Source organism: Gossypium hirsutum, chromosome D08, assembly GCF_007990345.1.
Source record: "Gossypium hirsutum isolate 1008001.06 chromosome D08, Gossypium_hirsutum_v2.1, whole genome shotgun sequence".
In the NCBI taxonomy this organism is placed as follows: domain Eukaryota; kingdom Viridiplantae; phylum Streptophyta; class Magnoliopsida; order Malvales; family Malvaceae; genus Gossypium; species Gossypium hirsutum.
In genome coordinates this window covers 54,144,933-54,217,021 of record NC_053444.1, presented here as the reverse complement: position 1 = coordinate 54,217,021, position 72,089 = coordinate 54,144,933, and the positions used below count along the sequence as shown (strand labels likewise).

The window sequence follows — 72,089 nt, the reverse complement described above, 5'->3', positions numbered from 1 at the left end:
TACTCTATAGATGACTTGTGTTTCTTAAGGTTTCTCTGTAGAAGAAAGTTCTGACATTCGGTCGTAAGGGTAAGTTAAACCCTAGGTTTATTAGGTCGTATTGGATTCTGAAGCGTGTGGGATCGGTTGCTAATCAGTTAGAGTTACCTCTAGAGTTGGACCGTATCCACGATGTGTTTCACGTTTCGATGTTAAGGCGGTACCGCTCTGATCCATCTTACGTTATTCTCGTTAAGGAGATCAATATTAGATCGGATTTGACTTTTTATGAGGAGCCGGTTCAGATTTTGGATTGTGATGTTACGATTCTGAGGAGGAAGCCCATTCTGTTAATAAATGTTCTGTGGCAGAATCATGGCAGTGAGGAAGCCATGTGGGAAACTGAGGACTCGATGCCTCAGTAATATCCTCATCTGTTTTGATCAGGTAAATTTTGAGGTCGAAATTTCTTTTAGGGGGTAGAGTTGTAACTCCCTAATAAATTTATTTATGTATCTGTGAATTCTGACATAACTGAGTATCTGCTTCAGTGGCTAAATGTTTTGGGTGTGTGTATGAGATCTTGGGTTCAAGTCCCACTTTTGGCAATTTTTTTTATTTTTCTAATCCTAGCCTTATCATTGTTGGGTTGGGTTATATTTTATCTTTAGTTAACTCCTATTAGAATGAGCCTGCTGGTTCGAGTGGTAAGGTAGTTGGTGTGTTGGAGGGCCTATGTTTAAATCCCTGCACGAGTGTAGATGTCATTTTTGCTCGGTTGTCTGATAGAGTTTCAGTAGAGCTAAAATTCTGAGGGAGTTATGAGTAGTGGGATCAGTGGGAGAAAAATAGGAGATTTTATGGATATCTTTTCTTTGATTTTTCTTTTCAAATTTATAATTTTTTTCTCTCTCTTGCTAATTCCCAAATTTTTTTGACGTTCTCTTCCTTTGTCTAGCAAAAAAATCTTTTGCTTTCTTGCGTTTGAAATTCCGTCGAAATCCTGCGATTCAATTCCGATTTTTTAGTTCTTTGGTGTTTTTGTGCGATTTGATAAGTGTAAGGGGTGAGTTTCGTGTAGATTAGGGTAGTCGTTTCTTAAGTTGTTCAAATCAATTTTATGCTTTATTTTTGTTAGTTGATTTTGAGTTTTGGCAACAGAGAATCATGAAGAACAGGGCTCTCCTCTTGGGGAATCGTAGTCAGAATCGCTTGGAGTTTTGGGGTAAGTGATGAACGTTTGTTTTGAAATATTGCCGGTTCGTGGGCTTGGTTAGTTGTGAATTAAGACTAATTTTGGAGGATTTGTTGTATCAATTTTAGGTGTTGTTTGGCTCGAAAGTGTTTTTGCAGCGAAATCGTACCAAGCATGTACCCGAAACGTAAAAAAACGAGCTCCAGCGAAAGCTGAAAAAATCACACTATCGACGCCACACAGGCATGTGCTTGACCGTGTGGTTGGTCGTGTGTGAGACACGACCGTGTGTTTGACGATGTCATGGTTGTGCACAAGACATGGCCATGTGATAGTGTGAGTGTGGCCATGTGGGCCACATGGGCGTGTAGACCCACATGGGTGTGTGAATTTTGGGCTAGGCCGGATGGGCCACACGAGTGAGGCCAATCTGGGCGTGTGGGCCCACACGATTATCCCACACGGGCATGTGGTCCCATAATTCTAAAATTCAACCTAGGGTCGTATGGGTCGTTTCGATCGACTGTGGGCCTACCATTGGGTCGGTAAGGGCTAATCAAACCCTAAAATTTAGTGATCTAATAATCTAATATTCTTCTCTGAGTAGGACTCTGTTTGCATCTCTGATTATTCTGCTAAGTATGCATATATGACATCTGTTTAAGAGCATGTTATGCATTATATTACTGTATGTGTTATTTTTGTATCTGTGACCGGAGTGGGTATTGTATATTTGTATCTGTACGGCAACATTTCGCCTTATTTTGCCAGCTTGACTGCAATTTATCTGTAACGTGTCGCATCACACTATATGGTGTGTAGAGATGAGTGGGTGCTTATAACCCTACATGGTGTGATAGGATGGTCGAAGATGGTGTGTAGAGGATGGGGGTAGGATTTTGCATATCTGGTTCTGTTATCTGTATCTGAAATAGACATGAGTCTGAATCTGTGTCTAACTGTATATAATATTTTTGTATGTATCGCATGCTTAATTCTGTTGGGTTACACACTGAGTTTATGAAAACTCACAACTGTTTGTCTGTTCTATTCAGGTAATCCACAGACTTAGGCAGATCGGTGCGACAGAGCCTCGCGGTGACCACGAGTTCGTACTGCTTAAGATTATGATATTTATCCATTTAGTTTATGGTTTAATTATTGGAGTTTTGTAATAATTGGACTCTCCGGATTGGTTGGTTTAATTTTGAGTTTTAGATTTTCGTTTAACATTTTATTTGGGACGAATATTTTTAAACGTGGTTTTTACTAAAACAAGGTTTTGCAAAAATAACGTTTTCCTAAACTTCCGCTATAATTTACCCTTTGGTAAGTAAATTGATTAAATAACACTTTTGATAATAGTTATTAACGAGCATAAGTTATAAAATGAAATGATTTATCGTAACGAATCAGTTTTCAAAACCCCTTTATCGTGACATCTCCAGATTTGGCCATAACGTCTAGGCTGGGTTTAGGGTGTTACATTTTGAATGCCGAGTCCAGTCCTAATTTCAAGGTTTACCTGAAAAGTTAAACACTATTGGGGGTGAGCTTATGAAAAGTTCAGTGTGAGTCGAACAATTATTTAAACGAACATAAATATCAAATACAGTGAAGCATATTAGCATTAAGAGAAGAACACAGAACCATCATAGGAATTTCATATCATTACATAGTCATTATCAAAATCAACGTCAAACGTTATATGAGCATGGGACATCATTCATTCGAGTAACAATTATTAATTTCGATACCATTAAATACAACAAAATACAAAACGTATCATAAATCAATAACATTCCAATATTTCGTGAGCGTGATGAAATGCAAAAAGGTTCCTACCCATACCATCCGCTACACACCACGAGTTCCTCAGAACTCGTCATTCAAACTCCAAAACATTATGGGCTTAAGCCCATTGTGGTTAAAACCACCGATAACAATATGTAGAAAATTCTGCCAATAAAATGCAAACAAGTTGCCAGTAAAAATGCGATAAATTGCCATTCTCCTCAGTACTCCAGGTGCAGTGTACTGACTATGAATAATGCGGACTTAATATGCCACCGGTACTCCACAGAACTCCTCCGTCAACCGCAAAATTCCAACCCAATGCATATGCAATATGTCACACTATCTCATACATAATCATACCTCAATACTATTCACATTCATTTGACTTGCTCAGCATATCCTCAATAATCACATATTTGTAGTAAATGGAAACAATTTTCCAATCTTTCAAATTACCATTGTGTTGGTATCAAATAATATCGTTCAATATCACATACTTTACGGATTTTCATTGTGCATAAATAGCAACCTTTTCAGTACGCAATATAACAAATATCTCGTGTGTTTAAATCATACATAAGCTTAATATATCAACACATTATATCATTCAGTCAAACATTCTCATAACTCAAATATGCATTTACAAACTCAATCAAACATTCATACTATCAAACTAGCAATTTTTCCAACATGTCAATCTTTTAACGCTCGAAACATACCTGGTTCGGCCACTCACAAAATTAATAATTTTTCTATTAAATAAATCCAATCAGCAAGCTAATTTATCAAATATAACATGATATTTAACATTTTCAAACAAATTTATAAGTTTAAGACCCACACCGTATTTTTCGCTTCCTCACAGCACACTAGCGAATCTTCCACTTAATAATTCCTTGAACGAACCAAATCCAAAATTCAGTATAAATTCAATAAATTTACCACCAAACTAGACCCCAAATTCCCACTTATGAGTTCAAACCAATCGTTGAAATTATAACTATTTTATGAATCCAAACTAGTTAGATTCCTTACACTGTATCGATGCAAACCGTACGTACAATCATTCTTCGCCTTTACGGATAATTTGGGACGTTTGGGTCAGCACATAATTAAATAATATACTGGAAAATTAGTAGCTAATTAATGATTAAATTTCTTCATTTCATCAATTCATAACCTTTACCCAACAACTATGTCAAAATAACAAACTAGTTATCCTTAATTGCACTTACGCTTCACAATTTGTGGGATCCGATTGGCTAATTGATCAAGAACGTCTCTCCCTAGTTAATATGTGGTTAAAGGCTCATTAGGAGAGCTCAAGAACACAATTTAATGCTGGAAAAATATGGGCAAGACCCAAGAAGCAAAATAACCCCCTTTCTTGCACATAGGTGCACGCATCACCACCCGCAGTGGCCAAAATTGGGGTTGAATTTTAAAATAGTTTGAGATCTCATTAAAACCTGGAAAAATAACTTTGAAATCATTTAAAATCCCAAAAATTCCATATTTGGAAATTTTGGTTTTTAATTGACAAGATCAATGAAGAAATTGAAGAGAAAAGAGATCTTACCCAAGCTAGTTGAGAGAAACAACAATAAAACTTTCTTGGCAATGTTCGGGATCGATCTTGGGATTCAAGATTTTAGATTTAGGGATAATTTAGATGAATATAAATGGCAGCAATTTAATAAAGAAGATGGTGCACAATCTTGATGCAAAAAGAAAAAGAAAGAGATTGTAAAATAGGAGGTGTAGGCGATGGCATTAATGGAGGAAAGGATAAAAAATAAAATCAAAGAGAGGGAAGGGAGGAGATGAACTGCTAGGGAAATGAGGAGAAGGATTAAAGGCTGATTATTTGTGAAAAATTAACATTTATACTTAGGGTTACAAGGCTTGGGTGGCCCACACATTAAAACAAGGGGTTTTGTCAAAAATTTAAATTATTTGCATGGGAAGGGAATTGAAGTTAGTACCTCAAGGATAAATTCACAAATGTTTAACCATCAAACCAATAACTCATTTATTTCTTAAAAATGCATAGATAATCTTAAAATTTAAGGCATGACCACTTTCTCTCGATTCACAAACTCGATTATACTAACCCCCAATTTTTTGGATGTTACACATAATGGATAGATAAAGATTTTAATAGGTTAAGAATCCTTATTTTGTGTTTTACTACAAAAGGAAGCTCAATCTTAGTGTTTAAAACTTTGTTAGAGATTGAATTATTTGTTACTTTATATGGCTTGAGTAAGGATATGAATGAGGTTCTGATGTTTTGTCAGAATATTTTGTTGGAATTATCCCTTCTCTAATACAATTTTGATTTACTACTGTGTCAAAAAAGGTTATTTTTTTCCAATTGAAATTTATTATTTATAATAAGATTTATTTTATTAAACTATCTTTGGATAGATACCTCAATGAGAACAATCATATATTCTTGTGTATTTTCTTCAGGCTCGGGTTCAGTTTCTGAAGAGCTATCTTCTGGGATTTCATTCTATAAAGTTTGCATTTGTTTTTCCATTTCTTGTTGTTTATTTTTAAGTTGGGAAAAATCCAATTTAATTTGTTTTATTTCCCGTTGTAATTCAGAATTCGTAACTTATCTAGGTTTTATTTTTTCATATTTATTATATATTATATCTTGTATATTGTACATTTGTGATTCACTAGGGATAATTTCTTATTCTTTTTCTGGTTTATCTTTTACTGATGTTTTTAATTTTAAAATATATTCTCTTTTGAGTTTTGGGTCTTGAATTTTATCAATAACTTCAATTATGAATTCTTGGTCTTTGGTTAACATATTAATTAAGGGTTCATTTTCATCAGAAGATTGGAATGTTGTATGTAATCCACCTACTTGTAATTCATTCGATTCAGTAGATGTATTATTGTCAAAGAAAGTTGTTTCTAAAAGAATTTCACTAATTTTTTGTTATATTTCTTCATCTAGATTTAAATTATTAATATTTCTTTCAATCTTGCAATATTTTGAGATGTGTTTTGATACCAGATAGTCCCGAAGATCTGAGGATCAGGTGGATGAAAACTTAAATTTGATTTGTTTTAAAAACTTAAATTTTTGAAAGCTAGAAATTTTTTAAAGCTAAAATTTTTGAAATTTTAAATTTTTGAAAGCTCAAATTTGATTTGTTTTAAATTTAAATTTTTGAAAAGTAAAAACTTAAATTTTTGAAAGCTAGAAAATTTCAAAGAAACGAACTTTTGATTTCTATATTAAGTGTTTGAAGTTGTGCCTTTTATTACAAAATTGAGAGTCTTTTGTAGAGAGTTTTTGCCTCTTTACAACATCTTTGTTTGGGGAATCTTATCCCTTACATCATTGTCAAAGTTACATAATTGCTAGTTTTCATAAAATATGTTCTCTAATTACCAACTTTTTTCTTTTCACAAAGAATCTTATTGTTGAAGTTTGTATTTTTTTTAGAGAATCTTTACTGTTTATCACAAAGAATCTTCATTATTCATGTATGATATTTTTCACTGTTCGTTCGTCTTTTCTTACAGGAAATCTCCCCTATTCATCTTTTGTATTTGCTTTGTAGGTTTGTAGGAAATCATTCATCTCTTGTCTTCGCAAAATTATCATCATTTTTTTTATTTTTTGTGGTTCTGGTGATAGTTACTGAAGTGGTATCATCTGAAAGATCCATTGTTTTGATTGAAGATGTTTAGGATTTCTTGTCTTCTGATCCAGAATTCATTGAGCTAAGTATTTCAACCATTAGTTTTTTTGTATTCCTTATTAGTCTTGGCTTGAGCCAACATTGCACTAGCAGTCGATATTGTATGAAGGAATTTTGTTGTAGTTTGATCTGAGACGACTGACTTACATAATCTCTTATTCTTTTTGAAAAAAAATTATTCAAATACTTGGAATCATATCTTTCATCATTAAATTTGTCCCACCATTTAGTTCTAAAATTTCAAACTAATAATGGAATTCCAACATATGAATCCTGTTCATAAGAGTAATTCTAGCAAACAATCCAATAAATGCACAATTTTGAGAAAAAATTGGATTGTTCTGTAGATATGTTTTTGGTCCAGTTCGGATTGAAATTTGTCAAAGAATTTGGGTCATAAGTTTTGAATTTTTTCTAGTAGGATATCGAAAGATGATGGTCCATGCTAGTTCCACCATTCTTGGAACCAATTTAGACATTCCGTCTATATTCCATTCATAAATTGTATTATCATTGTATTTATTTTTAAAAACGAGTTTTTCTTCTACATTAAAATCAGGTATAGTGGTTTTTGGATAATATAATCTTTTTGGTTTTTTCGAAGTCGTTTTGTTAATTTTTTGTTCATCTGACTAGTCTGAGTCTACTTGGGAAGCTTGGTGTAACGTATTTACTGGGTGTTGGGCTTTCATTGGAGGATCTAGTGCAACTAATTCAGACTTGTAACTTTCCAAAGCTTCAAGTTTATTTTGGATTTCTATCAATAAATCATTTTGTGTTTTGGAATTTCACAAGGTTTAAATATTGGTTCTTTAGAACTCTTTTCGGTTATCTCTTTTACCGATTCTTTCTTTATTGGGTGACTCTCTACCAAATTTTCAATATAATCTAATTATTTTCCTATTGTATCAAAATTAATATTTGTATAGTTGTTTTTTTTTTCTATTATCATTTTAATATCTTTTGATGAAATTTTTTTCCTGCATCAGATACTCTCATTCTTAAAGGGCTTGCTTTTATTCAAGTATTTTTATGAAGATATTGAAGGAGGATGTTGAGATTCAACTTCTCATTTATTGGTTTTCCATCTAGTATTATTTTTTTTATTATATTAATAGATTCTAAATAATATCCTACAAACCATTTAAAGAATTTTATATGAATTTTATATGAATTTTATGAGTATTTATGAATTCATAATATTCCTGAAGAATGCTCTCGTTTTTATTATTATAAATTTTAAAGTAATCTTCTCCTTTTTTTTGTTGGAATAAAAGTGTTTTTCATATTGCTTGAATCATACAGTAAATGTCATTTTGTATCTTTGTTTTTCTTTTATTTGGATTTTCCAAAATCCTGATTTCAGGCCAAATTTTGAGAAAATATTTACATTTCAAAGTTTTTGTAACAAATCTTTTTTTTTATTTGGGATTGGGTAAATAATCTATTTCAAAGTTTGATTGACAAGTTTGTAATTAATGACTAATCTTAGAGTTCCTCTTTTGAGTTTTGCATTTTTCATCACATAAAATGCTGAACAACTCCAAAGATAACTGCTTTTCATGATTAATTTTTTTATTAAGAAGATCTTATATTTCTTTTTTACAAAATTCTTCCATTTATTTTTTCATTTGTATTGACCTTACTTTTGTTGGTATTTGTCTTTCATCAAAATTATTTCATAATGTTACTTCATACTTTTTTCTATTCCAAAAAGACTTATTTTTTGAATTTCTCTTTTTTTTAATTGTTTAATCAACTTTTTAAAACATTTTTCTTCTTTTAAAAAAGAAATTTGTTTCCGTTTATAATTAATTAAATTATTGATTTGCCAATTACAAATGGATAAAGATTTTAATAGGTTGAGATTCCTCATTTTGGGTTTTTTTACAAAAGGAATTCTATCTTAGTATTTAAAACTTTAGTAGAGATTGAATAATTTGTTACTTTATATGGCTTGAGTAAGGATATGAATAGGGTTCCTAAAATAACATATTGGGTAATATCTTTTACCATTAAAAGACATGTTTGATATTTTATACCTTTGTTGCAAATTTCTGCATTGGGGATTTTGCAAGTAATTTTGAGTTTTTTATCATTTGCGGCTTTAAGAGATTCTGATGTTTTGTTATAAAATTTGGTTGGAATTATCCTTCTCTAATATAGTTTTGATATGCTCCTGTGTCAAAAAGGGCTATTGTTTCCAATTGAAATTCATTATTTATAATAAGATTTATTTTTATTAAATATCTTTGGATAGATATTTCAGCGAGAACCATCATATACTCTTGAGTATTTTCTTCAGGCTCGGGTTTAGTTTCTGAAGAGTTATCTTCTGGGAATTCATGTTTTAAAGTTTGCATTTGTTTTTTCATTTTTTATTGTTCATTTTTAAGCTGGAAAAGCTCCAAATTAATTTGTTTTATTTCCGTTGTAATTCAAAATTTGTAATTTGTCTAGGTTTTTTTTTGTATTTATTAAACATTATATCTTGTATATTGTACATTTGTGATTTGCTGAGGATAACTTCTTTTTCTTTTTCGGGTTTATCTTTTAATGATGATTTTAATTCTAGAAGATATTCTCTTCTAAGTTCTGGGTCTTTAATTTTATCAATAACTTCAATCATATATTCTTGGTCTTTGGTTAACATATTAATTGAGGATTCACTTTCATCAGAGTATTGGGATGTTGTATGTAAATCGTCTACTTATAAATCATCCAATTTAGTAGATGAATCATTTTCAGAGGAAGTTGTTTCTAAAAGAATTTCATTAATTTTTTTGTTCTATTTCTTCGTCTAGATTTAAATTATTAATCTTTCTTTTAATCTTGCAATATTTTGAGATGTGTCCTAATCCCAAATAGCCCCGAGGATCTGAGAATCGGGTGGATGAAAACTTAAACTTGATTTGTTTTAAAAACTTAAATTTTTGAAAGCTAGAAACTTTTTAAAGCAAAAATTTTTGAAAACTTAAATTTTGAAAAATAAATTTTTGAAAACTTAAATTTGATTTGTTTTAAATTTAAATTTTTTAAAAGTAAACACTTAAAATTTTAAAATCTAGAAAATTTCGGAGAAACGAACTTTTGATTTCTGTATTGAGTGTTTGTATTCGTGCCTTTTATTACAAAACTGAGAGTATTTTATAAAGGGCTCTTCCCTCTTTACAACATCTTTGTTTGGGGAATCTTATCCCTTACATCATTGCCAAAATTCCATAATTGCTAATTTTCAGAGAATATATTCTCTGGTTACCAACTTTTTTCTTTTTACAAAGAATCTTACTGTTGAATTTTGTATTTTTTAGAGAACCTTCAATGTTAATCGTAGAGAATCTTCATTGTTCATTGTAGAAAATTTTCACAGTTCATCGTAGAGAATCTTCATTATTCACTGTTCGTTCATCTTTTCTTGCAAGTAATCTCTACAGTTCATCTTTTTTCTTTGCAAAATTATCATCATTTTTTTTTATTTTTTCTGGTTCTAGTGATAGTTACTGAAGTGGTATTATCTGCAAAATCCACTGTTTTGATTGAAGACGTTGACGATTTCTCGTCTTCTGATCCAGAATCCATTAAGCTGACCATTTCAACAAAGAGTTTTTTGTATTCCTTCTTGGTCTTGGATTGAGCCAACATTGCACTAGTAGTCGATTTTGCTTGAAGGAATTTTGCTATAGTTTGATTTGGGGCCACGGACTTACATAATCTAGAATTCTTGTTTAAAAAATTATCCAAATACTTGGAATCATATGTTGCATCATTATATTTTTCCTACCATTTAGCTATGAAATTTCGAACTAATAATGGAATTCCAACACATGGATCCTGTTCATAAGAGTATTTCCAAGAAATAATCTAAGAAATGCACAATTTTGAGAAAAAAGTGGATTGTTCTGTAGATATGTTTTTGGTTTGGTTCAGGCTGAAATTTGTCAAAGAATTTGGGCCATAAGTTTTGAATTTTTTTTGGTAGGATATCGAAAGATGATGGTCCATACCAGTTCCACCATTCTTGGAACCAATTTGAGAATTTGAATTGGGTACCATATTTGAAATATATGAGCCAGGAATGTCTCATATGTTAATTGTTCATTAGGAAGGCATTATACCATTCCATTTGGTAATTCCAATATGTGAAATATGGGTAGTGATCTATTTTGATCGTAAATTTGGCTGGAAATTTCTTTGGAGAATTTGGGTTTTCACCCCAATCTCTTGGTCGAAGAGTTTTAATTATTTGGGTTGTTGAATAAGTGATAAAATTTGGATCTTATAGGTCTGTGTAATGTTTGAATAATATTGATCTAATTTGAACCAGTATGTTTTCATAATACTGCTAAGGTTTTTGGGAGTCTAATAGCTTAAAATGTCATCCTTTGAAAAGTTATTTTACAAGAATATGTGGAGGTTTATCTGAAAATTCCTCCTCCATAATAATATAATTTGCAAAACATTTTTTTGGAAATTTTTGTGAAGATTTTTGGATAGCAGTCTGTGAAAATGCTACTTCTTTTGGGAAAACATCTTGGAGATGTTTCTTTTAAAATATTTTTGAGAGATTTTTGTTCGTGTAAAATAATCTCTTTCTTTTTTTTGAAACCTTTTATGTTTCAGTAGCAATTTGTTTGCGACAAATTTCCTCTTTTAATTGAGAAAAGGCTAATGCCACTTCTAAGGATTAAGAAGGGGACTCAATCCATTTTTTGATTTGTGAACCGATTTCATTTGGATCTTCAATATGCATATTTGGCAGATTTTGATCCCCCATTTTCCTCTTCAAGGCAAATTTCATACCATGACTTAATTGGTTCTGAGGAAATTTGGGTTTTTGTGGACAATTCTTCTATTTTTCCTTTTCCTTTGTCTCTGAGTTTAGGTGGCATTTTTTAAGAAACTTTCTGGTGAGAAAATTAGATAAATAATTATTTTCTCCTTTGATGCATTCAATGTTAAAATCAAATATGCTTAAAATTGCTTGCCATCTTGCAAAAATCTGTTTTGAGGTAATATTTTGAACATCGTTTTGTAAAACTTCTTTTGTTGATTTGCAATCAATTCGTAAAAGAAATTTTTAGTTTCATAAATCACTTTGAAATTTTGTAATATATAAAAAAATTGATAATTTTTTATTTTTAATAGTACTAGAATTTTGTTGAGTTGGGATCCAGTGTCTGGAGGTAAATAGGACTATTTGCTCTTTTCCTCCATTGACTTGTTTTAGGATCTCACCATACCCTATTTCAAAAACATCTGTTTCTACTATCTTAGGGGCATTTGGATCAGCTAAATGTAAATAATGAAGTTTAGTAATTTGTTTTTTTTTAATCTTGGTAATAATACTGGTGTCGTCATTTGTCCAATATTGTGGATTCTTTTTGAGTCTATCATATAAGGGCTTACATAATTTTTTAAGACCTGAATAATAGTTTAACATAATTGAGGCTTCCTAAGAACCTTTGCAATTGGACTTTATCAAGGATTTGGTTTGGGAATTTGCGTTGTAAAGTTTTTGTAACAAATATTTTTTTATTTGGGATAGGGTATCTTGGCGTTCCTCTTTCGAGTTTTGCATTTTTCATCACATAAATTTCTGAACAACTCCATGGAGAACTACTTTTCCTGATTAATTTTTTATTAAGAAGATCTTATATTTCTTTTTTACAAAATTCTTCCATTTCTTTGTTCATTTGTATTGGACTTGCTTTTGTTGGTATTTGTTTTTCATCAAAATTATTTTCATATGGTAATGTTACTTCATACTTTTTTCTATTCCAAAAAGTATTAGGAATGTCAGAACAAATGATTGATTCTATTTCTTCTTTAATTTGATTGATCCTTTTTTGAACTTCTCTTTTTTTCTAATTATTCAGTCAATTTTTTAAAGCATATTTCTTCTTTTAAAAAGGAATTTTGCTTCCGTTTATGATTAATTAAATTATTGATTTGCCCATTATGGATGGATAAAGATTTTAATAGGTTGAAATTCCTTATTTTAGGTTATTTTAGAAAAGGAAATTCTATCTTAGTGTTTAAAATTTTGGTAGAGATTGAATTATTTGTTACTTTATATGACTTGAGTAAAGATATGAATGGGATTCCTAATATGACATCTTGGTTAATATCTTTTACCATTAAAAAACATGTTTTATGTTTTATACTTTTATAACACCCCGACCAGGCCTAGGAGTTTCAGTTAAGTCGAAGGCGTTACATTGATTACCAAAGTGATCCTATAAAGTTATTTTTTTGCTTTGAGTTGGATTATATGAAATTCGTTCTTCTGTTTTTAAGGAAAACATTCATTAATTAAACTGACTTTACTTAGAAATTCAATTTACGATATTATTAATGTGAATTTTTTAGAACATAGTTAAGGTTAAAAAAATACTTTTCCAAAACTTCCAAGTATTTTTGCAAAGCAACGGAAAATATTATTAAAAAAATAGTTTTCTAAACCAATTAGCATGCAATTATCATAGTATTAACTAACTAATCATGCTTAGAATTAATAAGCTAAACAATCTGAAACCTAAGATATAAAAGCAATAAATAATTAATAATTACAAACCCAAAACGATTAAGGGAAACTTTTAAAATAATAATAAAAGAAAAACAAACTGCTAGGCTGAGGTTCCTCTGATGCCATTCCAATTCCTAATTTCTTGTGTTACCTGAGAGGTAAGAAAAGGGGGAGTGAGCTTATGACAGCTCAATGTGAGTCTGATTTTTAAACCATTACATATAATTGTACAAACATTAAAGCATTCGATTTATAGCAGCATAGTAATTATGCATAATGTAAGCTCATTCAGTAAATCAATGTATGTACAGATTATACTCATGATGCAATGTAATTATAATTTTAAATTCTGATCTATCCTATCTGCCATCAAGCATCACTCGACACTCCAAAACATATGTTAATAACTAACCATCCCGGATTCTCGATGAAGATGGCTTGTTCACTTGTCATTCGTGACGATGACTTTTACTACAATAACTTACTATCTCGGTTGCCCGATTTGATAGCTTTTCAAACAATCATCTCGATTTATTTTGTAACATCCCAAAAATCGGGGGTTAGTAGAATCAGATTTGTAAATATTGAGAGAGTGGTCATGCCTTAATTTTTTAAATTATCTATGCAAATTTAGGAAATAAATGAGGTATTGGTTTGTTGGTTAAGTGTTAGTGTAACATTTCTTAAAACCCAAGTTCAAATCCCTTCTCTCACAATATTTTTATTATTTTGCAAATTTTGCCTTAAACCCTAGTATGTGACATGTCTTATTTTTTAAAATAAATATTTAAAATTATATCAAGATTGAGTTATTGGTTTGATGGTTAAACATTAGTAAATTTATCCTTAAGGTCCTAACTTCAATTCCCTTCCCATGCAAATAAATTATTTTTTTGACAAAACCCCCTTGTTTTAATGTGTGGGTCATCCAAGCCTAGTTAACCTAGGTATAAATATTAATTTTTTACTAATAATCAACCGTTAATCCTCCTCCTCATTTCCCTAGCTGATCCTCTCCTCCTCACCTTTTTTATTTTAATTTTTTTCCTTTCCTCCATTGTTGTCGTTGCCTACACCTAGTTTTACCATCTTTTTCATTTCTTTTTCTTTTTCTTTCTGCCACAAGATTTGTTAACATATTCTCCACCATATTTCTGTCATTTTTCCTCATTAAAATCAGCCCCAAATCTGAAATCTTGAACTCCAAGATCGATCCCGAACATTGCCAAGAAAGTGTCATTGTTGTTTCTCTCGACTAACTTGGGTAAGGTCTCTTCTCTCTTCAATTTCTTAATTAATCTTGTCCATTAAAAACTGAAATTTCTAGATCTAGAATTTGGGGGATTTTAAATTATTTCAAAGGTATTTTTCCATAATTTAATGATATCTCAAACTATTTTAAAATTCAGCCCCAATTTTGGCCACCATGGGTGGTGGTGTATGCGCCTATGTGCAAGAAAAGGGGTTGTTTTGTTTCTTGGTTCTTGCCTATATTTTTTCCAGAATTAATTTGAGTTCTTGAACCCTCCTAATCAAATTTTAAACCCATTTAAATTAGGGAAAAATGTTCTTGATCGGTTGGCCATTCGAAACCCACAAATCGTAAAGCGTAAGTGCAATTAAGGATAACTAGTTTGTTATTTCGACATAATTGTTGGGTAAAGGTTATGAATTGATTAAATGAATGAATTTAATCATTAATTAGCTACTGATAATTTTCCAGTATATTATTGAATTAGCTGCTGACCCAAACTCCCCAAATCATCCGTAAAGGCGAAGAACAATTGTACGTACGGTTTGCATCGATACAGTGTAAGGAATCTAACTAGTTTGGATTCATAAAATAGCTATAATTTCAACGATTGGTTTGAACTCATAAGTGGGTGTTTGGGGCTGGTTTAATGGTAACTTGATTGAATTTATACTGAATTTTGGTTTAGGTTCGTTTAAGGAATTATTAAGGAAAATTGGAAGATTCGCTAGTGTGTTGCGAGGAAGCGAAAAATAAGGTGTGGGTCCTAAACTCATAAAATTGTTTGAAAATGTTAAATATCATGTTATATATGATAAATTAGTTTTCTGATTGGATTGTCTTAATAGCCAAATTATTGATTTGTGAGTGGTCGAACCAGGTATGTTTTGAGCCTTAAAAGATTGACATGTTGGCAAAATTGCTAGTTTGATAGTATGGATGTTTGATTGAGTTTGTAATTGCATATTTGAGTTATGAGATATGAGAATGTTTGACTGAATGATATAATGTGTTGATGTATTAAGCTTATGAATGATTTAAACGCATGAGATATTTGTCATATTGTGTACTGAAAAGGGTACTATCTATGCACAATGAAAATCCGAAAAGTATGTGAAATTGAACAATATTGATTGATACCAACACAATGGTAATTTGAAAGATTGGAACACCGTTTCCATTTACTGAAAGTATGTGATTATTGAGGACATGCTGAGCATGTCAAATGAACATGAAAAGTATTGAGATATGATTATGTATGAGATTGTGTGACATATTGCATATGCATTGGGTTGGGATTGTGTGGTTGACGAATGGTTTTCCGTAGAGTACCGGCATCATATTAAGTCCGCATTATTCGTAGTCAATGCACTGCACCTAGAGTACCGAGGGGATTGACGATTTTATCGCATATTATATGTTATTGGCAATTGTCTCGCACTATTTGATATCCGACAGATTTTCTATGTTACTGATTATTCGGTGGTTTTACCTCATCGAGCTATGCTCATAATGTTTTGGAGTTTGGCAAACGGGTTCTGGGGAACTTGTGGTGTGTAGCAGATGGTATGGGTAGGAACCTTTTTGTATTGCATCATGTGCACAACATATTCGAATGTTATTGATTTATGCTACGCATTGTATTTTGTTGTATTGAATGGTATCAAAATTAATGATTGTTACTCGAATGAATGATGACCTATGCTCATACACCGTTTGACATCAATTTGATAATGGCTATGTAATGACATGAAATTCCTATGATGGTTCTGTTTTCTTCTGTTAATACTAATATGTTTCACTGTATTTGATGTTTTTGCCCGTTTAAATAATTATTCGACTCACACTAAGCTTTTCATAAGCTCACCCCCAATAGTGTTTAACTTTTCAAGTAAACCTCAAAATTAAGACTGGACTCGGCATTCGGTGAATCAACTTGGACCTTAGATTATTATTATTTTAATTAAGTATTATTAAGTCTATTGGTTTTGGCTTGTAATTTTTAATTATTTCTGGTCTGTGGCTTGGTTACTTTTCTTTTGGGGATTTTTCCATGCATGGATTACTCAAGCATAATAACTGGATAATGCATGATATCGGGCTTAAGTAAAATTTGACATTGTTCCCTAATTTCCACTACATTGTAAAGGAACTGTTTTTGAAAAACAAATCGATAAGGCAACTAATTTCCAAAATGACTTGAAAATGGTTTTTCCGCTGCATTAATTTAACTTCGAGTTTTTTTTTCTTAAATAAGAGCGGCAAGCAAACGGTTTTTCTAAAACAACACTGTCAACAATAAAATGAATCCTAAGCATACACGGCCCAATGAATGAATGCTTTTAAGCTAACTCAAAGTACAACTATGGTTTTCTCTAAAATAAGTTTATTTAAGGTCTTCAAAAGTAACGTAAGTTAGCTTAGCCATTTCGGTGGCTAATGTAGCCTTCTCAATCTAGCCATAATGTCTAGGCCGAGTTTGGGAGGTTACATATTCAGTTTTGATGACATTGCTACCTACTTCGTGTAATACTGATTTTTGGTGTGGACTTAATTTGCCACTTTCTCCTACGGACCTCCTCCAATCCCAATTTCATTTAATTATGCACATATACTCAAAATATCATGTCGTTTATCATCAATCGATGCTATGCTTGTCAAGCACATTCAATATTTCATACTATCATTTAATGACAAGTATTCATGCATTCACTCACATCAATTTTACATATACATTTAATTTATACAAACTAAAAACAATTTCACATATACAGTATCTTCATGCAAATTAACATGCCTAGTTTGGTTAACACACATATAGGCTCACAAGTAGGGTTCGCACATACAGGGTTCACATGCTAATTCATGTTAGGGTTCGCATACCAAGTTCATAGGTGTTTGCATTCCTAAGGTTTGCATACATAAGTGTTTGCATACATTAGGGTTTGCACATATATAGTTCACATGTATAAACAATTAGGGTTTGCATATTACCACATATAGGGTTCGCATAAACGACATATAAGGCTCATATATTACCACATGTAGGGTTTGCATAAATAACATATAGGGTTTGCATATTTCAATAGATAGAGTTTGCATGGTAAAATAGATAGGGTTCGTATGGATATAAAGAGATCATATACTAAATCCTATAGGGTTCTGCATATGGGTTCGCATATATGGGGGGTTCGCATATAGGGGTTCGCATATAGGGGTTCACATACAAGTGTTCGCTTATAGGGGTTTGCATACAGGGCTTCGCATACATGGGCTCACCTATAAGGGTTCGCACATATATGCTATAGCTCACCTAGCGGATTTCACATATGTAACAATTTATATAAGGGTTCGCACCTAGTGTACTCATTCCTACGAGTTCACACATATATGGGTTTCTATACAGGAGGTTTGCCTAAAGGGAGTTCACATACAGGGGTTCACTTATATAGATTAATTACTTTCTAATACTTCAATTAACCATACATAATGACTTAAGTTTAGATCCCACACTTGATTTGAAAACACAAAAACCTTAATTTGGATGAAGAGATCACCGATCGGCTGGAAGGAAAGGGATATGATTTAAAATCTTGAAGTTTTAGGTTGAAGATTGATTCGGCAATGGAGGAGAAAATAAAGAACTTTGGGAGTTTGAAAAGATTGACTATTTATAAAACTTTTTTCCCTAATTAAAATGGGATAAGAAATTATTTTAAAATTAGGATTGATTTAAATTAAGGACTAAATTAAAAAAAATTGGATTGGGTTAATTTAAAATTTCGGCACTTTATGGGGTAAAAATAAGAAAATAAAATATTTTAGCTGAAAGGTACACAAAAGGTTTCAAACTTGGGACCAAAGGGAAAGTTAAGGTTTTACCACTAAACCAGCAGACTCATTCTTGTTAATTTTTTATCAAAAATAATTTTTAAGTCATTCTAAATTCTCTTACCTTATGCTTTAAAAAAAATAAAATCTAAATTTTATCCATATTTCTTCTAGCCTTATTTTTGGGATTTGACAACCTTTGTTGCAAAATTTTGCATTGGGTATTTTTAAGTAATTTTGAGTTTTTTGCCATTTGCAGCTTTAAGAGATTCTAATGTTTTGTCATAATAATTTGTTGGAATTATCCTTCTCTAATACAATTTTGATCTGCTCATATGTTAAAAAGGGCTATTAATTCCAATTGAAATTCATTATTTATAATAAGATTTACTTTTATTAAATATATTTGGATAGATACCTCAATGAGAACCATCATATATTCTTGTGTATTTTCTTTAGGCTCAGGTTCAGTTTCTAAAGAGCTATCTTCCGGTATTTCATGTTTTAAAGTTTGCTTTTGTTTTTTTATTTCTTGTTGTTCATTTTTAAGCTGGGAAAGCTCCAATTTCATTTGTTTTATTTCCAGTTGTAATTCAAAATTTGTAATTTTTTTAGGTTTTATTTTTTTCATATTTATTAAATATTATATCTTGTATATTGTACATTTGTGATTGACTAGGGATAATTTCTTTTTCTTTTTCTTTTTTTGGTTTATCTTTTAATGATGATTTTAAACAAATATTTATATTTATGTAAAAACACCAAATCTAAACAAAAATAAATAAATAAATATTTATATTTATTTAAAACATCAAATCTGGAAAAACAATTAAATAAACAAGATCTTTAAAAATAAGAAACCGAATAAGGGAATCAAGTTTTACTAGATGTTGAGGCCTGTTTTCACAATTTCCTTAAGACAGATTCGGCCACTCTTATGGTACTTGGAGAAACTTTGGTCGTTTGTCTACCAGGATATAACAACAAACTGATTACGATAGCAGTACCTCTATACTGATCAACGAACAAACCTTGCCTTCTTCTATCACCGAAACGTTTGAACATTTAGAGAGAAAAGGAAAAGAATTTTTTAGAGTAAAATAAATTTCATTGTGCGTCTGTACGGGTGCACCCCCAACCCCGATGGATTTAAATTTGCACCCTACTACGCGCAAGGGAGAGCATTAGTTTAGTCATTCAATAACCTTTAAGTGGGTTCTCATATATATACATATCTCACACTTGGTATTTAACCAATGTGGGACCTAAGCTTTTATTTTCCTCAACAAATATTCACAAGTGGCTTACTTTAAGTGGTTATTTGAGCATATGGTATACCATTGTAAAGGTCTCATGGAGTAGAATATAGAACCATAATTTTATGATTCAACTCTCCACCTTTACCAACCGAGAATATGCCTCAAAGTTTCCAAAAATTACATTTTTCCAACAATATTTGGCAAATGGTATGTGTGCCTAAACTTGGTAATATGTTGAGTTAAATATGTGTACCTCTGGTTGCATATTTGAGCATGAATGGACTTGAGAAAATGAATGGTTGAATAGTTGGAATTAGTACAAGTAGATTTATTATGAAATGGTGTCAAATGTGGCATATTGGTTAGATGTTTAAGAGGATGATATATGTTATGTTTTGGTATGGTTTTTTAGATGTAATGAGCACGTTTTTATGATGCTAAGTGCATTACTTTTGATATCTTTGAATGGTTGGTTTGAAACAAAGGCTAAATAACCACTTTTTGCACAAAATAGAATTCACGTCATGACGTCGTGAATGCTCGTCGTGACAAGAAGTGGAATTTAGGCCACATTGTGACAAGGAATTCCATCTTCACAATGAGGCCAAGTCAGTTTGTCACGATGTGACGAAGGAACCCCTTACATCACGATGTCGTTCTGAACTTTTGAAAGTGTTGCAGTTTGGTCATTGTTCGTTTTCGGGTCAACTTTAGAGTTTACATAAGCTCATATAAGACTCGAGAAAGGTTTCAAATTTTATTGAACGGTTGATATGACTAAAGTTATTAAATTTTTTACATGAGTTGTCTATTAAATATTTGTAACTGTTCCAGTTTGTACTGTAGCATTCCGTAGCTTAATCCCAGCAACAAGGACAAGCAAGGGGTGTTAAAAAAACAATTTAATAAACTACTATGAAACAACATAATCTTACTTATTTCATGCAACCTACTATTAAACTTACAAAGTATTTAGCTAATTTCATTATTTATTTCTATTATTTGGTCATATAATTTTTTACATTGTCATTTTCATGTTGTATATTATTTTTATCATTTACAGATCATTAAACTAAATTCATTATTCTTTTGATATAATCACACAATTTCTTACATTTTCACTTACTTTTAAGGCTTATCATATCATATAAGTTTTCATTTATGTATCACATGTTACTTGTATATTTAACTGATCATGATTATAATTAGAATATCGATAACATAACTTTCACAATCCTAGGCCAAAATAGAACTCTCGGCCTTTAACGAAACTTTAATAACAGAACTCCAGTATCCAACTTGTGCACCATGTTCCGAAAAACATAAACATGAACATGTCGTAAACAGAATTCCAATATCTCTTTCACCCATCATAACCCCTATTTCACCAACTTTATCCCAAACTAAACCCCTAGCCCCTCGTCACAACATAATTATATAATGTATCATTTCATTTATTCATTTTAATTTCATGACATTTAGCTTCACGTATACTAACTTTTTTAATTTCCTTTCAATGCATGTATTGTAAACAGTTCATTTTAATTTCATATGTACTTTCTTTTCTCTCTTACATTACTATCTTACTTATATTTACATTTTCATCATTAAATTTAGGGTAAATTACAAAAATAATTACTTTTGTTTGCCTTAGACTACATTTTAGTCATTTGTGTTTGAAAAGTTACGTTTTAGTCACTTACATTATCGTTTTGTTAAGAAGTGGTCACTCTACCGTTAAACTCCATTACCTCCCTAACCACAATCCTACGTGGCAGTTCAAATGGGTTTTAAATGCCAACTTAGATGTCCAGTTGGTGGAATGAAAATAGGTTTTTAATTAAATAAATTTAATTTGGATTGCCACATAAGATATCTAAGTTAGCATTTAAAACACATTTGGACTACCACGTAGGACCGCCATTAGAGAGGTAACAAAACGATAACATAAGTGACCAAAACGTAACATTTCAAACATAAGTGACTAAAATGTAATTTGAGGCAAACAAAAGTGACTATTTTTATAATTTACCCTTTAGTATACATATTCAAATACCAAAATATGTCTTATTCCATGAAAATTATTCACATTCATTTTTGTTCATAAACTTTGGCACAAGACCATGGTAGAGGTGCTCATGGGCCGAGCGGCCCGGCCCGGCCCGACGGCCCGCCCGAATTATGGGAGAGTTTGGGTAAAAATATGGGCTTGGGCAAAAAAATGAGGCCCGTTTAGAAAACGGGTCGGGCCTCGGGCACCACTTTTTCGGCCCGGGCCCAGCCCGGCCCGGCCCGATATAATAAATATATTTATTTTTTTTAATTTTAAAATATTTTTTACATACTTTTTAATTTTTTTAAAATTTTAAAATATTTTTAAAATACTTTTTTTTTAATTTTTTTAATTTTAAAATATTTTTAAAATACTTTTTTTAATTTTTTAAAATTTTAAAATATTTTAAAAATATTTTTAAAATACTTTTTTTAATTTTTTAAAATTTTTAAAATAAAAATGGGCCGGGCCGGGCCCGGGCTTATGATTTTTTTCTCGGGCCGGGCCTGGGCAAAATCTTAGGCCCATATTTCGGGCCGGGCCCGGGCCTAGGACCCGGGCCGAAATCTTTTTATGGGCCCAGCCCGAACCCGGCCCGGCCCGGCCCATGAGCACCTCTAGACCATGGAGAGATGCTTCCTTCTAGGTTGGTAATGTTAGTTTCCATGACTCCTTAGAGTTTCTATTTTTCTTACCAAAAAAATATAGAATTAAATTGTTGCGTGCGGAATCAAATAGCTTAATATTAAAATTGAGAGGGAGCTTTTACCTTTCAAAAATTGTAACTGAAAGTGATTTTTTTTTTTTTTGGTAACTGTGATTCGAAAGCATGGAATCCTAAAATAAATAACTAGCAAGGTGCATAAGATATGGAACACCGAGTTTAGGGGAAGAAGAAAATAGGGTTCACTGAAATGGCATTGGCAGTATCCCTTAGCTCTTCTTTTTGTACCTGCTTCCACACCCACCTCCCCTATTCCAACTCAAACAGATACAAAACCTCCTCCATCAACTTACCTCTTCGCCTCAATCTCCATGATAACGCCCCAAATTCCAACAAAAACTCGTTGCTTCTTAGTATTTCTGCCTCAACATTTGTGTTTGTGGGTTTGGGTCTTTGCATTTGCTCCTCCGCTTCCGCCCTTACTCCACTGCCCCGTCACTTCCAAAAAGGTCTTTCTTTCTTTTAATTAATTAATTAATTTTCTAACTGTTCACTCACTGTCATCTTCTTCACTAAATGAACCAGTGGACAGCAGTTCAGCAGCAACACTACAAGAAGAAGATGATGAGAAATCGGACGCAGCTTTTGAGATTTGGAAATCTAAATCTTATGCTCTCACGGTTCCTCTTTCCATGGTTGCTCTTCAGGGCTCCATACCTCCCTCTTGGTCCAAGGATTTCATCTCCTCTCAATCCAGGCGCTTAAAGCTCCAAACCAAATTCCGCCCAACTCTTGAAGATATATTCACTCAGTTATGCCTGCCCTTTACCCAAGCCAAAGCCAAAGTGAATATTGGGCCTGCATCTCCAGCTGCTGCTGATATTCTCACCCTAGGTGACTCTTGGCTCCCTTTAGCTATTAAAAAAGCTGTTATTGAACCCATTACTGCTGCTGAACACCAGGATTGGTTTAAGGATTTGAGTCGCAAATGGAAGGTAACTTAAACTGCTTCATTATTAATATTTGCTCTAATTCAATTCAAAACAACACCCGAACATTACCCAACTCCCGAAATTGTCCCAGGTTTATCTACGCAGGAACCTCAATGGAGATATTGATCCACAAGGTCAGATATGGGCTGCACCCTATCGATGGGGTACCATGGTCATAGCATACAAGAAAACCAAATTTCAAAAGAAAAACTTGCCTCCTATGCAGGTAACGTTGGTCTATCTGTAAAATAAGCTCAGTATGACTTTAGCTCCAATATGATTCTTATTCATGTAGTATGGATGACAATTGTCAATTTCAATGGCAAGCCAATATGTGCATATGTTCTCTCCTCTCACTTATAAAGGGTATATTTGATTCTTTTAGAATTGTTCATAGGTTCCTCTCTTTTCCCCATATATGGTCTGAAATTTGGTAGTAATGACATTCAAGACACTGAAGAATCCTTAGTTTCTTTTTGAACCTGCCTTTTTACTATTCTAGCATAAAGGTTAATCTAGTTCTGTTTGGCCTGTGGAGAAACATTAGGCACTTTACTCTCTACTAAAACGTTATAGCTTGTCTATTTTCTTCTTTGATTCATTGATTTGTGCAGCATTTTCTCATAATGACATTGATTTTGTCATCATGGCATGAGCTAGATGTATTTTTTGAAGTTCTGTAAGAATTGCAGAATTTATTCCCATCTTGAAATCCAGTGCACAAAGAAATTTGCTAGATTCTATTTGCGGTCATCAGTTATAATGACTGCAGAAAAAAATGGTCTTTGAATCTCTGAAATGCAATTTTCCTTCCCTCCTTTGTATAGACACTCTTCTGCTTGGAGCCTTGGACTGCTAAAACATGGGCTTTACAATAATCTGAAACCTTGCACCAATCCTTTTTTTTTTACATGTTTTTCAGGGTAGCTTCAACTCATGAACAAATCATCAAGCATGAACTTCTATTTATCTTATATCAGTATTTTGTTTTATCTTTGCTCAGTAACATTGACAATTTAGGAGAAAAACCCTATTGCAGGATTGGGCAGATTTGTGGCAGCCTGAACTTGCTGGAAGAATTTCAATGGTGAATTCCCCTAGAGAGGTTGTCGGTGCAGTTTTGAAGTACATGGGTGCATCATACAACACAACAGACATTGACTTGCAAGTTGCTGGTGGGAGGAATGCTGTCCTGCAGAATCTTGAATTACTTGCAAGACAGGTAGTGAACCGCAAATGATGTTAAGTCTTCTTTATGTCTCCCCATTCTTTCCATTAGTTTGCATAGCATGATTGTCATTGCATCTTTAGTCTTCCAGTGGTAACTCTATTTTGGACCTAACTCTCAGACAAAATTACTGGTATTGATTAACTGAATTATTTGTTGATACATACCATTGATCATTATTCTAAGAGAAAAGGTTCCGTTTGATGCTCTAAATCCAAATTCCAGCTCTCTTCAAGTTGGCTTATAGCTTGAACCTTTAGATGGATTTTCATGTCACATTGTTGTGGTTGTTGAACTGGAAATTGTAAGTCTTGTATGAGTTTTTAGATCCCATGAGACCCCATGCGCAAATTATAGACTTATACTGAACAGATACATTCTCCTAATTGTCACCTGTCCATTTCATCAAATGGTGGATGATTTTTCATATTCCTTAGTAACGTGGGTTAATTTAGCTGTGGCACTCTTTGATGGATTGTGAAATAGACAGGATTTTGTGGCACGTAAATGTGGTGTAAGATGTTACAGAAACTAGTTTGAATAACATGTCTGGTGCAAATGCAATGGCTCACTATTCTCTACATTATTTACTTTTTGTTCAATCCAAGTGATGAGAACTTGAGAATATTCTGGCGATCATTTTCCCCTCTTACCTGTTCTGTCTTGAAAATACTAATTCCCAAATGTTACCTTAGCGTATTTCTTTTAGTTGGCTGTAGTTGCTTCAAATCGTATTATAAGGACATATCCTTTGGGGTTTTGCAGGTTAAATTATTCGACAGTGCAAACTATCTCAGAGCATTTTCAGTGGGAGATGTTTGGGTGGCTGTTGGGTGGAGTAGTGATGTTCTTCCAGTTGCAAAGCGTATGTCAAACGTTGCAGTTGTTGTTCCCAAGTCTGGAGCAAGCTTATGGGCTGATCTATGGGTATTACCTTTGAACCTTTCCATTTTACTGCTCATTTTTTTTTGCTGGAAACTCATTTCGCCTTACATCAAGATTAAGTTTGTTGTCTCTGTTAAGTTAAGGGTGGGTGTCTGTGTAACTGGTTAGTATATTGAAACTAAAACAAAAGGAATAATGATTTTACGAGTAGAGAGTAACAGAGGAACTGACTTGCGGTGAAAACACAGTAACCAAAAGCTGACTAGCAATAAATTTGAAGATAGCTTCTATAGCATATATACTCATTGAGATGTCTAGGTTTGTATCCTTGCAGGCAATCCCAGCTGCCTCGAGACTTGAAACAAACCGTATTGGGGGCCGTGTCAGAGGTCCATCTCCGCTAATGCATCAATGGGTGGAATTCTGTTTACGGGCAGCGAGTGGCCTCCCTTTCAGGCAAGGGATAACTGCTGGCGCATCTCCGGCTGCCCTGGACAGTGGTCCCGTCAAATTGCCTGAAGAGCTCACTAAAGGTAAGCCAAAGCTAGACTCAAATCTAGTTGCTGGAGTGCCACCACCTGAAATATTGGAAAGGTGCGAGTTCTTGGAGCCATTATCTGATGCAACATTGTCCGATTATCAATGGCTCATTGATAACATGCCCAAATCTGGCCCTGGTATTATAGATCATGTCTCGTCAATATTTGGAACTTTGAGGAGGCTGAAATTGAGTTGGATTTAGTTTTTTGTAGTCATGTATGTTTTTCTTTCCTTTTCACTCGCAGTGCCGGATTAACCGTTAATTTGTAAATCTCGAGTACTTGCAAAATTCTTTCTAAAATGTTAACCGTTTAAGTTGCCCACCAAATACAAAGGGCTTACGATTTTATTATTTCAGCCATTAAACTTGTTCATCACTATCTTTATAAAATGTAAGCACAGGCAGGCAACAAAAAAATGGCATAAACAAGAAGAATCAGCCAAACTCAGAGTCAACATGGTCAATTTACACAAACATTGTCGTCATATACACTTCAACATGGGGCAGGGGCAGGAGGAGAAACGCAAAAGGAGTAAGGGGAAAATAGGAAAAACAAAACAGACACCTAATGAACGACCAACCGACGGACTGACTCGTACCACAAGGGGAGAGAAGGGGAACGTTCCAATTCCATTGCAAATTGCAGTTCACCCATGACATCCGCTAAATTCTATTCAACATCTCAAATTGAGGTTCAAATGGATATGGATAAATGTAAATGTGAAATGTAATGCAAAGATACACCACACCTTCCATCCAGCTTCCATCTGCATAGAAGAATTAAATCAAAAAAATTGAACCCAAGTGTGAAGCTGTTGCAGGTTCAACCTCTCCCCCCTCATTTACTGCTTGTGATTGGATTGCATTACTTCTCAAGACAAACAGGAGAACGTGAAACCATACACACATTTCCTCATTTTCAGCTTCATCTTCAACTATTCAATCAGAGTTGGAATCATAAAAATCACTTGGGCATGGAGTCATAACCTCTGATTCAACCAACTGCACCACCCTGTGCATGGTGGGTCGATCCTCTGGGTTTGAACAAACACACTGGATTGCAACTGAGAGCAAAGAATCAAGGCTTTCTGCCTGAACCCCCTCACAATTCGGATCTAAAATCTCTCGCTCTCTATTCTCCGTAATTAAGAAATTTAACTGCATAAAAGAGAACATGCCAGTCAGATCATCAGACCCACACAAATATATACAAAAGCGTGTAATATTCTTAATCGACAAAACCATCTGCATAGTATATTTCATTTGAATCTTTACAAGTTGGAGGAATGGGGATTGAAATCCAAATCTTTTGAGTTGTCAGTAAATGGAATATTAAGTGCAGAGACTACAGTAGAACAGCATTAAGTAAAAAACATTCAGAGACTAAGCACACAGCATAGTCAGTGCTACTTAGACTTTCACATGCTTTGGACTTCTCAAGCACATGATTTAATGGCTTAATCAGAAATTCATTAATGAAAGGAGATACAAGCAAACTTGACAAAATTTCAACAAAGTGGAAACATACCCAGCCAACGATGTTGAGGCCCTTTTCAATGAAAGATGCATCAGTAGGTCTCTTGCCACTTATGACTTCAAGCACCAAAACCCCAAAACTATAGACATCAGTCTTCTCAGTTGCTCTCCCACTTGCCATATACTCTGGTAAAGGAAGTGTAAACAGACTTCAGATAAATTGTATCTAGAGTACATTGCATAAAAATGACTACCACATAACAAAATCCCATTCGCAGCTTTTCAGAAAATAAGTAGATACTTGATCAAATTTGTATGCCTGGAATTTTTACTTTGGTTAGGTTGTAAGCTAAGACTGCAGTTTTTTCTTTCTTAACACAAATTTGAACTTCAAGGCCATGAAGCGTAAAACCTGTCTGGCAGCATTTTTTCCTAATATCTAGAAAAGGGGGAAAAGAGGTTCATGAAAATATGAAGCTCTAAATACTTTAAGAGAATATTTTTGGTCCAATGCACTTCGTGTTTGGATGAACAGGATCGTGATTTGCACCCCCTAGGCACGTTTTTGTGCATTGCTTAAAATAATAGAGAAGGGGCATAGACATCCAAATTTAAATCTACTAAAAGAGGCGTACATCTAAGTTCAGTTAAATTTTGACTTCAATAATCTGTAGGGGCCAAATAATATAAAAATAAAGAGCATCATGGGACATGGTTGTCATGTGTCAAATAAGCCATTAAAAGCAACAAGGAAAAAAGGAATTTCTATGACATCAAGTCTCCCTGGTTTTATATGCCAAATGTTAACAACAGTATCATTTCGAAAGCACCAGACTCCACAATAGTAGACAGCCTATATTGGAACTGCATACCTGGAGCCAAATAACCAAAAGTTCCTGCGACAATGGTTGTAATATGAGATTCTTCATCCTCTAACAGTTTTGCAAGTCCAAAGTCCGATACTCGAGCTTCCAAGTTGCTATCAAGTAAAATATTGCTGGACTTTATGTCACGGTGTATGATCCTTGGAGAACAATCGTGGTGTAGATAAGCCAGCCCTTTTGCTGCTCCCATGATAATGTTCAAACGTGCTTCCCAGTCTAACTGCTCAGATCGTTCTGTTAAATGAACCACAAAAACAACATTACCTCCCCAAATAAAGAAATCAATCCATTCAAAAAATTAATAGAATTGAATTGGAACTACTATCATGAAGGAAATCCTAACTAATGGTGAGAAGAAAAAAAAAGAAATATTTAAGTTCAAGCTCAAGGTTTTCAAGAGCACAAGGCGCAGTTTCCTGAGGCACAAAGCACAAAAAAGTGCTCGCCTAAATGAAGTAAGATGGGGTATGTATACATTTATGTGTTTTTGCATGTACGTCGGTCTATATATAAACAAGCTTAAGATATATAATTATGATAATAACCTCTAAAGAGTGGAGCAGTTTATTCTACAAAACATACAACTTTCCCTTTTCCTTCTGTTGGCCAAAATCATTATTTCCCTTATGATTCCATATTAGTTGTTAAATACTCAAAAATTGAGAAGCAGAAAGTTTGATATTGTCCCCTTCTATTGAATGTACAATTAATGATAAAAATTAAAGAAATTAAAGAAAACTTCAATTAGACGGGCTTTTCTTGTATCTACCAACTTAAAAAAAGCACATATCGGTCAACCAAGCACACACCTAATTAAAGGTGCCTCATCAAAGGATCTGAGACACTTTTGTTGTCTAAGCTCAAGCCTTAACAACATAGAAATGTCAAGGACTATTGCTTTCAAATGCAAATGGTAAAGGGAGCCTCACCATGAAGAGCTTCATCAAGGCTACCACCAGCCAGGAAATCATAGATTAACAGCTTTGATGTAGGTGAATTACAATATCCTCGCAAATTCACAAGGTATCGATGTTTTATGCTTCCAAGAATCTCAAGCTCTCTTTCAAAAAAACGATCAAATCCCTCATTCATCTTCACAATTCGTTTCAATGCAAACACATTGCCATCATCCATTGCAAGCTTGTACACTGTCCCAAACCCCCCAGTACCTATAATGTCTTCCTCAGTCAAAGTTTCCAATTTCTTAATGATGTCTTTTGAAGAGTATGGCAAGTCTCCATGAAACATAACAATTGATGCCCCTGAAGCAATAATACCACATTAACAAATACATTAAAGCTTGGAAGGTAAAAACGAATATAGGAAACAGCTAGATTTTTCAAAGTTGAAGATCAGTTAGAAGAAAACCTCCACCGACATCCATGGCAAGAGTTCTGCTCTCTTTTTTACCAAACTTCTTGTATAGGAAGCACCCCCAAAAACACATAAGTGCCACCAAAAGCAGTGCACCTACAGTTGCTGATGCACTAATGAGAAGCTTTCCGGAGTATTTCCTTTTACCAACTTGAGCTATCAACAAAAAAATATCGGAAAACTAAACAAAGTGAGTTGCCTCCCAAAAATATAATAAATCCAAGAAAATGTAACAAAATTGTCAGAAATTCAGATTTTGTGGACACAATTTGAACTTTTTTACCATAATTAACACTGAGATGAGCACCAAACAGCCAGAGTAATATATTTCCCACACATGCAGCTTACCTGAAGTAGGTGACTCAGAATACGGTGTAGCTCCCCCATTGTCATCTTTGCATGCTACATTGATCTGCTTTCCACATAAATCACGATTTCCAACAAAACTACAAAAAGAAAAGAGATAAACTGTTAATTTAGCATAATAATATCATAGCAATCTTTTATAACTTCTCAAGATGAAGTGACCAGTAGAAGAGAAAGATATTAAAAGTGAAAAGAAAGGGATCAAGTAAAAGAGTAACAGATCCTCAAACCCTCCTGAATGATATGATTCTGAAGATGTAGCATATAAATAACCAAAGATCTATTGAACACAATATACCAAATTAGCTTGTACTCACGAGCTAGCTGTATAGTTGCTGAAGACACCTTGCGATGGTATAGGCCCAACCAGAAAATTGTTTGACACATTGCTTTAGGAAATTCAATAAGATCATCAAAGATGAGTTTCAATTCAATAAATTCTTAAAAACTAACAAATTTTAAGCAAAGGGAACTAACAATGTAACAAGCTTATCTAGCCTTCCAATTGAGGGAGGGATAGATCCACTGAGAGAGTTGCTTGAGATATCCCTGAAAATTCAAAAAAACAATGTAAGCATCGTCGCATAATCCAAATGCTTAGACTCTTTATCACTCTAGCTCACATTTATTAGCAAGAGAAACAACTTACAGATTCTGAAGTGAAGAAAGATTGCCCAATTCGCTTGGAATTAATCCACTTAAGTAATTACCCTGCAAATAACTACAAAAGAGAACAGAATACAGTATTAAAAAACACATAATTCCAAAACAAATTCTTCAATAAAAAATCTAGATAACCTTTAAAACCAAACGGTACTTAATATTTACGCGCACACTAGTTGAATACAACCATGCTATTTCTTAAGAAAATATATACAAGAACTTAGATATCAAGCATATCCAAGCAGTATATAACCAAAACCGATAGAACCTTAGCGAGTTTCAAGAAAAAGTAAGAAATACGTCCACTTTTCTTAAGAAGAAAAAAGTGCCATAAATTTAACAGCATTAAGCAATCAAAAGCAGGGGAAATGTTGAGTTTTGCTTTAGCTCTTTATACACTGAATTACTAGATTTAATTATCCAAGAAGGATAAATTATAAGGGAAAGGTCAAAAAGGAAAAAAAAAAAAAAAAGATTACTAGCGTAGCCAAGCTCAGCATCACTAGAGATTACTTCGCCTGTAGGTTGGCCTACTGGTTCAGTTTGTACCCATCCAAATTGAGGGCGGAGGTCCAAGGTTCACTTCCCCCTTGGCCTTGCTCAACTGTCAAAAAGGATACCTTATGGATTGATAATTATGAAATTAAACAAGCCAATTTCTCTACAGTCTTTATCAATTTACATACATTAAAATGTGTAGGCACACACATATATCGTACACAAATAAGAACAGAAGGACCAAAACAAAACCAATTGTTTGAATTGTGGCACAAATAGAACAATTTGCTATCCCCATCTATAATTCATAATCCAACAAAAGAACAAGTACTTTTGAGGAAGAACTACCATTTTGCATCGGAACCAAAGGCAAATGATAAATCTCAAAGAGAATAAAATATTTTAATTTTTTTAATATCATAACCTGTAGCCAACAACAATTCTTTAGAATAGCCAACAACACTGTTCAAGTACAACAATACTTACATTCCCTGCAACTCTGTGCAATTACCCAGCTCGGATGGAATTGCCCCATAAAAGTTGTTATTATGAAGCATTCTGATACATGTAAAAATCAGAGAAAATATCAGCTGCAATAAAATATATTTGAATACAGATCATCCATCAAGTATGAAGAAAGATAAGTCCCACTAATACATACAAAAGCCTCAAGTGCTCCAACTTCCCAAGGTCAGGCGATATAGGACCACTCAGTTTATGATTGGTAAGGCTCCTGAAGAGAAAACATAGAGAAAAGCTTCATGTAAACAAAGTAGTTTAAGGGATGTTATATTTGGACATGATCTTCAATACTCACAAAGTTGTCACTCTCTTGGTTTTACTATCACAATTCACCCCTTTCCATTTGCATGGATCAGGATCCTCTGGTCTCCACTGAGAAAGCACACCATCTGAACTAATAATTGCTACCCGAAAGCTCAGAAGTGCCTCTCCTGCATCATGAAAAGCATTTTCACAATCTGTTACCAAATATTCTTATTTCCAGCATGAAATGTATTTTAATCACTGGCTGCCTAGAGACTCTATAACCAGCCAAAATCTATTTTATCCAAATAAAATCTAAAAGACAGTCAAAAAGGAAAAGGAAAGCAAAATGTAAACATGCTCACCAAATTTTTAAATGGTCAAGATTTTCAATGTGCAAATTTCCAAAGTGAGACAAATTAACCAGTAATTTCCAACCAAAAGAGCATTAACATAAGGAGAGCATTTAAGATCCATTTCCAGATGGTGAGAGGATAAGAGGAGAAAAAAAATTCTAAATATCAGCTTGAATGATCTCATACTACATATAAATGACATACCATCAGGACTGATAGCTCTGATTCTGTTTGCTAGGATAAAAGAGATTAGAATGAGAAGCAGCCATGGCCATTGATATTTCATCAGACGAATGCCCATAATGGCACTGACAAAGCATAATATAGATACTACAAATCATCTGATACGCCAAACTCAGGAATGCACCCTTGTTGTATCATATGGTTATCGGGACTACAACGCCACTTGGCAGCTACAAGAATACAAACAAAGTCTGGCAGGACATAGAGAAGCAAAAATAAGAATTAGAAACAATTAGATAGTTGAAACAGAAATATTGTGCAGAATGCAGAAATCCAACTGAAATTGTTACAAAGTTCCTTCCAATTTGTGCAGAAAAAATGCATAATTGAAAACCAAGAAAGAACCACCTCCCTCCCTCTCTCTCTCTCTCTCTCTCTCTCTCTCTCTCTAGAACCAAATGACAAATAGAGCATTGAAGTCTTACACATGAATACATATCAAATAATCCTAATCATGAAAAAAAATCCAACTTGATAACCATTGCAGTTTCGATATCTATGATGGACTATGAGCACTTCTTACTCTTGTACCATACATTGTGCGACATGAATTTCAAAGAATGAACTAATCAGTACAATAAAGCCTTCTCAGCCAGAATTGGACTTTAAAGCCAATTTTAAGGAACATGAACGCTTATAAGAAACAACATTTACATCATTAAAGGTTTTTGCTGCATTAGCATTCTTTATCTAAATGAGATTAGCAGCTTCTACTACAAGCAAGTCATTTCCCAAATCTTCAATCATTTTGAAGCATTTCTGTCAAATTTAAAGTTGCACGTACTAAACGCAAATATAATAACACAAGATTACTCTAAGATCAACTTCTCCAACCCTAAACTCTTAACTTGAAAATAAACTACTACCTCTGAAAGTTGAGCTGGAAGAATAAAACAATCACATTGATAAAGTGACACAAACTTTGCGACATAAATCGGACGGAATCAAGAGCTTAAAACGAAAATAGCATTCTTAGAATTCGCCTCTCAGCATGAGCTATTTATATTCCGAGCATGCTAAAAAAAGAAATTGACCTAAAAACGAAGTAAAGAATCGAGCAGGAAAACAAATGCTAACCAATCTGGAACTTAAAACACAAACAGAACCAAACTTTGGAGAAGAAAATGGAATGAAAAAACAAAAAATTAAAAATAAAGAGAAATTGAAGAAACCTTGAGATTGAGCCGATCTGCCGGCAGTGAGCTGCGAAGAGAAAACAAGCAAAAAAATAAAATAAAAATAACGAATAAAAAAAGATTCGATGCTACTTATCTTTTCTTCTTGGATTTCTTTTAAATTTTTTTTTTCTAATATTATTTTGGTTAAATTCTGAAAATGAAGATGTGATTGTGAAGAGAGAGCCTTTAGTCGTTGAAGAGAGTGAGGAAGAGAGCCATAGATTAGATGTTTGGAATTAAAGGGGGGCCGAGTTGAGATGGTGCTGCTTTCTCACGTGCGACTGCGACCTTCCGTACGTGCCAACCGACGCTTCTTGCTTTCTAGAAAAGAGTAAAGTCTAAAGTCTAATACTCCTAACTCTAGACTCTAAGCGAGTTACAGTAAACTTTGTCCACGCCCGGATCTTATTAAGATATTTCAATTTTGTGTTAATTGTTTTAAATTAAAATTAAAAAAATCTATTTTTTATCAAATAATGTAAATATTTTAATTATTTGTGATTTTATATAAAACTATACGCGTTTTCAACCCTTTTAAAAAAAATAAAAAAAATATGCAGGAAGTGGATGGAAATTTAACTAGATTGATATTGATATTCAATATAGAAGGATATTGATTCAAGCACGCTCAAATAGATTATCCTCCCTCTTTAAGGATTGGGGAAGAATATATATTATAAGAATTTATAATGAAATTAATGTTTAAAATAAATATGCCGAGATGATTTTAGTAACTAATTTTTTTTTCTCTTCACACTCTTAACTTATTACACTCCTTCGAAGTAAATTTTTTAATGAATAAAATATTGAATCGATTAATTAATTTTTTTGGTGAATAATTGATTAATTCATTTTAATAAACTAAATATTTAAATTTAAAATTATATATCACTAGAATATATCACATTTACTGTACCGCCATAGCCGCTCCCCACCTAAGAGTCATCTTGCATCCATCACAGCATTGACCTTCGAATAAGAAGAAAGGTTAAAGGTACCGACTACTTGGAAACGGAGAAAAAGTTACGCCGATTATAGCGGAAACCCCAGATTTTTTTCATATGATTATGCCCTCAAACTTTTGTGTGGCATTTTTAGGGCAACATTTTTGGGTACCCCAAAAGTTTGAGCTCGTGGCCACGTAATAACCATCAACAAGCTCTCTCGTTACACTCTAAGCCATGACCGCATAACGACCATCGACTGAAACCCCCACGTCGACTTCACCATTGATCGTAGAAATCAAATCACCCCATAACTAACTTTCCTAGGATAAGCTTCGAAAGCAATTATCCCATCTTGGCATGATATATGAAATGTGTGCGGCTCAGAACGATATCGCATCACCGACGACTCAAGAATACTTCAAATGTAAACCAAATATTTTTAGCGACTGAAATTTTTTAAGACTAGGAAATGGTTTATAGTGGAGGAATGGAGAGGATTGGAGAGAAATTATATGACTAGGGGATGATGAAGCTTGGTGTGTGTGAGCTCTTTTATAGTCACAGGGAAGGGTCTGTTTGTAAATAAAAATCTTGAAAACGCGCTGCAAGAGTGATGCACATAATCTAAATGTGTTTAAAGCGTCTGAATTATTTGAAGCGTCAGGCTTTTCACATCGGAAAATAGGAAATTTGCTAGAGAAAGCTCACCCAGTTGGGAGAGCTTTCCTGCTGACATGATAGGGAAGTGCACCTAGCTGGACACGCTTTCTAAAAGCACGTTCAGCTAGGCATGCTTCTCTACCATGTCAGCATGGAAACGTAAACAATTGGGTAAGCTTTCTCTAACAAACTTCCTTTCTTTTAAGAGTGAAAGTACATTTTCAGATGCTTGTAGAGCACGTTATGCAGTATAGAATCTCTTAGAAGCACAAACATGATGAAATTATATGACTTTTGAACGTGTTCAAATTATTTGCACCATATAATATGCAACAAATGTGTGCATTCATAAACGAAATTCAAAGCATGTATTCTCTTTCTCCCTATATAATTCTCTTATAAAATGGGTGTAATTTTCATAACATAAACACGCATCGAGTTAATATCAAACAGATGAACATTGTGTTGTAAGAGTTGTGTGTACTTCTTTGGACAAGTCTCTACTTATTTTTTTACGTTTGTTCATGCAATTCGTTACCGATATTGAAATGAGTAGATGAGTGAAATATGTTATATACTACGATGGTTAAATCTGTAATATAGAGGTCAGAGTGGTGTTTGTAGGAATGAAGTTCGTGGAATTTGCATTCAATAGTATCATTCAAATGCGTGAGCTACAGACTAGAATCGGGAGAAAAGTCAAGGGATCGAACCGGGAAAGAATTACAAGGTTGTAATACATATTTCTTGCTTCCGTTGACCTTTATAAGTATAAGCTATTTGATGTGATTAGCGAGACGAATCTCGAGACGCTTATATCATCGCACATCTCAAGTAGAAATATTGTTATTAAGTTATACGTCGAGTTCGCCAATGCTAATGGATCTGGCCCATCTTCGACTACCGTTGCAGTGAATATGAGTACTGAAGCTGAAGTAAAAATTCCTATTACACAATTGTGCGGTGGGTTTTCTGGCCTGCTATAAAGCAGCTATTACGATGTTCCCGAAACATCTATGGGCAAACACACATTGGTCACCGGCATCGATCTAAACTTCAAGGGTCAGTACCAGTTGGGGTATCAGCATAACCCAAATCTAAACACCCGGGCTCGATATTCAATCATTGCGTTCGATTTCAACTTCGGCACTAGATTGATGTTATAGAGCATAAGCAATTATACTGGGGGATCATCGATGTACACCGGACATCAACCCATTGAATATTTTGGCGGACACATGGGTTACAAGAGAACCTATGACCTACTCCTTTCGACAGGACCGGTAAGGTTATGTCCAACACCGTGCTCGAATGTGACAATGAAGGCATGGACAAGAAAGGAGATGCATGTGAGGAAGAAGGGGCTGTAAACCCAAACGAGGGAGAAGAGTCAAAACCTAAGCCAATCTAGCTGCGCGATCTGGATAATTCAAAAGTGGCACTATTTTTCGAACCGAATCCAGGTACAATAGAGCCAGAACCTTACGAGTTTGAGGATGACACCTCGGACAATGCTCTAGATCCAAATACGCGATTCAGGGCATATGAACCTCTGCCCTACATGACAAATATCGACCTATCGGCCAATGGTGGTTTAGAGTTTTCACAATTTCCGCATAGAACACCTGGTCATGCAAGCACATATCATGATGTATGAGTATTGGAAGTTGGAATGGAATACCCGAACAAAAATGCTTTTATTGCTGCACTAAAGTAGTACAGCTTCAAGAACAGTGTGAAAAATTCGAAGGAAAGTGCGCAATGAAGGAAATGAGGTGTAAGTGAAAAATTATGGCGTCTTATTGAAAGAAAACCAGGATGTGGACGATAAAGAAGTATTTCGGTCCCCATACCTTTGTTGCGATGGGTGCAAGTCAGGACCATCCGAGACTAGACTCAGCAATGATTGTTGACATTATTCTATCGATAGTGAAGGCCAGTCCCCAGATTCAAATACTGATGCTGATTGCGAACATACATAACCGGTACCAGTACACTCCAACGTACTACAAAGTGTGGGTTGAAAAATAGAAGGCTGTGAAGAAGTTGTATCATGGGTGGGACAGTTCGTATAACTATCTATGCCAATGGTGTCAGGTACTAGATCGGTATGTACCAGGTTCCGTAACTGATCTCAAAATGTGCCCAGCATACTACAGCAATCAATTGGTCTCTGGGAAAGGAGTATTCTACTGGTTTTTTTGGATTTTTTAGCAATGCAAAGAGACATTTCGGCACTATAAGCCTACGGTCCAAATTGACGGCACCTGGCTATATGGAAGGTATCAGCAGCATCTATTGCTTGTCGTTGCTCAAGACGGTAATCGGAAGATTCTACCTATAGCGTTCACAATAACTCCTAGAGAAATGATAGATAACTGGGATTTTTCCTTGAGCCAGTTGCACCGTCGCATTTGCCTACAACCTGACATATGTGTCATATCAGTCAGGAGGACCACAATACTCTCAATGATTGATCGTCATGGAGCCCTCTAGGATCACACTCATCATCGGTACTGCATACGACATGTGGGATCCAACTACCACCAAAAATATCATTCGACAATTAAGCGATATCTAGTCATCGACATAGGTTTTTAGTTCGAACCAAGTATTCACTCCATATCGAATAATCATACTAGGTTATTTCATTATACTAACTGATAGCTATTTATCGATAGGTTACGAGCTCGTCTAACATTGATTCCATCAAATGTTGAACAATCTGAGCACCATTAATGCCTACGTGTAGTGTATGTATCAAATATATTATCTGAATAGTGGATGCAGTCGTACAACGAGGGTTTATGATACGGACACATGACGTCAAACTTGGCTGAGTGCATCAATTTCGTATTGAAGAGATACATCATTTACTAGTAAGATCGGTTGTCAAAGAGACATATTTTTGACTGGCCACCTTGTTTCCTAAAAAGGTGACGACGTATGTTGGACAGATAGCGGACGGTGGTACTTTCTGCTGTGACATGATGAAAGAGATTCGACGAAGTATAGTGAGAGTGAACACCATATATGTAGTGTGCCACTTAGGTCAAAACCTCGATTTTTGAGTCACAAAGCACGCTAGACCTGACTAGGAAATGTCAAGTGCATTTTATTGTATGAACCTAATGGAAAAGACTTGCGATTGTGGGAAATTACAAGAACTTCAGTTCTCATGCTCACATACAATTGACATATGTGGGAACGTACGGATTGAGTACACGCTTACGTCAATGACATATACTGATTAGAATGCATTCACGGTGTGTGGAGTCATGAATTCTCACCTATCCTAGATGAGAGTATATGGTTGTCGATGTCCAGAGCGCCGTTTGAGTTGGTTCCAAACAAGGACTTGCGTCACGTCCCGAAAAGTCACCCGAATTCCACCCGAATAAGGAACAATATGGATATTTGGGAGAGAGATAGTCAACAAAAATTATGCAGGTATTGTAGAAACCTAGGGCATACAAAGACAACATATTCTCTATACAAGGATACGTTAGGGCCTTAGCGTTGGTAACATTACTTTCAACCAAATTTCATATTCATTAGCGTGCTTCGAGTATTCTCTTCGGTTCAATTTGTTATTTATTGTTAACTTACGCATAACTCATGATAGATAGTAATAAAGACAAAGGAATTGTTTGAATGAATAATCTTAGTTTATTTATTTATGACATATTTATATTTATATCACAATATTTATATAAAAAATACACTCAATCGTGTTGTTAGGGAGAATATGTGTCACAAGGCGGTGAACGATAGTCGAGTAGAGGATTTCTGTGTACAACCGGGCGTACAACCAAAGATTCAACTAGTGGTGAATCCAGAGGTGTATTAGGAGATGCGGGCCTGTAGACTTCCTCATCATTGTCATCATCACCTAAATATGTTCCTAGCATTGCCCCCTGGACAATAGTTTCTTCAGGTTCAACAACGTCATTATCTTCCTCCGTGGTCGATTGTTACATCGTCCTCGCCTGCCATTGTGTATCCACCACTCCCACATCCGGTGGTTACGTCGATGATCCACCTCGATAAAATAATTATACGGGCGGTGTTTCGGTTAATATAGGTGTGCAACCATAAGGTTCACCAAATCTCAGGTACGTTGGCATTGACCTGGGCATCGACATTAGCATCGACTACTACGTGGGCGTCTGCATCAGTATCGTCATCGGTGGCGGTGCATACATCGTCATCTATCCTGACATGGGAGTCGTCTCAATATCGATATAGAGGTGTAGCATGCAGGGGACGTTAAAGTCCCGAAATATGTACATACGGGAATAGAAAAATCAGTCACGTGCAGTGGTGGTCCGTAATGCTGTGGTACTTGTGAATAAAACATGGGCTTAGTGAATTGAACGAGAATAAGTAGAGCAAACTGACCCGGATATTGCATAGCCACAGGCGGCGTATCTTCCGCCAGAGCTGATAATGAACCCCTCGTGTAACTGTGTCCTCTCCTACGCTACTGTGGCAGTCGACGTGGCATCTTCGACCAAATTTGTAACACCTTTTAACCCCAAACCGTCACCGGAACAGAGTTACGGAGCACTACCGGACCTATCGAACAATTTACAATTAATATACAAATAATTATCAAACATAATATAAAAAAATCTTAAAGTCCCTTAGATGGACCCTCGAGGTCCAAAATATGAGTTAGGAGTGATTCAGGACTAATTCAGGTACTCGGGGAATTTTTTTTTTGTGCGAACTCAATATAACCCCTTTATAAATATCTAATCTTCCTTGCAATTTTCAAACCAAATACAATCCAAAATCAATCTTTCAACCAATACATTTGCACACTTAATATACCTAAATTATGTCTATAACTTTGACTTAACCATATAATCAAATTACATTCATAAAATCATATAAAATTTTACTATTTAACTTTATTCATATTTCTTTCCAAGTTTATTACCCAAACTTACCATATTTGTCATACCATTTTATTAAACATAGTACCAAAACACAAAATATCATTCATTACAACCAAAATTATATAACATTTTAAAGTGACCATTACAACACCTATGTACATGCCACTTTCATTTAAAGAAGAAAATATCACCAAAATTTTTGTGCTAGAGTCGGGATTGTTCGGATGCTGGACTGGGACTCTAGACTCCTATTGACCTGTGCACGGAAACAACCATACGCTGAGCACTTTATACTCAGTGGTATTACCCTAATTCAAATTATATTCGTAATAATGGAATATAATTATCAAGCATATAACTATCCAATTTTTCAAATATCAATTCATTCTTAAACTTTCATTAATTAACAATAACAATATATATATTTTTAGCTATTCTTCAATTTCATTCACATATCATATGTCTCAGTTTCAATCACTACATGAACATTAAGTTCATGCCTTTTATTTCCAATCTCAATTTTAATCCACAATTCAACTTTCTCACATTTTTAATAGTACAATCAATCAAATTCATTTAATTTTTCCAATTAAAAAATCTGGACTTTGACGGATATACGGATTCCAACCCAAACACACTCGTACGACACATTGTGCCTAAAACGGTACATTGTACCTAATCAGTATACGACACATAAGTGCCTAAAACGACACACGAGGTGCCTGATACGACACAGGAGGTGCCTGAAATACGGCACATAAAGTGTCTGATATACGACACATAAAGTGCTTGATCGGTAAAGCTGATAAATCTCGTACTCTTCCAAATCCTATGGCATGCCAACTATATCTGACTTAGCCCGACTAGTTAATAGGGTATTCCAAATCTCAATTAAATTCTCACTTTCATACCAAATTTAAGATCACTATTCAATTTCAATTTCACATTCAAATCAATATACAATTCAATTATACATACACATTCACCATCCAATCCAATTCCCATTCAACTCAAATATTAATACTTACCTTATACTCATTTATTAAATATAAAATTTATATAAAACATTTAACAAAAAGTGATTTGAATTATAGTAATACAAACCCGGATTTGTTAGATTACTCCTCGACAACTTTTCCCTTTCCTTTCGATACCGATGCTTCGGGTCCTTTGCTAGCTACGAAAATTAAAATAATTATAATTACAGCACTAAATATAACAAATAATTGAATTCCTATTCAATTTACACCTTATTTTCAATTAGGTCCTAATTAACTAATTCACTTTACTAACTTAATTCATACTTCATTCTTATTCAAATTCCTATCAAATTCAACCTAACTATCAAGTGTTCATAATAAAACCCTAATTTAAAATTTCTTTCAATTTAATCCCTCAATCACAAAACTTATAGCTTCTTTTACAATTTAATCCATTTATCAATCCTAACTTGAAATTCATTCAATTAAATCCCTAATTCAACAATTTATTCAACATGAACCATGCTTAAAAACCTATGAACTTCCAATACCTCAACTTAATTTTAACAAAACTTTGTTTAAAGCTTCTAAAACATCAAAATTAAGTAAAAAGGGCTTAATTTAACTTACCAATTAAACTTCTAGCTTCAAATCCCTAGTTTTCCCTTTTATTTTTCTTCCATATTCTTTCTTCCTCTGTTCGAATGGCTTCTGCTGTTCTTTTTGTTTCTTTTACTTCTTTTCTTTCTTTTATTTCTTTAGTTTCTTTTATTTACTTTATTTTATTTACTTTATTGTTTTAATTACTTAATAATTAATATAATTTAAATAATTAATACTAAGATTTTAATAAAAAATCATATAAAAATCTTAGATTTTAACAGCTTATGCCACCTCACTTATGTTAATTGGCATAATTGCCATTTTGGCCCCTTTCGATTTTCTTTTAATCTATAATTCAACCTTTGCCCCTTATTCAATTTAGTCTTTTTTCCTAATTACTCTTAATTAAGCTAAATTCACTTAATTAAAACTTAATTAGACATACTACTAGACTCACAAATATTCCTAATAATTATTTATGAACCCATTTTGCTAAGATGGATGCTAGATAATATACTTTTTCGATGCCCTTGAATTTTGGGTCATTACATTTCTCCCCCTCAATAAATTTCGTCCTCGAAATTTACCTGAGAAAAGATGAGGATACTGTGCTCTCATCATTTCTTCCGGTTCCTAAATTGCTTCCTCTACATTATGATTTCTCTATAAAACTTTCATTAAAGGAACCCGTTTATTTCTTAGCTCTTTTATTTCTCGAGCTAGTATTCGTACCGGCTTTTCTTCATAAGACAAATCCGATCTAATTTTAATATCTTCAGTGGGAATAATATGAGAAGGATCCGATCTATATCTCCGAAGCAGTGAAACATGAAAAACATCATGAATTTTCTGTAATTCTAGAGGTAAGGCTAATCGATATGCAACAGGCCTAATTCTTTCCACAATCATTAATGCTAAAACTCTCTGCTTTACCATTCTGTACCATCTCTCTTTTCTTCAACAATTTATCGTCTTCCAATTGTGTTAATCTGATCTAATCAAACATTATCGGCTTTACTCCCAACTTGGCCAAAAGACTTCCATCATCACTGATACTGATACATGCAAACATTGCTCCTAATTCTATTGCAGCTTTTCTACTTAGTGCATCAGCTACCACGTTTGCCTTTCTTGGATGATAATCTATGACACAATCATAATCTTTTAGAAGCTCGATCCATCGTCTCTGTCTCATATTCAACTCTTTTTGCGACAGAAGGTATTTGAGACTTTTATGATCGGTATATATATAACGTTTTTCACCATAAAGATAATATCTTCAAATCTTTAATGTAAAAATTATAGCTGCTAGCTCCAAATCATGAGTCGGATAGTTACGCTCGTGTGGTTTCAGTTGTCGAAATGCATAGGCTATTACCTTCCCGTCCTGTATCCAAACACAACCCAGACCATTCAAAGAAGCATCACTGTATACTATAAAATCCTTACCCAATTCTGGTAATGTCAGAACTGGTGCATCGGTTAACATTTGCTTCAATGTTTCAAAACTTCTCTGGCACTGATCATCCCAGATAAAAGGAACATTCTTCTGTAGTAACTTGGTCATCGGCAAAGCCATCTTCGAAAATCCATTTACAAATCTTCTGTAATACCCATCTAAACCAAGAAAACTGCGTACCTCAGATACATTCTTCGGTGCTTTCCACCGAACAATTACTTCAATCTTTTTCGGATCAACTCTGATTCCATCTGCCGACACCACATGTCCCAGAAATACAACTTCTGATAACCAAAATTCACATTTGCTGAGCTTTACATACAACTGCTTTTCCTGTAATATTTGTAGTACAATTATGATATGCTAATCATGCTCTGACTCTGACTTTGAATAGACCAGTATATCATCAATGAAGACTACCACAAACTGATCCAAATATGGTTGGAAAATACGGTTTATTAAATCTATAAAAGTAGTTGGGGCGTTAGTTAACCCGAACGGCATCACCAAAAATTCATAATGACCATACCGAGTACAAAATGCAGTCTTTGGCACATCACTTTCTTTTACCTTCAGCTGATAATATCCGGATCTCAAGTCAATTTTTGCAAATACTAAGGCTCCCTTCAATTGATCACACAAATCATCAATGTGAGGCTATGAATACTTATTTTTTATTATTACCTTGTTCGATTGCCAATAATCAATACATAATCGCATTGATCCATCTTTCTTCTTAACGAATAATACCGGAGCTCCCCACGGTGATATGTTCGGTCGAATAAAGCCACGGTCTAACAAGTCTTGCAACTGTATTTTCAGCTTTTTTAACTCTGTAGGTGAAATCTGATATGGAGGTATAGATATAGGAGCAATGCTCGGATAAACCTCTATAGCAAACTCAACTTCTCTATCTGGCGGTAAACCCGGTAATTTTTCGGGAAATACATCAGAAAACTCACATACTATCTTCTAACTAAATTTGAATTAATAACATATGCCAAATATGCTAAATAATCCTGCTGAAGTAATTTATTAGCTTTCATCATCGAAATGATGCATGTCGGGCCACTGGTACGGATGTCATTCACCTCAATTTTGTCACCATCCTATGTCTGAATATTGAACTTCTTTTTATAACAATTCAAAATCACCTCGTATTTGGATAACCAATCCATACCCAATATTATATCAAAATCGTCGAAAAGCATAATCAACAAATCAACAGGAAAGGTTTTATTCTGTATGACCAATGGGCATATCGGACATATTTGATTCACTAAAATTGTTTGCCCCAACGGATTGGACACCTCTATAGACACTCTAGACATCTCCGATTTAAAATTTCCCAATTCAACTAATTTTGAATTTATATAAGAATGTGAAGATCTGAGATCAATCAAAGCATAAATAGGCCCAAAATACAGTAAAAATATACATGTTACTACATCGTGGGTGTCACCTTCTTCCTGAGTCTGAACTACATAGCCTTGGCTGGCATACTGCATCCATTCAAACTAAAAAGAAAAATTGTAAATATCGTTACGTACAGATATGGGTCGCTCACTCTGGGATATATAAATGATATTCGCCATCAAGCCCACGACTGCAACAGTAGCAAGTAACTACCGATAAACATCTTATCCGGTTGCGTTGCCCGACAAAACTCCCAGTATGATGTAGACAACACGGTAGACCCCCAACTTAGTTTTGCGCATTCATTGAAGTTTGCTAGATGTAGAAGCCACCTTACATGTACCAAATTTCTAAATTTATCGGGTATTAAAATGCCCCCGATTAACCTCATGATGAATGCTCGAGTGTATTGTTGTATAACCTCCTCCGTTGCATCGTTAGGAAGCTTATCGAAATTTGTCTCCAACCAGTTGATCGATATTCGATCACCTTCAAACCTATTCAGGACTTTCCCCAATATTGTCGTACAGAGGTCTACTTTTCCTCGAACCACCGCTGATCCCGTGATGGCTGATCCATACACCAGCAGACTGAGCTGTAACGCTACATCCTTGAGTGTGATTGTACACTCATCGCATGGAAGGTGGAAACTGTGTGTTTCTAGCCTCCATCTTTCCACCAATGTGCTGATAGTATGAGATCAAGTTTGTAGCCCCTTACATGCGAGATGCATGCAAGAATCCAACCTCTTGCAAGTACCTACGAATTTCAAGGATCGGAGGCTCCCCTGTATTATGTATGAATGCCTCCAGCACACGATCATCCACCTATTTATAACATAAAATAATATTTCTATTTATCAAAAGAAATAAATTTTAACATAGTTAAAAATAACGAAAATTTAAATTTCGTCTTACCATTGCCAATTGGGCGGCAGAAATATGGTTGTCATTGAAGTTGATTACAGAGGTGTCCATTCTCGAGAAATTGATTCGAACGAATAAAATACGATATAATTAAAAATAATATTTTTAAATGAAAATATAAATAAATATTGAACAAAAAGTTTGAGAGAGTTTGAAAAAAAGGATGTGAATGAAAAAAATAAAATTTGGGTGAATAGGTTAAAAAAGAGTATTATCATTGGGATTTTAAATTATTTTTACTGTTTGGCACAACAACAGTCAAAAAGCCGTTACATTTTACCGTTGAGGGAAAGCGCGTCCAGCTGAGCATAGTATAGGATACGAGTACGCAAATACGACTAAATTTAAGGTATGATATGTAATTGAAAATAATTACAAGATATGATATGTAAAAAATGAAGGGTTCTACCGGGCGTGATATTATAATTGGAATTGGAAATTTGAAAATGAAATGAAATAGATTGACAATAAAATAATGTACTGAAATAAGTTATGCAAAATTGGTATGAGTTTGCGATTTGATAAAAGATATTGAAATGAAATAGTATAATGTTATGGCATCAATTATGTATATATATGTGGATCGTGATAAAGGAAATACGTGAACTTCTATGTGAATAAATTGGAAACGAGCACTGGGGAGGCTGAAATGAATCTGATTGAGTTGATCGACTTCAAAAAGTGACTTTAATGGTTTATTATTATGGAATGAACATGGAATTGATTATTATAATGTTAAAGATATAAATGTTTAACTCATGATTGGTATTGAACTTAAAAAAAGAAGAAGCTTAACAATAGGTCTTGACATGTAAGGGTCCGTTCTTCTCTTTGGAGCTTCCTAGAAGGTACGCTTCCTAGAAGTAATTCGTAATATTTTTCTCTGTTTCTGAAATTTCACTTCCCCAATTCACAACCCTAACATGTTTCTCATTATTCAATCTCAAATCTCAATTTGTGATTGAAAATTTCCATTTATTTGGTTGTTTCGTGAACGAAATTAATCATTTGCGGACTAATAAAATCATCTGATCTTGAGGTGGAAACAATAAAGTTTGTTGCTTTTTGAGTTCGTATGAGGTGGGTTTGAATTTGGATTTAGTGTGTGGATTGAAGGAAAATTGATAAGAGTTTCAATTTTCCTTTCTTTTTTTCTCTTTTTAATTTAAAATTCTGGGTTTGATTTCAAATGGTCAATTTCCTTAGCTCAATCTCAGTTTGCAACTCCATTGACCAACCTTCAATCATGGCAAATTCCGTGAATTCAAATGATTTTCTGATGAACTCCAAATCATCATCGTCAAGGAAATAAAAGGTATCCACCAATTCACCAAGTTCTTTAAAAATCCCTTCTTGTGAAAGATTAAGATCTGCTGCCATTGATGTATTCATCTTAATTGCTGTGATTGCTGCTTGTGGATTCTTGTTGGTCCCAACTATAAAGTGTATGTCTTTGAAACTCATTGAATTGATTGAAGCTGCCTTTTATTTGTTTAAAGAAGAAATTGTGAGAACTCCAATGATATATGCATCTATAGGACTAGGTTTTTCTTGTGCTGCCATAGCTACTTGGATTTTGCTTCTATGTACAAATAGGAAATGTAGGAACCCTAATTGTAGAGGTCTTAGGAAAGCAGCTCGTGTGTTAAGAACTCCAACACTTTGGTTAAAGATGGTGCTAAAAGAGGGCTCTTCGAGTTGCCCCCGGATCATCATAAGGAATTAGAAACCGAGTTAAAGAAGATGCCGCCTGTTAATGGAAGAGCAGTGCTCGTGTTTCAAGCTCGGTGTGGATGTTCTGTTGGTAGATTGGAAGTTCCGGGGCCGAAGAAGCAAAGAAAGGTCAAGAAGTAGGATTTGATAGAAACATGAATTAAAAGCAAATACAGAAAACTAGTCATAATGCAGAGAGGAGAGTGCCTTCTCTGGTTAGTTTAAATAAGCTCTTATGGCTATAAGTTGTAAGGATTATATACAATTGATTATAGTGGAGAATATAATAATCTTTTCTTTTATGATAATTTACATCTGTTGATCATTGAAGTTTGAAACTTTTTCAATATTAGATTAAAATACTTTCTTTTGATATGTTGATTGCTAATGCTTATGGTGACTATTCAACTAAACTTACCCGGAAAGTGCTTGATTCGGCAATATACTATGTAGTAAAAGTTTTGGTTTGCCATTTAGCCGATGCCCCAGGGTGTTAAATGCTTTTCCGCAGATATGTCGGACTCATTTTACCGGATACCTTCATGGCAGAGGTAACTTCTCTTGTTTCCTTTCATTTCTTTTCGTTTTTTACGGTTAATTGGCAACTTATTATTTTTTAGTTTGTTGTCCAGCTAGTTCTTCTTTGGTTTAAACTGCGAAATTTGATTTTGGAACCGGAATTCAAAAATGGTAAGTGGTCTCAAACCTCATTTTATGTTTTATCTAATTTCTGTCTGCATTAGAAGATGGATGAGTTCTGCTTGTCTCGGTTTAGCTATGGTTCAATCTCGTGAGTATATGTATTGTGTTTATCATATGGCAATATGTGCTGGATAAGAAGGTTTTCCCCCATTTTTAGATACTTGGATGGTACTCCACTGGGAGCGACGCCCAGGAATCCGATATGCACATTCATAGAGCCGTATGATTTTTTAACCATCCTCTCACAGTTATATATAGATAATTACTTTGTAATTTATGTTTCGATGCATATTTGATTGTGTTTCTTATTATTAAATATTTGATTGATATGGTGATGATCATGAAGAAATGGATTAGGTCTGCTTATCCACTTCTATTTATGACTTATTTCTACAGTGGAACTATAATGTTGTAACACTTGGTTGCCTCTCCTTTTGATAATTGTTTCTCCTTGTTCATTGTTACAATTGATGGATATTAATGAAAGTCCTCTCTATGTGCTTCTCAATCCTGCAATCAATCCCACGCAAAAAGATCTTCCAGTCACCATTTATGAAAGTGGTGTGTAGCCTTTCTCTTTATTTCATCCTTTTATGTTAATCAATACCTACTGTCTCTTATTCAGTGTCTGAATTTTTGCAATAAGGTGTCCTGTGTGACATTATACTATATTTTTAAAGTTTAAAGTGTAGTTGAGTTCAGTTTGATCAGGTTACCATCTAATTTATTCCGTCATATTGCCAGAACATGTTTTGTTTGCTAACATGAGATTTTACATTCTATGTTTGCTGAGTTGGTCTATTTGTTATTATCCTAAAGTTTAGATTTTAAAAAAATATGTTCTATGAAAGTGAGTGATACGGGGTTACGCGCGGACCAAGATCGAGTTGCCAAGTCACGGGAAACTCCTACGAAAACCCTAAACAATTAGATCTGAAACGAAACAGAAAATTAAAAGATTAGATTTTTGAATTTTCAGATCTGAAATAAAATCCCCAAATCAGCAAAGAATCAAATTGAGAATAGAAATAAGTGTTAGGGTTCTTGAAACCCTCAAGGAGATTGTGATTCTGCCCAATTGAACACCAAGATAGTTTTCCCCAAATTTCGACAATCTAATTTCATCCAAAAAGAGTATGGAAAAACCCTAGAAATTGGGGATTTTTGGGCTGATTCCTTAAGATAGAAAAAGGCTGAAAACACAATAAGAACAGAAAATAGATTAGATAATGATTCAGCACAAGTAGAAATAAAGAAAGAATTGACAGTAAGAAATTAAAAGATAAGTCCTAAGAAGCCTTGAAATCTCGAAAGATCTCACAACTCCCTTCAAACGGCTCTAATCTCCCCTCCAAAGAATATCAATGGCAAGAAGAAGGTTGAAGATGGCTCCCACAATCAAAAAGATTGTTAAAACAACTTCTAAAGAAAACTCAAGAGAAAATCCTTGAAGAACTCAAAGAGAATTTTCACTCAAATCAAATCTGAAATTTTCAATGTAATTGTAATGTAATGTAGGGTGGCTGGCCAAGCCATATAAATAGGCCTTTCAAATGTTTTCCTAATTTAATTAGAACACTAAAACTAAAACTAAAAAAAACTCCTAATTATTTTAATATGGAAATTCGGCCAAGGGTATTTTATTTGGGACTCTTGGACTGAATATAAAAATTTAAACTAAATAAATAAATATATAAATAAAAATAAAATTTTACAACTTGGGCCACTTTGACAATTTGGCCTGATTTTCAACTAAGTATGGGTGGATTTCTTGATTGGGCTTGGAATCTTTTTATTGGGCCTCGCCTTCAAGAATTTGGGCTTTTGTGACTCGTATCATTCCCCCTTCCTCAAAAAGATTCGTCCTCGAATCTGAAAAATCAAATGAACTCGACTTTCCTCTATCGAACGGGAGTAATGGCAATTGAGTCCACTGAAAAGAATAGCCATGAAATAGTAAATAGCAACACAAACAAGCTTGTAGTCCAATTATAAGCATAATAGAACAGGTATAACGCATGTGAATGGACAGATTCAGATTACCATGCAAACAATCTAATTTACTCACCACTGCCTCGTCAAATATTTGAAACAAAGATGGACATGTTTTAAGGCATTCAGTCGTCTCACATTGTTCCCACAAACCATGAATAAATTGCGAGTAATAAATCAAATGGTAAACATAATCGTCACAAGTAGGTATTTGAAAAGATTCACATGGTTCACAGAGTTGCATAATCATACCATGCATTAATCGACGGTCTATAGATTCACTCACACATGCATTATCAAAAACAAGAATCTTTTTATCAACCATCAAAACAGATAGATCATCAATAAATAAAATAGGACAGTCAAGCACGTTTCGATCTAAGTGTTCATCAACACGATCTTTATCACTATCCGAGGAGTACAAAAGTGTTTCAAAGGTTTCAAGCATCTTACCTCGATAAGCAGAAGAATAAGGGTCGATTTTACCTTTTTCATTTAAAACAAACCTTCGCTCATCGGGGGCATAGTGTAGTCGAATCTCCGTTGTTGAGTTAACCTTTGTCAAATGGAACTCAAACTTCATGTACAACCACATAAACTGTTTAAGGCACGAATATAAATTGAAAACAAATTTGGAAAATTTCGTTACCTTATTCTCCAAAATAGATTTGGACAAATTCGAGGATTTTACACAAGGTAAATCAAGAGAATAACAAATCACGCTTCTTTTCGTAATGACTTTATCAACCACAATCGAAGAGTAACAATTAATCGGATCAAAATAAGGGGATCTTTTAAGAACTAAGTCACCAAAAGTTTTATCAATAATTTTCAAATCTGCACTGGACTCGGTTTCTAAAATTTCCTTACCTCGCTTACCTTCGGGATCATGTAGTGTGATTTCATCTTTGCCTAAGTTGATCGTATGAAAGCGTCTTTCATTTGAGAGGTATTGAAGTTGAAAGTTATCTTTCGATCTTTCAGGAACCTGAAAAGTAGCAACACAAGAAAAATTCATATCTTGGTTAGTGGAAACATTCCTCACTAGCCTTTCCACGTCTTTTTCTTTTGTTTCTTTTTCTAATTCATTTTCTCTTCTTTCTTCAATTTCTTTTTCACTCTCAATCTCTTTTTGCTCTTTTTCATTCTCTTTTTCTTTTTCCTCACTTGTTTTAACAGAATTTTCAGTTTGATTTGGTCCTCATGGACTTGTTCCGGAGTGAGCGGCACTAAGGTGAGTTTCTTTCCTTAATGCTTGAAAGAATACCTATTGGTACGACCATCGTGAGTGACTTTTCGATCCAGTTGCCATGGTTCTCCTAGCAACAAATGGCAGGCTTGAATAGGCATTACGTCGACACAACTTCGTCTTGATACTTACCGATAGAAAAGGCGATGCGCACTTGTTGAGTGACCTTAAATCGGCCTTCGTTGCTAAGCTCTTGTAGTTGATAAGGTTGTGAATGCTTGGTAGTGGTTAAGCAAAGCTTTTCCACCATCGTCGTGCTGGCTACGTTCGTGCAACTTTCACCATCAATAATAACTCTACAAAGCTTCCCTTGTACATGGCAGCGAGTATGAAAGAGATGTTCTCGTTGCTGCTCACTCTTTGGTTTTGCCAAAGAAGGTTGCTCACGATCATGAAAATCATCATCCATTCTAGGGACACGTCAAGGGTCGCGCCTATGGGGCTGGTTATCCCGATCTTCCTTGATTGGATATCGATATTGAGGTTCTTGATTCAATCGTACCTCATTGATGGTAGCAGTCAAGGCTCGAAGAGCAGCAGCCTGTTCATCCAACTGTTGTTGGAATTTTTTAAATATGTCACTATTATTATCACCTGTAGACATTTTTTTTAAAACCTGCAAAACACTCAACACTCAAAAATAAAAGTTATCAAACCTCACCGTTAATCACTCAAAAAGAAAAAATCAAATTCTCAATGAGGTCGAATTCAATCTTGTGAGTTCTTTATCAGAGTTTATATCAACCAATTAGAGAGTGTGAACCAAACTACCAAAGAATCCTAATTTGCACTAGGATGCCAAAAACTGACGAGACACCAATTGATTCGTGTTGCACCGAGGAAGAAGTTGTGCACACGTTTAAATCCTACTAACACAAGAACCAAGAAGGTGTTAGATAACGTAAAGGAAGAATAAAGGTAAACAAATGAAAACCTACAGCTAAGAATCAATAAAAATTGCTGAAAACAGAAAACCCGAAAAACTGCGGAGTAACTTGACAACTTCGTTCGAGGTGTTCCCGATCTCCAAAAATCACGAAATTAAATCTGGAGTGTCCTTATATATTGAATTTTTGATCTGGAAATTTTGGGCACCAAATTCAACCCTCTGAATCTTTTTTTTTAAATTTTTATTGAATTTCGTCTTTTTTGATTTTTTTGACTTTTTGACTGATTTTTTTGCGGGAATAATTTTTTTATATTCAATCACAGTGCCAAAAACATGTATGTAAAATTTCAGATCAATCGGACAACGTTTACCCACTCAAATGAATTTTTTTGAACAATTTTTCTGGGTAAAACTGCTGTTTATGCTTTAAAAAATAGAGATCAGTTTAGAAATCAACCAAGAACACCCAAAACGCCCAAAATCTGATACCAAATGATACGGGGTTGCGCGCGGACCAAGATCGAGTTGCCAAGTCACGGGAAACTCCTACGAAAACCCTAAACAATTAGATCTGAAACGAAACAGAAAATTAAAAGATTAGATTTTTGAATTTTCAGATCTGAAATAAAATCCCCAAATCAGCAAAGAATCAAATTGAGAATAGAAATAAATGTTAGGGTTCTTGAAACCCTCAAGGAGATTGTGATTCTGCCCAATTGAACACCAAGATAGTTTTCCCCAAATTTCGACAATCTAATTTCATCCAAAAAGAGTATGGAAAAACCCTAGAAATTGGGGATTTTTGGGCTGATTCCTTAAGATAGAAAAAGGCTGAAAACACAATAAGAACAGAAAATAGATTAGATAATGATTCAGCACAAGTAGAAATAAAGAAAGAATTGACAGTAAGAAATTAAAAGATAAGTCCTAAGAAGCCTTGAAATCTCGAAAGATCTCACAACTCCCTTCAAACGGCTCTAATCTCCCCTCCAAAAAATATCAATGGCAAGAAGAAGGTTGAAGATGACTCCCACAATCAAAAAGATTGTTAAAACAACTTCTAAAGAAAACTCAAGAGAAAATCCTTGAAGAACTCAAAGAGAATTTTCACTCAAATCAAATCTGAAATTTTCAATGTAATTGTAATGTAATGTAGGGTGGCTGGCCAAGCCATATAAATAGGCCTTTCAAATGTTTTCCTAATTTAATTAGAACACTAAAACTAAAACTAAAAAAAACTCCTAATTATTTTAATATGGAAATTCGGCCAAGGGTCTTTTATTTGGGACTCTTGGACTGAATATAAAAATTTAAACTAAATAAATAAATAAAAATAAAATTTTACAACTTGGGCCACTTTGACAATTTGGCCTGATTTTCAACTAAGTATGGGTGGATTTCTTGATTGGGCTTGGAATCTTCTTATTGGGCCTCGCCTTCAAGAATTTGGACTTTTGTGACTCGTATCAGTGAGGCTATTTCAATTGTTGATGTTTTGTCCGTTTGTGCATCAATTGTTGATGTTCTGAGACTAATGTATTCATTCATGAAAATTTACTGGTATATGCGCATAAGATTGAAGCAGATAATCGAGATTGTTTATTTTGTATCTTATATTGGAGATCATTTTGTTATCTTGTGATCCATCATATCTTATAAGCTTGAACTTCTATAAATGTTCCCTTGTATTTCAAGGCCATACCCTTGTAAATGTGTGCTTTCAAGGTTATCTGTGGAAAACAAATAGTTGGTCCAATTGAGCCAATGCTTAAAACTACAGTATTTGCTGTCTGCTCCGTGATTGTAGGTTAATGAAGCAGAGATGATGTCTTTGAATCAACAGAAAAGAATTGAGGAGCTCGAAGCACAACTAGGGGAAGCTGAGGATATAGTTAGAGATCTTAGAGCAGAGTTGAGAGAAGTACAAGATGAGTTGGAGAAGCTGACTAAAAACTCAATGCAGTGTTCGAGCGAACAAAAATCAGGACACGATGTTGCTGCTTCTGAAGAAATGTCCAATGTAAAAACAATCAGCGATTTCAGGTCTGTAGCATTGAAGTTTTGTCCGTAGCAAATAACTCTAATCATAGATCAATGCATTTCAATTGTTGATGTCTTAAACTGCATTCCTTTGTTTGATTTGGATCTAGAATAAAATCTAGAATATAATCTAGGGTTAATGACGGTGAATCAAACAATTCGAGTGGTTTTGAAATGGAATTAATAAGAGATGCTATAGCTTCTAGTTTAATGAATTCACTTTAAGTTGTAAATACTATTGTAAAATTTTTAGTATTTATATTTAGTAAATATATATTATCCGTTTTTAAAACTTTAATCCAAATATATGTAATATTTTAATTCGTTAGGTTTATGTTTTCTATGTTATGTTAGTATATAATATGAGTTATATATTCAAATACATTTTAAAATAAAATAATAAAAATGTGTTAAAAGCATTAATTAAAATTAAAAAATAATTTTTATATTTTTATATTTAAATATAGTTTATATATTCTAATTAAATTTTATAAATAATTAATATTAATTACTTAGAAATATTTAAAATTAATATTATATATTAAAATATTAACAATAAGTTATAATAAATTATTTTTTATATTTTTGCTAAAATATTATAATATTAACTAATTTGAACCTTATTTAAATACATATTTGTTACTTTATAATCTCATGTCTAAAATGGACATTTTATTCTTCAAAAGCATTTTTTGACAGCAATGCTAAACACCCAAATTTCTCAAAAGCACTTCTCAAAAGCATTTCTGAAAATTACTTCTCAAAAGCAATAAAAAACTGGCCCTAAATGGAATTGATCACTTCTATTGCAATGCTAAATGAATTGGTTTTCCACTTAATATGAATGACAGACTAGTTGGATGTTACAATTTTCTTAACTTGAAATTTTGTTATTTGAATCATAGAAATACAATTGAGTTCCATTGCTCAACATACGGTTTGTTTTTCGTGCACATGTTAGGTATAATTCAAGATATTTGAACTACGACTTTAGCATCCAGTCAACAATCCCGAACTTATCAACATTTTTTATATATTTTGATTTTATTCTAACTTGGCCAGAATTCCTCATTTTTATTCGTGAATTAGGTTAGGTAGTACCTCTAATCAGAACTGTGAATGAATTATTATCCTCGAAAATATATTATTGGTGAAAATGTCTAATGAGTCGATGTTAATTCAAGTTAGGTATAATTCAAGATATTTAAACTACGACTTGTACAATGACTAACTTTCCACATAACTAAAATTATTAGACTAGAATTCAATATAATATTGTAATAACCTCGTAAATATTAATAAATAATATTTACTGACTACGTCATCAAAAAATTGATTTCCAAAACTATCATTTCTAGTACCGCTGAAAATAAGGCATGGGTTAGCTAATAAGGCAAAAATAGAAAACAAAAAAAAATGATATTTTATTGTTTAAGAATGAGCAGCAACAAATAGGGGTTTAGCTTCTTCCTTCTCTTTTGTGGCTTTCTTTCTCTTGATAATTTTTAATGAATTTGCCTTTCCTTTAAAAAGAAAAGGATTAGCAGCAAATAACACTAAATTGTTAAGGTAGCAACAAAACAAAAGGTGATGCATGCATCGATGGAGTGAAATTTATTAAATTCTATTAACCGAAACTGTCAATTTTAAAGTTTGGAAAATCGCTCGACTTGCAACGACTTTTTGGATAGGATTCAGGCATTTTTGGGTTGATATGTCTACATAGCGTTTGAATATCTGTCTTTTAAATTTGAAACATACTTTGAATCACTTAATTTTGAGTTCGGGAACTCAAGTTATATATGTTTTAGTGAAGACTGTGCGAGCAGAATTTTTGAACTGGATTATTACGGAAATTACGAGTTTCAGGCTTTTAATTTTAGTTCAAATCATATTGGGTTCGATTTTGGGCTTAATTTTTATTATATATGAGCCTAATATTGTATTTATTAGGTTATTATTTTATTATTTATTTATTCCAAATTTTGGATATATTTTTAAAATATTTTAAGTTATTTAAGAGTTTTATTTTTTTTAGTCAACAAGAAAGTTTAGTTTAAAACTACTTGTTTAGATGAATTAGAGTTTCAGTCTACTTAAGAGTTTTATTTGAATGTATTTAAATAGCTTATATAAAAGTGTCTTAATTATTCATTAGATATATAATTGTTTTCATTAACGAATTTTTCAACTCTAGGAGTTAGTTTCTTTGTACAATATTTCTTTCTTATGATTTTTAGAAGTAGTTTCCTTCTCGATTTTCTTCAAAGAGTCGTGGAAATTCATTTTTCAATCTGCCAAGGAATTATTTCTTAAATGGTTGATTAGAGTCATTAATTGAGTTTGTTGGGATTTATACCTCAAAGGGTTCAATTGGACACTTATCCATCTATCCATCATATCCATCGGTTTATTTGTTTCATCTTCTACTTTGTTTTTTTTTTTTCCGTTTATTTATTTATTTATTCTTTGTCTCAAATTTATTCTTTTAGTGTTTTCATTTTCTTTATTTCTTCTTTACAAGTTAGATTTAAATCCGTCTTTCTCGAGTCGAACAACATGAATACGATCCTCTTTTTGCCTCCCTCCACTATTGTTTGGTATCAGATTTGGGCATTTTGAGTTGTTTTCTTGTGCTAAATACATTATTTTCACCAATATTGCTTAAAAGCCTCTAAAAATTGTTTTTATCCTGAAACATTTTGGAAAAGCATTGATTTCAGTAGGTAAACGAATTTAAATCAATCTGAAATTTTGTATATTATTTCTTGGAACTTTACTACATTGAAAAAAATATTTCCCACAAAAAATTAACAAAAATCAAGAAAATTCAAAAAAGATAAAAAAAATTAAAAAAATTGTGGGTTGAATTTCTTGTCCTAAATTTCCACATTTTATGTTTATCATATAAAGAGGCTCCAGTTTAATTTGTAGGATTTTAGCACATCAAAAATACCTTGAACGAAAAAATCAATTTGTTTTCAATTGCGAGTTTTTTTTTGGGTAGTTTATTTTATTTGATTCTATTCTTAGGTTTTGTTTTGTTTTAGATTTTCTTTATTCTATTACGCATTCCAATACATTTTCGCTTCTTGTGTTAATAGGTACAGAAGAGTTGTCTCTCCTTTCTCCGCGCAACTTACTTCCTTTGGAGTCGAGTTCTTTCTTTAGCTTCTTAGAGCCTTAGATCAACTTTGTTAAAGAGTGATCTCACACCTTTTTGAATATTATTGAGTTTGATTACTCTTTAAAAGTTACAAACGAGAAAATCTTAACTTCTTTTCTTTGCTCTTAAAGTTGTTTATTTTTTATTGTAAGTGCATAACAGTGAGGGTTGATTTTCTTTGATCAACTTTGCTTGTTTGAGTGTTTTTTTTTATTTTAACCTCTCATAATGGTACGCAGACATAGTATGAAAGAGGAGAATAATAAACCTTGGACAAGACACAAATGTCATATTTGTAAAAAAACCTACACGAACATGTTATTTCCAATGTCGTTCAACCTTCTATTGTTCATGGACTTATCAAGAAAGATATTGGTATAGAACACATAGCAAGTTTAGCGAGCTTAAACAACTTATGACGAAGCAAAGAGAATGAGTTAGCAAGTGCATGTGGTGTGATGCGAAGGATCACAAAGACTCTGAATGTCTAACATATCCATTTAAAAAACATCCTTGAAATTCTCATCCATGTTCTTTTAACTTGATTCGATGTTAGTAGTCACACGATCCTTACAAGCCGAGGAACATTAGTATGACACAAAGCCTATTGAGGAGTCTTCGTCTACTGCTATCATCAATGATGATGGTGATATAAATGAGAAAGAAACTTTGAGTGACATCATTTGTGAAGAAAGTAAGTTTGATTTTGGGCCTATTGTTGAGTTTAGATCTAGCATTGAACATTGTTTCAAAGTTGATGTCAAAAAATTTGATAGTAATAGTGCGAATTATGATGATAATGATAGTGAACTTTGTGAAGAAAAAAAGTTGATAGTGAGAATTTTTTTTTGAGTCTAGGAATTTGGATGAGTTAAAAATTTATTGTCCTCTTAAAAGTTGTGTTTTGATGAATTCAATGTTCAAAATTCTTATGAAAGATTGAAGGGAAATGAGGATGATTCATGTAAAAAAACTGAGAGACAAGAGACTTTGAGCGATAAAAGTCAATTTGATAGTCCAACTTTAGTGAGTAAAAATTCTTACGTGATAAAATTAGAGAGTTCAATTCATATTTAAAAAAAAATGCAAAAAAGGAGAGAACCTATCCAAAAGAGAGGAATGATTATGTTTTCACTAACCTTAACTTGAATTTGTCTAGTGGATTTGTTTCATTTTTTCAGGAATTTGTTGATGCTTTGAGAGGAGTTCAATTAACTCGTTCCACTTATGATAAAGATTCTTTCTTACAAAAAAAGACAAAATTCAAGGACGAGTCTCTTCGAGAAAAGGGAGAAACATGCACGAATATGGTGAAATTTATTAAATTCCACTCACCGAAGCTACCAATTTTTAAGCTTGGAAAATCAATCGAATTGTAATGACTTTTTGGATGGGATCCAGGAATTTTTGGGTTGAGATGTCTTCATACCGTTTGAAGATCTTAACTTCAAAACGAACTTTGAATCACTCGATTTTGAGTTTAGGAACTCAAGTTATGGTTGCTTTAGTGAAAATTACGCAAGCAAATTTTCTGAACGAGATTATTATGGAAATTACGAGTTGAATACAAGTCATATCTGAATTTGCATTTCTTTTGTTTCTTTATTATTTTTATTTATTATTTGTTCTCAAATTTCTTCTTGTAGTGTTTCTGTTTTCTTTATTTCTTCTTTACAGGTCAAATATGAATCTTTCTTTCTTGAGTCGAACAACCTGAATACAATATTTTTCCGCTTGTTTCCTCTAACTCCTTTATCAAAAGGTTTTGTCCATTCTTTTGAATGAAAATTTGATTTTTTGTTACATTGAGGATAAAACTATAAAACATGGCTCACATTTATATGACTATCCTAAAGTTATTGAGAGGAAAATGGTTTGGGACTAACTTGGTCAATTTTCTAACTCTATTGCTACCGATGAAAATTGGATAGTGATTTCAATTAACTTATTTAGTACAAGGACAAATACTCTCCTAGCTCGAAATGATCTTAAGGGGGGCCTCTGATTTACTTCACTGCCTGAATTTATGTAATATTTCAAAAATCCCTATAAAAGGGTTATACTTTATAGGGACTAATAATAGACAACCGGAGGATGTGGCATAGGAAAGGCTAGACAGGGCCTTTGATAATGAGCACTACTTCAACAACTACTTGAATCTTTCTGTTCTCAATCTTCCTATATTGCATTCAGACCATGGTCCAATGATTATTCTATTAATAAAAGACCTCATTTCCAAAGAAGACCCTACCACTTTGAAGCCACGTGGACCCTTCATCCACAATGTAGGAATATCATCAAAAAAAGCTTGGTATTCATACATTGAGGGATCACTTTCCTTCAACTTGGTTTGTAAGATCAGGATCACAACTTCTTTTCTTTGCAAATGGAACAATGATGGTTTTTGTGACCTTAATAAGAGGAAATTGGAACTAGAGAATGCCGTCATGATTGCCCAATCAAATATTCTTTCCCCCCAATCCTTTGAACTCGAGAAGTCTATCAAAGTTAAACTGGAACAACTTGTGGAGTAATAACAAATGCATTGGCTCAAAAAATCGAGATTGCAATGGCATAAACTGAGAGACAGAAACACAAAGTTCTTCCACCTACCAAGCACAAAAGTGCTTTCAACAGAATCAAAGATATGAATGATGCATAAAATAACTGAGTGGACGATCTTGCAACTATGAAACAAGTTTTGGCAATTTCTTTGTGAAGCTTTTCCATAGTCAAGCTAATGAGAATGTGAAATTCATCAAGGATTGTCTAAGAAATCTTATTGTGCCCTGCTTCTCGCAAAACAATTTGGCTTTTCTCAACCAATGAAATGAAAGAATCTGTCTTTCAAATTGATGCTATTAAAGCCCTGAGTATTGACGATAAACTAAGACTCTTTTACCAACACTTCTAAGAAATTGTGGAAAATGATGTCATTTCTTTGTCTTTGTCTTTTCTACATTCAAGCGTCCTCAAAAAACTTAACAAAACTATTATTTCCCTCATCTTAAAAGGCAATTCCTAGACCAAACCAAAGGACTTCAAACCCATTAGCCCTTGTAATGTTGCCTACAAGATTATTTCAAAGATCATAGTTAATCATTTTTAAAAAATTCTCTCTAGTATTAGATCCTGCTTTCAAAATGCTTTTGTTCCATGTTATCTTATCTCTGACAACATTGAGGTTCTCTACATAATTAAAAGAAAAATCAAGGGAAAAGGTTCCCTTGCTACTTTTAAGATTAACAATAGTAGAGCATTTTATAGGATAAATTGAGCCTTCCTCAAGAATGTTCTTGAAGCTATGTGTTTTACCCATCATTGGATCAATCTTATTTATCAATGCAACTCCACAATCTCTTATCAAGTTATTATCAATGGCTCACTCACTAAATGCTTTGACCCAGGTAGAGGTTTGCGACAAAGAGACCTTCTCTCCCTTATCTTTTTATTATTTGCATGACATTCTGTCTCTTATGTTCCAAAAGGTTGAAACGACTCATCCATTCAGGGTATTAAAAATCTCAAATAGCGCTCTTTCTACAATCATTTGTTTTTTACAAATGTTTGCTTCATCTTTTTCAATGCCTATGTCTAATGTCATAGGCGACTAAAGGGTATTCTTAAGGATTTATGTTCTCTTTCTAGGCTTTTTATCAATTTTACAAATTTTGAGCTTTTTCTCGGTCCCTCTACAAAATCATAGTCCAAAAGATGGATCAGTGACATCCTTAATGCCAAAAGAATCGAAGCGCTTGACAATACCAGGGTCTTGAGCTGGGAAAGCTTAACAAGGAAAAAAAGTCATTCCATAAAAAAATTGATAAAAATCATTTCCAAACTCTCTTTTGGGTGGGTTGATGAAAGGAAGCTTCATTTTTGTAACAGGGATAAGCTATGTTCTCTAGTGTTTGAATGGTTTTAGGCATTTATAAAACTAAATTGTTCAATGAGGCCTTCCTTTCAAAGATAGCTTGGCGAATTTTGGACTCGATCAAACAACCTCCTCTCAAAAGTTCTAAAGTCAATGTACTGTGTACAACACACTTTTGAAACAATCAAACCCAAGCCTTCTGACTCATGAGCTTGGAAAGGAATCTTACAAGGAACAGGCATTTGCAATCAAGGCAAAGATAACTTTAGAGCATAAATGATTGCGGGATCGATTTAAACTCTAATTCATCCCTCTTAGATAACTACATATTTAAAAATTCTAACAATTCTATTCCTTCATACCTTAATTCTAATGTATCCTTTTGAAATCAAAGAAGGGCTCTTAATCTTTTAGATCCTTCTCGCGTTAGTGATCTCCTTAGTAGGACACTCTCAATCGAAGATGGAAAAGATACTTTTTTTTTTGAAAATTTTACCATAAAGGTATTTTTTTAATGAATAATGGCTTTGAGTTAGACAAATACAACTTCACCCCCTTCTAGTAATTTGCAAAAGGCTTGGAAGAATCTTTAGCATCTCACTCTCACTCAAAATCATTGTTTCTTTTTGGAAGATCTGTAATAACTGTCTCCCTAATAAAGATCTCCTTTCGAGATGTCATCTCTGATTGAAAACTCTTGCCTTTTTGTGCCAAAGGGAAACTAGTGAGTATCTTTTCCTTCATTGTCATTTCACTAGGACGATTTGGTTTAGTTCTCTTTTATTGCTTCGCCTAGATATCCTCAATACCACCTTCATCTTCGACTGGGTTCTCCAATGACTCAATTTGAACTGCATTGCTCTACAAGACTCTATGAGATTCTATACCCTTGTTGTCAATGATCTCTGAATCATTTGGAGATAAAAGAATGAACTCATATTCAAGAAAATTGATTCTAACATGATGGGTGCCCTCAAAAGAATCAACGACTTCTACCTTTCACTTGTTCACTCTTTTGACCTCGACCCCCCCCACCAATATTTTACTTAGATGAACCATTACAGGATGGGAACTCCAACTAGCAATTGAAGACATAATTTTGGGGTTTAAATTGATCTCCATTCAACAGCACAACACGACAACTAGCAACTCAAGAAAGAGCCTAATAAATGGGCTACTCGTGTTTTCAAAACCTTTATAAGCCTCTCCTGGCCGTAATTTTGTGTTTTGTTTTGACTATGTACCCGAAAAACAGACAAAAAAAAGTATTAATGCAAAATGCATCCCTAACATTTATTGTGTGAGAAGAGTAAAGTCGTGCCAATATCTCAAAACATATGATTAGCTGACCAACACTACGGCACAACACAAGGAATTCAACCTTTTAACTTAATTCAAATCCAATTTATTCTACAAAGTTCTCTCATGTCGGCATTGACTGTATCCCCTTGTGAATTCATAAAATATTTATATCCAGGCCGGAAGGCAAACTGCTTTATTATCATTCTAGTGTTCACACTTCTACACACGACATGACTGAAAGCGAAAGGCAAAGGCAAATAGATAAAAGAGTCATTTTCATTGGTTTAAAATTTTTTTTAAAAAGACGGTTAACATACAATATCTAGAATCACACAGGAAAAGATAATTTGTTCTTTTCCTTCTTTTACATGGGAAGAAAGCAATCAACTTGACACAGCAGGAGGGTTTTCCTTTGGATGTTTGGAGCCATAATGATCACCAAGTTGTTTTTCATTAGCTAATTGCACCTACAACAAGAAATAAGCTTCATTTTAGCATATTACAAGATAAGATACCAGAGAGAAAGTGAGAAGGATAGAGAGAGTTCAACAAATTGACTAAAGGGGTAAGAACCAGGCAACTTATATCATCATACAGCAAACGACAGTGTACAAGATATTGTAAAATCATAGAGCATGCAATCTAATGAAACAACAATTGAGGACTCCATCAAGAGCCAAGGAGTTGGTACCCTTGGACTAGTAAGGTTATACTGCACAGCCACATGTTTTACGATGCAATTTGAACTTAAAAATAGCAACCACCAATGTACAACCATCATCAATATGACATTGACTATCAAAATCATTCACTCTGTTTCTTCCAACAGATGATCCCTTCTTCTTGGTCCTACCCCTACTCATGATATATCTGATGAACAACAATATAATATTAAAAGCATAGGAAATATTTTCAAGCCGTTTGCAGTTCATGAAACCAAATAGTGGGTATTTCTGTTAGTTAAGGCTTTGCTTGGTACAAAAGATGGAAAGAATGAGGATGAAAAATTTATTAATCAAATGGTTAAGATTCCTAACAAATTTCCTACTTTGTAACTTAACCATTAGATTAACAAATTTTCCATCCTCACTTGTTTACATCCTTCATATCAAGCAGAGCCCAAATGTTCAAAAACCCAAAGACCTTGATCTTTAAAAACAATCAATCCATCCAGCCACGAGCAAAACTGATGAATGCAAGTTCACAAGTTAAACGTGTCACTGAATGATGCTCTGGTCTTCCCTTAACTATCTCTTGGTGTGTTTGGATGAAACATTTGGTGATTTCTATCAAATTTTAACATGAAGCATTCAAAATGCAAAATTAAAATTTTCTAAAATATTGGTTTCGCTAATTATTCTTTTTCTTTATATGTGCTTCTAGAAACTGATGCCACTTTAATGAACCAGGAACCATCAATTCAGTTCCATTCTTGTTGGCAATCAATCATTATAATAAAATCACATATCTTCCACCAAGCGCTAACCTTGAAATGCTGATAACAGATAAACCAAAACAGGCACCCACCAAAACATCATTTACATCACACAACATAAATTAGTAAGAAATCAGAAAAAGCACGTGCTTGAAACATGAATTTAAAAGTGGAAAGAAAAATACTTGCAGATCTCTTTCCTACCCATTAGGGCTCCTGGTCTACAAAATCTGTAAGAAATACAGTTAGTGGTAACTGAGATATACTCACAACAAGTGAGGGTGGAAAATTTGTTAATCTAAACTACAGAGTAAAAAGTTAGTTATGAATCTTAACCATTTGACTAACAAATTTTTCATCCTCGCTCTTTTCCATCTTCTACACCAAGCAAAGCCTAAGCAATAACCTTTAAATCCCCATAACAGCTAAACCAAAACATCATTTACCTCACACAACATAAATTAGTAAGAAATCAGAAAAAGCACGTGCTTGAAACGTGAATATAAAAGTGAAAGGAAAAATACTTGCAGATCTCATCCCTGCCCATTAGGGCTTCCGGTCTACAAACTCTGTAAGAAATACAATTAGTGGTAACTAAGATATACTCGCAACATCTTTTACATGGTATGCATATATGGATAAAAATGCAAAAAAGGGAGAAATATTGGAAGTCAAAGAATGAATATGTAAGGTTTTATGATATATCAATATTCTAAGAGCATTGTGCTGGTTGCGCAAGGGTGTTGTCTTCTTCAGGTGCTGCTGAAGATCAATGCATCCTCAAAGTTTTGTCTCCCGCTCTAAAGAGATCTAAGGGACGCCTCCCCCAGGTCTCAAACCCACTCTAGTACAAGAGTATCCCAAAAGCCCTCTATATTCATAGAGGTTGAGGGTTCGAAACCGGAGAGAAGCGCCCCTTAGCTCTCTTCAAAGCAGGCGACAAATCTTGAGGATGAATTGCTCTTTTGTAGCATTCAGAGGGGACAATACTTTTGAGTAATTAGCATGAGGCTCAACAGTTATCAAATCACTATCCTAGATCTCTCACAATCTTCTAAACCTGCTGCATAAAATCCGATTTTGGGGGTGTAAGGCAAGTATGTTAGCTATTGTTTCCGCTCACACTGCAACACTGGTAGTGTAGCAAGACAAGCTGATAGCAGTAGAAATACTAGTAAAAGGCTTGATCTTATTACTAATAATAACACTTGTTATTATGATAAGTTGAATGCGAGATAAATCATGAAATTAAAAAATAAAAATAAAGATAAAATTTTTATTTTTATTTTTATTTTTATTTTGAGCAAATATTTTTTTTTTAATTTTAATGCAAGCCATTGACACCCATCAATGATCCATTAGTTTCCACAATACAAAGTGAAGAAAGGAAGTGGGTTACATTGTTACCCTATATACTTGAATTAATTAATGAGCTACATATTTTTTAAAAAAATTCATGAGATTCAGACGGAGACTATCACTTCAAATCTAGTTTTACTACTACTAGAACAGGTATCAATCTTCGAAAACAAAATTAAATCATCATCAAGATCAAAGGCGATCTGCGAAGTCAGAAATAACAAAATGATTTTATAATTAAAAAGAAAAAAGAAAGAACCTTGCAGATAGGGCAGCTGACTTTGAGGGCTACAGCTCTGGCCTCCAGCTGAGAACCCTTTGCCTTTTGATTCTTCTCAGCGTTTCGCCTCTGCGCTTCGATCTTTTGTTTTCCTCGCGTCATCTCTTCCCTCGCTCCCTCCTTCGGCTTTATCGCATCCAATACCTCGTTCCTCCTTCTGACATAAAAATAATATTATTATAGTGATTGGATGGAGGTATCCCAATCAGTGGCCGAAATCAGGACCCACTTTAGGCTAATTTTCTTTTGAACTTGGCCTGAGTCAGACTTGAGTTGGGCCTCTTGTAGATTATTGTTATGGAGACTCAATGCTCTTATCATGGAGATTAGATTTCATTTTTGTTTCCTAAAATTTAGTAAATGAAATTTTGTGCATTATTATCACATAGCATATGATAACTTCAATACAATGTTATGAATATTTTAAATTGTTAGAAACCAATTGATCCAACCATACCCACTTCAACCATTTTCATTTTTTCGATTAATCGAGTTGGATTTTGGGCTGTTTTCAATCCATACACCACGTCCTTTTTGTGCGTTTGTGTGTGTGTGCGTGTTTGTTTGTAGTTTCTCTAATTTAAAATTTTTGCCTAATAAGGGGAACCGAAGGTATAATAGAGCAGAGAGAGATGAGAAAGAAAAACACAATATTTAAATTATTGCACATCATCAATCCTATCATATCACATGCATGTGATGTGATGTGATGTGATGAGATGAGAGTACTAATTTATTCCTAGGCGTCGGGCCATCATATTCATATGCAAACAACATTCTTCAAAATAAAATATATAGCAACACACGTCACAAGCCCACTAGTGTTTATTAAAGAGATTAAATTGAAGCACCAAACACGGGAGGAGGAACAAACAAGAGCGGTTTGATATGATTGAATATCAATTTTCAGAGCTATAAGATGTCTCCCCTGCTGAAGAAGAGCCATCTCTTTGAAGACGCTTCATCTCCTCATATGCCCATTCAAGGCCAGGGCAGTAATGGAGCGGTGGATTAAATCTACAATCATTGATGTCATCTGGCAAAAATGCCCCATTCTCTATCAGGAACTTCACTGCTTCCCTCTTTCGTTCTTTAGCTGCTGTGTGAAGTGGCGTCCCTGAGTGAAATCACACATTAAACAAGAGGCAATGAAGTCAGTAGCCTTTCTTACATCTAGTAGAAAATAGATCACAGTTTACTTGAAAGGAAGAAAGTAAATAGCAGGAACAACAGCACACAAGTACAAACTCGTGACAGAAAAACAATAGAACCGCAATGTTGGGCATACGCCGAAACCAGTGATGATGCCATCTTGTTCTTTCTTTTTGGGTAGTTGCTAGTTACTACAATATAAAGTTGATTGCTTTACAATGTTTGATGAGCGTGGAAGCTTAAACTGAGGAATCTTTGAATAAGAAAAGCAGTTGATCAAAGCTAAAATAAAGTCGAACAATATATATATCAAATTAACAAAGTTCAAAGGTGGAAAACAAATGATGGTTGGCATGGCCCAGATTAACTTGTAGTTTTTGAATTAATGTAATTACCAGGTCATGGAGTTGCCAACAAACACAAATTTTTGCTTCTAGTATATAATCCACAAAAGTTGGAACAGAAAAATGTGAGATAAGATACTTACACCCACAAGCACCTTTAGTTCTTGCATCAATATTAGCACCACGTTCAAGCAGTTCATCCATAACTTCAAGGTGGCCACCCTCAGCAGCAAGATGGAGTGGGGTGACACCTTGGGATTTGGGGCCCCATGCAGCCACATTTACATCCACACCTTCGTTGAGCAGTTGCTTGACCTGTTTCAAGGAATTTTAGCTCAGCAGTCCATGGCCAAGAGAAGTTATAGCAGTGAATCGTTTGACAATAAACACAAATAATATACCAAAAAGTACCAGTCACAACAAGCTCAAAAGGATTTGGGTCTTACATATGGAACCATTCATACATGTACTAATAAACATACGGATTTATTTTATATGTATCTCTATAATCATTTGGTTCAACTTATTTTTATTTGAACAAGATAAAGAAAAAAATCATGTTCGGCTCCTCCTGGGGCTGGAATGCTTCTAAAAAAAATCAGCAAGTAAAACTTGTTAAGAGATTGCCCAAGGGAATTTGGGGAATCCAAAAAGGAAAAATAATCACGGAAAAGCAATTGGAATCTATTCCTCCCTGTATATAAATCCAGTTAAAAGAACATTTTCCAATAAATTTAATAATCTAACATTAGCGTTGGTTTCTTATATTGGTTTAAAGTATTAGAACTATTGAGTAACTTAAGGATCCATCATCAATAGGAATTATCATGAATTCATAAAATTCAAGGGTACTACCAATAAAAGAAAGAGCAGTAAAAACGGTAAATAAGAAAGAAAGATACCTGAATGAGGTCACCTTTACGGGCTCCGATGTGGAGCATTGTCCAACCTCTATCATCCCTATCAATCCCCCACCTAAACGAGCGCCTTCTTGACAGATTTCTCCGCAAAGACTGTCCTTGGGTCATATTCTTCGAAGCAATAACAAAAACCAAGCAATACCGTTGCAGATATATAGACTTTTTCCTTTAACTCGGAAGAAGTAAAGAGAACACCAGACCAAGATTTGATTGATTAGGCAAAGAAACGCATGATATTTTTGTAAAAACGTGAAATTTTCACAAAGAGTTAGATCCCTTTCATTTTTTTTTCTTGGAAAACAAACAATCCCCTCGAAAGCTTAAGATGAAGAGAAAAATGATTACATGATAGAGATGAAAACAAGGAGAAGAGGGAAACAGATTAGCGAGAAGCAGAGGAATGATGAGCGACGCAGAAAGGGGAAAAAGGATTCAAGCCAGGACCGAACACACGCAGGTTTTGGAATATCACGTTGCAAGTCATCAACGAAAAAGACAATAAAAACATAATTGATGAAATTGATTTTGAATAATATTTACAGCGAAAACAGAGGAATTGCCCAAATCATAGATCGATTCGGAGTGGGAGAATAATAAAATTTTATGAAATCGGGAAGAGGAGTAATCAAAAGAAAACCCTAAATAAAGAGGAAAACATGAAGAGAAATAAGAGGAAAGGAGAGAGCTACCACAAAGAGGATATTATGACGCCCCGACCTTACCCAATGCTAGGCTTGTGAGATTTAAGACCTATATATCTTTGTGGCATTCGCCAAATTTGGTTCTCTTCGCGATGGGCTAACGGGCCATCACTAATACTGTACCTAGCAACCCATCCAACCCAGCCCACCACAACACAATGTTTCCCCCTCTTTTAATAATTCTCAATTTATAATAAAATTTCGGGATAAACTCTAAAAATAGTCACCCAACTATTATCATGTTTCTGTTTTGGTCATCAAAGTTTAAAATTTTCTATTTTAGTCTTAATATTATCAAATTTTAATATTTTGATCACTCCTACATTAAATTATTAATGATGATCTTTTTTATTGGCATAACAATTAAAAACAAAAAAATACAATAAAAGATACAATAAGTTTAGCGCTCAACTTTATACATTTTGTCAATTTAGTCTTAATTCTTAAAAAAATATAAATTTAAAAAACTTTAAAGAAATAAAAAATTTAAAATTTCATTTTTCAATAAAAATACATAATATTTTTATAAAAATATATAAAAAATTATTATAAATATTTATAAATAAATGGATATCTTTCTTTTTCAATTTCTTAACATGAATTTTATTTATTATAATGATAATTTTATAAATAAAATAATAATCTTATAAAAAAAAGGAAAACCCATAAAAAAAGAATTATGCAAATTCAATTTTTCCCTTTTTTTTCAATATTAACAATCTTAGTTGAGTTAAAAACTACAGCTTGAGATAAAAAATGGTGAGAACCGATTTCTTTAGGTTGTTGCCTAAAATGGATTTGTTGCATTTGAGGCTCTATTTGAGGCAAGCATGACTGGGGATGTATAGTGAAGATGAGGTCTTGGAGACCTAGTAGGTGAAATTTGGAAGGCCATGTCAATATCTCCATAACCAACTCCTAATTCGATGGTATGATGATGGAAGATGTAGAAATCAAGGAGTTCAAAGTAAATATTATTAGTGCCGGTGATTGTGGGTGAAGGCGGTGCCCAGCACTCGACAAATTTGAGAAAGACTAAGGAGTAATGTCAGTCATATAATAAAAAATTACTATTTATAAAATAAACTTGAAAAAAAGAGAGGAAAACCTTGAATCTGATTTAAGTATTATTTGTAGGTTTTTTTAAAATATTTTATTTATGAAAATATTATTTTAATAAATAAATTTCATGTCAAAAATAGAGAAAAATGGGTATTCATTTATTATAATATTGTATGTATTTTTATAAAATCTTATGTATTTTATCATAAATGATTTTTTAAATGATTTTTTTATAAAGTGGACAAAATAGAAACATGTTAATAGTTGACTAACTATTTTTATAGTTTACCCTAAAATTTAGGTATAATATTAAATTTAACCTTCAATGTTTGCATCTTTTGTCAATTTGGCCATTTCTATTTTTTTAACTAAATATGGCCCTAAATATTTTAAAAAGAGTCGAGTTTGACCATTAAGCTTTAAAAAAGAATCGAGATTTTATTTTTTTAACAAAAATATTGACTAAAACATTGAATTTTCAAACATGGCAACCCTTATGACAATCCACATGTTCCTAATTTATTTGATTTTTTTATAAAATTTTTATATATTTTTATATTTTTTAATTTCTAATGTTTTTGTTAACATGATATTTAAAACAAATAGTATCATGTCAACGTTAAATACATGTGGACTGTCATGCCAACATTGTTAAAACATCAATGTTTTAGTCAATATTTATGTTAAAAAAAACGTTTTGACTCCTTTTGAAATGTTAAAGACCAAATTTAGCTTAAAAAAATAAGATTCAAATTAAAAGAATATGTAAATATTGAGGGCTAAATTTGACATTATGCCTAAAATTTATTTTAAAAGTATATAATATTCATAAATGAAATTTGATAAATTGTATTTGATAATAATTTTAATATATACATTAGAATATATTAAAGGTGCGTTTGGACACCATAAAGTAATTGAATGAAAGTGTAATTGGTCTTGTAATTACAAAGAATTGTAATTCTCTAGATGTGTTTGGTTGACAAAACGTAATTGCATCGTAATTCTCTATGCTATGTTTGGTAGTACAAACTGTAATTACACAGTTACATATTATATATTTAAAAAAAATATTAATTACTATAAAAATTATTAGTATGATAAAAATAATTTCTAAACGAGTAACAAAAAATAAAATAAAATCATTATATGTATTATGTTAGTCTAAAAACGTAATTGATAATACGATTAAACATTATATGCAATTTTATCTAATTGTTCTAGTGCACATTTGTTGAGTTATTTCTTCTTAAATATCTAACATATAGTCGTTATCATCTTTTGTTAACCATTGATCGAGTTTATTGTCATCGTCATTTGAATTTGAATATGCATTATTAAGATTATCAACATCTCTTCCATATACTATACGAAGTATGAATGCTCACAATTCTAATTATGTTAGTACAATACAATAATATTTATTTATGCTATTCTAAGGGGGAAATTTACATAAATAATATTAAAATAATAATTCATTACCCAAATCTACTTTTATTTACCCGAATGATATATTTTGAATAGTAAAAAAAAATTGAGATTCCAAATGTCCAAATCAGCAAAATTGGTGCCGACTTCGGCGTTAGGAAATAAAAGAAAAATCATATTAAAAAAAGTAAAAGTTTTAAAATTATAGTTTTAAAAATAGAAAAATAAAAAATCTTTAAAATTCTAAAAATAAAAAAATCTTTAAAAAATTTAAAAATTTAAAAATTTAAAAATTTAAAAATTCTAAAATTCATTGTTATTTAAATAAAACTAGGCCAATTGGAACAAAAATTGGCTGCAGTATTGATCTAGTGAAAGGTAAAAAAAACTAGTTGGTTCGTTGATTTTTGGTCCAACTAGTCTAGTCCGATTTTTATAACATTGAATCTTGAATTTTTTTATATTTATAAAATATTTTTATTTATGAATTTTAAATATTTTCATATTTTTATTTTTAAAAATAAATTTAAACTTTTAAGTTTTTAAAAAATTGATTTTTTTTAAATTTAAGTATTTTAAAAGTTATGGACCAAATTAACAAAAAAAATATTGTAAATGTTTAGGGCTAAAAAAGTTTATAAATTTTAAAAATTGGTTGACCCATGAATTGATACGAATTGATTGGCCCATAGTTGAATCAATTTTTATATTTTTTTAATTTTTTATAATTTATTTGCTTTGAACCAGTTGGGCCAGTCGTTTTGGGAACCAATTGGTCAGTTTGAAATTGGTTTAGCTATCAGTTCAAACGATTTTTTAGCTTGGATTGATACCTTGATCAATTTCTTGT

The 72,089-nt window shown here is 33.4% G+C and overlaps 4 protein-coding genes, 1 long non-coding RNA gene and 1 pseudogene across 10 annotated transcripts; 3 read left to right on the top strand and 3 right to left on the bottom strand.

The window, feature by feature from the left end:
- Window positions 1–22,321: 22,321 nt before the first annotated feature.
- On the top strand, window positions 22,322–26,281 carry LOC107900714 (uncharacterized). Its single transcript, XM_016826413.2, has 6 exons — window positions 22,322–22,796; window positions 22,873–23,282; window positions 23,371–23,505; window positions 24,319–24,501; window positions 25,273–25,434; window positions 25,727–26,281. The coding sequence occupies exons 1-6, from the start codon at window positions 22,538–22,540 to the stop codon at window positions 26,132–26,134; spliced, it is 1,557 nt and encodes a 518-aa protein (XP_016681902.1). The 5' UTR covers window positions 22,322–22,537; the 3' UTR covers window positions 26,135–26,281.
- Window positions 26,282–26,368: 87 nt separating this feature from the next.
- LOC107900713 (LRR receptor-like serine/threonine-protein kinase FEI 1) lies at window positions 26,369–33,981 on the bottom strand. Its single transcript, XM_016826412.2, has 14 exons — window positions 33,731–33,981; window positions 32,520–32,749; window positions 32,012–32,147; window positions 31,856–31,927; window positions 31,681–31,752; window positions 30,683–30,754; window positions 30,511–30,582; window positions 30,351–30,422; window positions 30,016–30,113; window positions 29,662–29,823; window positions 29,223–29,555; window positions 28,282–28,527; window positions 27,462–27,595; window positions 26,369–27,091 (listed from the first exon to the last, which is right to left on the bottom strand). Exons 2-14 carry the CDS (start codon window positions 32,614–32,616, stop codon window positions 26,873–26,875), a joined length of 1,785 nt encoding a protein of 594 aa, XP_016681901.2. The 5' UTR covers window positions 32,617–32,749; window positions 33,731–33,981; the 3' UTR covers window positions 26,369–26,872.
- Window positions 33,982–46,368: 12,387 nt separating this feature from the next.
- Window positions 46,369–47,652, top strand: LOC107900715 (uncharacterized protein At5g19025-like; annotated as a pseudogene).
- Window positions 47,653–47,855: 203 nt separating this feature from the next.
- LOC107900716 (uncharacterized) lies at window positions 47,856–54,396 on the top strand. Of its 2 annotated transcripts, none has more exons than XM_041098404.1 (3): window positions 47,856–48,034; window positions 48,514–48,607; window positions 53,984–54,396. In XM_041098404.1, exons 2-3 carry the CDS (start codon window positions 48,527–48,529, stop codon window positions 54,245–54,247), a joined length of 345 nt encoding a protein of 114 aa, XP_040954338.1. In that variant the 5' UTR covers window positions 47,856–48,034; window positions 48,514–48,526; the 3' UTR covers window positions 54,248–54,396. The 2 variants fall into 2 exon arrangements, with proteins under 2 accessions (XP_040954338.1, XP_040954337.1); XM_041098403.1 differs by lacking the exon at window positions 47,856–48,034 and adding an exon at window positions 48,041–48,266.
- An 8,585-nt stretch (window positions 54,397–62,981) lies between these two features.
- LOC121219861 (uncharacterized) lies at window positions 62,982–65,751 on the bottom strand. The gene is made up of 4 exons (XR_005916867.1): window positions 65,612–65,751; window positions 64,330–64,562; window positions 64,179–64,223; window positions 62,982–63,025 (listed from the first exon to the last, which is right to left on the bottom strand). It is a non-coding gene; the product is annotated as an uncharacterized lncRNA (long non-coding RNA).
- A 514-nt stretch (window positions 65,752–66,265) lies between these two features.
- On the bottom strand, window positions 66,266–68,909 carry LOC107900717 (phytochrome-interacting ankyrin-repeat protein 1). 5 transcript variants are annotated; one of them, XM_041098400.1, is made up of 4 exons: window positions 68,031–68,787; window positions 67,272–67,443; window positions 66,871–66,975; window positions 66,266–66,749 (listed from the first exon to the last, which is right to left on the bottom strand). In XM_041098400.1, exons 1-4 carry the CDS (start codon window positions 68,154–68,156, stop codon window positions 66,532–66,534), a joined length of 621 nt encoding a protein of 206 aa, XP_040954334.1. In that variant the 5' UTR covers window positions 68,157–68,787; the 3' UTR covers window positions 66,266–66,531. The 5 variants fall into 5 exon arrangements, with proteins under 5 accessions (XP_040954334.1, XP_040954335.1, XP_016681904.1 ...); XM_041098401.1 differs by having other exon boundaries at window positions 68,045–68,229; XM_016826415.2 differs by lacking the exon at window positions 66,871–66,975 and having other exon boundaries at window positions 68,031–68,909.
- Between the last annotated feature and the right edge of the window lie 3,180 nt (window positions 68,910–72,089).

Coding starts and splice junctions, on each gene's coding strand:
- LOC107900714 (XM_016826413.2), top strand. CDS start 22,538: ATGGCATTGGCAGTATCCCTTAGCTCTTCTTTTTGTACCTGCTTCCAC. Junction 23,506..24,318: donor AAAACTTGCCTCCTATGCAG/GTAACGTTGGTC, acceptor ACCCTATTGCAG/GATTGGGCAGATTTGTGGCA. Junction 25,435..25,726: donor GCTTATGGGCTGATCTATGG/GTATTACCTTTG, acceptor GTATCCTTGCAG/GCAATCCCAGCTGCCTCGAG.
- LOC107900713 (XM_016826412.2), bottom strand. CDS start 32,616: ATGGGCATTCGTCTGATGAAATATCAATGGCCATGGCTGCTTCTCATT. Junction 30,583..30,682: donor CTTTCTTCACTTCAGAATCT/GTAAGTTGTTTC, acceptor TTGAATTTTCAG/GGATATCTCAAGCAACTCTC. Junction 30,423..30,510: donor CTAGATAAGCTTGTTACATT/GTTAGTTCCCTT, acceptor AATTTCCTAAAG/CAATGTGTCAAACAATTTTC.
- LOC107900716 (XM_041098404.1), top strand. CDS start 48,527: ATGAAAGTCCTCTCTATGTGCTTCTCAATCCTGCAATCAATCCCACGC. Junction 48,608..53,983: donor AGTCACCATTTATGAAAGTG/GTGTGTAGCCTT, acceptor CCGTGATTGTAG/GTTAATGAAGCAGAGATGAT.
- LOC107900717 (XM_041098400.1), bottom strand. CDS start 68,156: ATGACCCAAGGACAGTCTTTGCGGAGAAATCTGTCAAGAAGGCGCTCG. Junction 66,976..67,271: donor AACTAAAGGTGCTTGTGGGT/GTAAGTATCTTA, acceptor TTTATATTGTAG/TAACTAGCAACTACCCAAAA. Junction 66,750..66,870: donor TCTGTCACGAGTTTGTACTT/GTGTGCTGTTGT, acceptor GATTTCACTCAG/GGACGCCACTTCACACAGCA.